Here is a 57,965-nt window from a genome sequence, read left to right as displayed (position 1 = left end):
CCTCACAACTTTGAGAGTGTTTCTCAAACATTTGAATTTGATACATTTCCTGCAAAAAAAAAAATACTATTAATAATATAATTTAGATTTATGAAAGATATAAAAGCTGGAAATGTAAAAAAATAACAGACATTAGGAGTAAATTAGACCACTAACAAGGATGGTGTGGGTGAACCACTATAAAGAGATAGTGGCGTCGATCTTGTTTTTAACTTAACTATTTACAATTTAGTGTATTTGATTCAATTTAAGATTAGTGATAATTTTCTTTGTCAAAAGATTTGTAATAATTGTTTAAGAAAATTTGCTTTCTTTGAAGAAGTTTAAGAGTCCAATATTTAAACCGATAATCGTATATCACTGATTCAATCTTTTCAAAAAGGTGTTCAGAAATTCTCTCATAAGAAAGCAAATATCTTATTTTCTTAGTTTGTGATTTCAGCAAATTTCTAAATGTTAATCTTGGGAAAGAACTGTGTTAATCCTTTGTGTTAATAGATTTATATTCATACAAAGTTCATGTAACTTTAGTGCAGAATTGACAAACAAGTTTTTCTCAACAAATCGATTTTGAATCAAGTTTGTATTTGGTCAATTTCATATCTTTATCTAAATTGATTTCTATATCTGAAGCTAAGATACTAGTCTGAATGATATCGGTATTTGATACGTATCATGCACCGGTATCTGATACACTCTGATACGTATCGAAAAAGTATCCAATACTTTTCAGATACTTTTCAAACAATTATCCAATACTTTTCAGATGCATCGGCGATACGTGAGGAATAGACGGTAGAAAATCAATACGCGCGGGATACGTGTGATGTTTCTACTATTTTTGGGATATATGTAATTGAGTAAGTAATAGTGTTTTCTTTATGGGATATATCATATATGTTATTTGACTAATTGTCATTTTCTTTATTATCAATGTTATTTATATTTATATTTTTGTTGTTGTCCATCGTCTGTTTTGTATTTTTTGTTTGTTTGAGACGTTGCAGCTATTGTTGATTGTTGTGTGAAAGCAATTTCATTTTTGTGCGTTATCGTTGTTTTATGTCTGTTTGGTCTAGGTTTTTTGCATATTTTGTTTGCTTTTGAGTTTTAGTTCATAGTTTGTATTGAGTTTTAATATGTACTTTAAATTTAATTTTTTTTATTAAAGTATCCGACCATATCGTATCTTGAATTTTAAAATTTCCCGTATCGACGTATCGGTGTTGTATCATATCTGTATCGTATAAGTATCTAGGCTTCATAGGTTTCTATCTAGTTTAGATGTCGGTTTATCAGTTACTTGTTATAAAAGTGACTCTTTGTCCATGTTAAAAATTGTTGAATACACTTTCAAGTAAATATGACAAGTTTTTTAACACTCTTTCTACCTTTTGTAATTTTCAGTCTAGTTCTGGAGCAAGTATTTCTTTTGCAATCATTCATAGAAAGTGGATATAATTAATAGACCATGTGATGTTTTAGCTAGACACTATTAATAAAAAAATCTAGCATAAAAAAAAGTATTTATATCTTATTTAGATCAATTAAGATCAATTAAGTATTGATGGCATTTAGAAGGAATTTCTTTTTGATTGGTTTGCAACACTAAGTGCTATAAGCTGCGAATTCCATTTGCATTCATTCATACTATTAAAACATATAGATGAACTTAAAATATGTACGATTCCACCAATTGCTTGCCACTTTCATTTCCACCATTTGCAACATAGATATACATTCATCACTATACTAGTTTAATTTAAGGATGACTATGGCAGTCTATGGAAAGAGATAAGTGCGGATATAATTAATAAGTGTGTGGATAATGGGCTGTTTTCTAGAGGAAATTAATCATTGATAAAATAAATTTGGTGGAAGTTTTTAGAGAAAAAACTTAACTCATTTCATTAATCAATACAATTTCAATATATCTGAGATATAATCAAATTCTTAACGATTATCTAGCAAAAGACAATGACGCTCTGATTAATAGATGAAAACATTGTTGGTTAGTCTCCTAATCAGTGGCGGATCTTGAGTAAATTCGTTGGGGGTGCCGAACTTCTATGGAATATATATAAAACAGTTTTAAGAACTAACAGTAAATAAAAATAACTAGCCTAGTGGCATACTTTCTTTGAAAGTATCAAGAGATTGTGGGTTCAAATCCCATCAAAAATGTTTTTTTTAATAGAATTTGTAAAAATAAAATATGTAAACCCATCAAAAATGTTTTTTTTAATAGAATTTGTAAAAATAAAATATGTAAAATATGTAAAAAATAAAATATGTAAAATATGTAAAAAGAACACTATAAGAACACTAGGTAGAAGATGAACCGTAGTGTTGAACCCATGACCCTTTACCCATGACCCTTACCACTGCAACAACCGAATTATTGTTGATTTAAGACACCTAATATGGTATATAAGGGAATTCTGGGGGATGTCATGGCACCTGCCTGCCCCTTAGAAGATCCGCCACTGCTCCTAATAAAATTTATCCTACAGTGTTGTTGCAATATTAAAGAAGCTTTACATGTTTTTTTTAATAGAATTTGTAAAAATAAAATATGTAAACCCATCAAAAATGTTTTTTTTAATAGAGTTGTTGCAATATTAAAGAAGCTTTACATGTTTTTTTTAATAGAATTTGTAAAAATAAAATATGTAAACCCATCAAAAATGTTTTTTTTAATAGAATTTGTAAAAATAAAATATGTAAAATATGTAAAAAGAACACTAGGTAGTGTTGAACCCATGACCCTTTACCCATGACCCTTACCACTGCAACAACCGAATTATTGTTGATTTAAGACATCTAATATGGTATATAAGGGAATTCTGGGGGATGTCATGGCACCTGTCTGCCCCTTAGAAGATCCGCCACTGCTCCTAATAAAATTTATCCTACAGTGTTGTTGCAATATTAAAGAAGCTTTACATGCACACAAGATAACATCAAATTCATATATGGAATTTGATTTACAGGCGACTCCATAACTACTCCCTCCGTTTCAAAATATAAGCAAAATTGACTTTTTAGGTTCATTCATTTAATGATGTATGTAGTTCATATTATGAATCACATGCATCATTAAATGAATGAACCTAAAAAGTAAATTTTGCTTATATTTAAAAACGGAGGGAGTACTAGTTTACAATCTAGTTCAATGGACACGCTGGAATAACCCAAATTTTGTAGCCAAATTAATGTTTGAATGACGTGGGTAATTTTATTCAAGCACAGACAACATGGAGATATGGCAGTCATCTTCCTCATGATACTTCACCCTTATATCACGTTATATCAAACAAAAATATGCCTTCTCCTTCTTCCTCTCTCCATTGATTGGAGTGAAGGAAACAAGAAAAAAAAATTATGCCTTCTCCTTCTTACAATTTATGTCTTAAAGCATAATTTTTTTTCCCTAGCTTTCTTTCCATTTACTTCTTACAATTTATCAAATTCTGATGAAAGAAAAAAAATTACTGTTGTTATTTGCTTTGCTCTTTCTTCTCCTTTTGCTAAACTTGTATTAAGTTAATTTTGAACAAACCCTAAAAGTAGCCAAACAATGATTTCTATTCAATTAAACTCTGAAAAATGAAGCATGTGATATCTTCCGATCTTAACATGCGTTCAATTTTTGCCTTGTGAAGTAGTTCCTTTTTTGTTGTGCTGCCTCATGCTTTTGCAGAGTTAAATAATTTCTCAACATACAAATTACAAGAACGGACGAAGAAGCAGCCAGTGATGAGATGTTTGTTTTGACAGGGGTGATTCATTTATTGTTATATAAGGAAAGAAAAGATAAAGAAAAGGATAAATGACATATTTGGTCCGCTAAATAGTTTTGAAGTTTCATTATGGTAGTTTTTCAAAAGGGGTACTATTTGAGTTTTTAGTCTAAAACATAAAGGTGTACTCTGCTAAAGCACATCTCCTAATTTTTTATTGGGTGTGCATTACCATTTCCATAAATATTAGCGAAAATAAGGGTACTCATGTATTCGTCTTTTTTTTTTTATTGCGCTAATTAACACATGTAACACTACTAAAAAAAATTAACACATGTAAAATATGAACGGTATTTTATTTTATATAAAAATTAAATTTTGATTAAAATTTAAAGTATACTCCTTCCGGTCACTATTATAAGCAAAAATTGACTTTTTAGGTTCATTTAATAAATGATGTATGTGGTCTATATGTAGACTAGATACATCATTTATTGAATGAATTTAAAAAGTGAACTTTTGTTTATAATAGTGACCGGAGGGAGTAGATATTTGTGAGTCTCAAATTGAAATAAATTCCAATGATTCATGTCCTCATGAGCTTAGGTTGGTAAGGACAATGCATAATATATGCAAGGTTCAGGTTCAAACCTCGACCACCACCAAAAAAAAAAAATGATTCATATTTATCATTTTTCAATGACACCAATAATATAGCAAGTATAATATAAATTATTATAGCTATAGCACACCTATAAAATTATTATAGAAAAATTTGTTCAAGGATATAATTTTAATAATAAAAAATACAACCTAAAATGATATATTCTCTTTATATATACTAGCGAAAAAGACAGAAATTCACCGCATATAAATTATGCATATTAGTGTTCTCAGACCATCATCATGCCTTTAAATCTGACCATTACCAAAAAATTATTTATATGTAAACATCTTCACAATATTCCTACAAAAGCCTAGTTTGACATATTCTCACCCCAAACCAAGAGCAAAGCCTATAATGATAAATACTACCTTAATTTGGTTCCAATCATAAGAATACCAAATACAAAAAATTGAACATATTTGCTATTGTAACTTCTTAATGTTTTTTTCAAATTTATTATCTTCATGAAAAAGTGTAAACGTTAACTATGTTTGCTAATATTGAAAAGAAAAATGTTTTAAATAAGAGTAAAAATGTCTTTAAACAATAAATATATTTAGAAAGTTTTAATAATTCATTTGTTTTAAACTGGACGGGGAGTTTATTTTCACCTAGCTAATTACTAGCTAAAAATATTAATTCATTCATTCCAATTAACAGATCACCAATACCACTAATGCGTTTTACTCAAAAAACAATAGTGCTCTTTCATTTTATTCAAAAAAAAAAGTACGGGCTCCTTCATTTGGATGTTTGAGCTCTTGTTTGTACATATCATTTATTTTATAAGTTTCTAATACTTTTAATCTATTTCTCATTACAATTCAGCCAAAACAAATTCGGTACATAATTTTTGGTTAGTATTAAAGTAAAATAATAATTGAAGAGAGAATATGCATTTTGATGCATGTGGAACCTGCAAATGATATTAGAGAGATAATGCTTATAAAATCATTCATTCATATAAATGAACACACACATTCTTCGGATGCCACAAAGGGAGGTTGCTTATTAGGAGAAGTACCTTTTATGGTGGATGTTGTGGTATATCCTAACTTTAACAGTTGGATAGCTTACCCTTGCTTTAATTTGAAGGCACCTGAGTACCTAACCCTATATCATCCCCCACAATAACAATGGAGAAGTTGCTCCAAATTCATAAGATTAGTGTTGGTAGTGGATGATCACATGCAAAATGGTGGCATGGGGTCTATCCATCTCTTTCTGCTGGTATATAGTGGATTTCCCTTTTATCATTCACGCCTGTCTCATGATATCAAAGCGCCGCATTCTTTGATTCTAATGGCCAAAATATACAATGTACTCCTCCGTCCCAAATTAGGAAAGAAAAAAAAATTAATATTACATTTATTAAAAAACTAAAACATAATTGTTTTTAACATAGTTTCTTGTGTTATTCTTGAGATAAGTTTTATAAGAAGATGTAAAAACAATTTTTATTGATTATGGTTATAGAGAAAATGAAAAGGAGAGCAAATTTCCCTTTAAATTGATGGTATTTTGATCACTAATGAACTGGTGGAAGACGCTAAAAAACTGAAGAAAGACATGCTTCTTTTTAAGGTTGATTTTGAGAAGGCTTTGGATTCAGTCGACTGGAGTTATCTTGAAGCAGTTATGGAAAACATGAATTTTCCTACTCTATGGAGGAAATGGATCATGGAATGTATTAGTACGGCTTCAGCTTCAATCCTAGTTAATGGTTGCCCTACTGATGAATTCAAATTTGAGCGGAGGTTGAGACAAGGCGACCCCCTTTTTCCTTTTTTATTCTTAATTGTTGCTGAAGTCCTAAATGTTATGATGAATGCTTTAGTAGCAGTTGGTCTTTTTACTGGTTATAAGGTGGGAACCTTTGATTCTGTTTCCGTTACACACATTCAATTTGTTGATGATACTATGTTAACGAGAGTTAGAAGTTGGGTCAATATCATAGCTCTAAAAGCATTGCTTCTCCTTTTTGAAGCATCGTATGGCCTCAAGGTGAACTTTAATAAGAGCATGTTGTTTGGTATCAATATTCATGATTCTTGGTTGATGGTATGATATTGAAGAGGAATTTTAGTCGTCTATTTGATCTTATCGATAATAAGATGGCAACGGTGGCTGAAATGTACTCGCTTGGGTGGGGGGAGGGTGGTGAAGCCTGGAAGTGGCAGTGTCGGTTATTTGCTTGAGAGGAATAACAAGTTAGGGAATGTTGTAAGATTTTATCTAATATTATTTTGCAGCCTAACATCCATGTTAGGTGGTTTTGGCATATACATGCTTTGAGCAACTGCAATGTTACTAGTGCTTATAATTATATGTTATCATTGGTCAACAATATGGCAGTTGATCATTCCAATGCAATTTAGAATAAGGAGGTCCCTCTGAAGGTTAATCTCTTTGTCTGGCGTATGTTTCGCAATCGTCTACCAACAACAGATAATTTAATCAGGAGGCACATTCTTCATCCAAATGCCCAATTATGTATGGGAGGTTGTGGTTTAATAGAGGATATTAATCATCTTTTTCTCTCGTGAATTTTCCTAGAAAATCTGGCTCGGTATCTCTAATTGGCTTGGGTTCAGTACAGTACAACTTGCGCATGTTGTAGATCACTTTTATCAATTTGAATATCTAGGCGGGTTTTCAAAAAACATTCGTGCTACTTTTCAACTCATTTGGTTAATAACGGTGTGGGTGATTTGGTGTGAAAGAAATGTTTGGGTCTTTCATGAAAAAGAAGAATCGATACAACATCTTCTAGACAAAATTAAGCTACAATCTATTGGTGGTTGAAAGCAAAGAGAATTAATTTTGTTTTTAACTATCACTTGTGGTGGCTTAACCCGTTAGCTTGTTTGGGAATCAATTTGTATTGAGGTTGTTATACCCTCTTTCTTTTTCTTTTCTGTTATGACTGATGTAATGTGAATCTTTTCTTTCAGGTTTTCGGCACTTCTTGTAACGCCCCATTTTTAATTCTATTATTTTTAGTAGATGTGTGAATATTTTTATATGACTTTATTTGTTATATATATGATTTTATGTGAAATATATATTTTATATGATTTTTATGTGATATATGTTGTGATGCTATTTTATTATATGATTTATGGAGTTGTGTTTTATTTGAATGAATATTGTTTTATTATTTGATAAGATAGTAAGAGAAATAGAAATAGAAATAATATAGAAATAGTGTTTATTTTGGTTTAAGGGGAATAATGAGGAATTAATAGAAATTAAGGGAGTTAAGAGAAAAGAGAGGTTTTAGTTTACAGTAAAAAACAGAAAGTCAGAAACAAAAACATTTTCACGTGAAAACTCTAGAAAAACTGGTTTTGGAGAGAAGGAAGAGAAAGCTAGGAGAAGAGCTAGGAAGAGAGGATCCAACCAATTTTTGCTGTAGAATTTGCTGAGATAAGGTAAGGGTGGGATTCCTTTCACTAATAATATGTATAATTCTGAAATTTGATGAATTGTTGTGTTCTTGGTTTTAGGTTTAGAAGTTTTAGGTTAATTGAGGAAAATATGATGAATTGTGTTGTTTGATGCATGTTTCTATGTGGTTTTGGTTGTTATGTTGTATATAGAACCTGTAAACATTGTTCTAATTCATTTTGGGTGATTGGGGGATCAGAAATTGGGTTTTTGGAGTGAAAACTGGTCCTTCCCGTAAGCTGTGAATGTCCAAAATCGGGCCCCGAACTGCCGAAATCGGGCCCCGAATTCTGAGCTGATTTTTCAGCTTTGGTTCGACAAAAATCGGGCCCCGAACTGCCGAAATCGGGCCCCGATTTCCTGTCAGTCAAAACTGGAAAACACTCACGTTTTCGCCCGTTTCTGTTTTGAATTAGCTTTCGATGTAAACATGAAAGTTGTAAATAATTAAGTTAGCTTTAAAATGGCCCTGGTTTGGAGTGGAAAAGATTTGTAGATTTTGAGTTATGATAAAAATAGTCCAGGTGGGTCTTTAGAAAATTTTAAGAAAGCTTAGAATAACTAATCCCAAGTTAGTCCAAAAACTTATGGTTGGTTTCCCAACTTCAAACTTAAGTGTTAGGGATTTAGTTGAGGTGTTTTACGGATATTTGACTTATGTTCTATTGATCAAAACTTAATTGCTTTTGGGGGATGTTTTAGACTTTGAGATGAATGTAATTGATTTATATATATGCTATGTCGTTGATTTCCGTTGTTGATGTCGTTGTATCATCCGATGTCGAAGTTGGGGAGTGTCTCATAATTGTTTTAGGCACATATGTTGTTGTTGTAGTCGCTGTTGAAGTTGTATGTTGATATACACAAGTTGAGTCCATTTGCATACTCACATCTGTTGGGGGCTTATGCCCTGGAATGTTCATCATTCAACCCGTTGTTTACGTTGGATTTTCGTAAACAACCGCTGGTTTACAAATGGTAACTTGCAAGATCAACCAGTAAATCTTAGGACATATTGTGTTTGTTCTTGTTGTTAGAAATTCTGTGTTTTTGGTGTCGAAAATGTAAGAAATACAATAAAAACAATCGAATTCAATCCACTTGAACTCAATCGAACTTAACAAAGTAAAGTGCAAGAACACTTAAAGAAAAAAGGGTAAATTGTATTGATTAAATAAAAGTTGGTACACAGATTCATACATTGCAACTTGTGACTCGTTTCTCACTTCCATACGGATACTTTGAGTGTAAGTTTGTATGATGGAATTGTGACCCGTTTTTCCTATGAAAAACTACTATTTATACTAAGTCTAGAAATAACTACACTTCTTTGAAATTCAAACTACAACTGCCACAAGTCGACAGTTTTACTTATTTGAAAACAAACTTAAAATACAAACTGACTTAAAGAATAACTGTTGATAACCACCTTCGAAAACTGCTCTATCGAAGTCTTCTACCATCTTCGAACCCATATTTGCTTTCAATACAACACTCTGTTCGAATCTTCTTTAAATCTAGGTCAACTATACTTTGACCATATTTATTACAGCTAGTAAAATATATTGGCTAACAAATTGCCCCCCAGAAACGCCATTTTCGATTTCACCAAAGAAGAAAAAGACGTTTTTGAAAAAATAACTAACATTCTCCATCGAAATGAATGATGTCAGTATTTAATTCAAAAATTAATTCAAATTTCCTTTAAATACTGACCCCACAATCTTAGTTAGTGGGCCACGTTCTCTAACATTGGAAAAGACAACACTTTAATGGTAAAACTGTCAAAATAAGATCTTGACATGTGTCATGATCAAAGGTCTATATAGAAACAAACTCACCTTTACTCTTCTCACTTTTCACCATTTCATTTTCACTTTCACTGTTCCTCTTCTCCGCCAAAAATTCTCTCGAAGAAAAAACTTTGAATTTTCTGCAACTCCTATCTTTAAACACGAAATCTTCACTATTCATCAACCTCTCACAAAAACACTTAAACAATGACGAACGCAGCAGGAACTTCTCATGTGAATCGCGAAGAACCCATTGATTTTACTAAAGAAATCGCCAGTGCTGCTCCTGCTTTTATGAACGAACCAGAGATCAATGAAGCTGAAAAAGCTATCTGGAAAACCCAGGTAATCATCCCTTGTACTGATACTCCACATGCATTCTTAGGCCCCATTTCTCTAGAACCTGAAACTCCAGAGATTAACTCTCTTTTCCCATGTATTGAAACTCAACCTCCTTTAATTTTCACAAAAGGTCCTTTTGACCTAAGTTTTGTAAAATCCAAAATTAGGACTGAACCAAAAACTTATCCAGAATACATTGCTTGGTTAGACAAAGTTCAAAAACAAAAGGGACAATTCTGGAAGGAGAAAGGGATTTTTGATCTCATCCAAATATCTCGATATGGTCCAAAATACCATAATGAATTGATATTTGCTGCTTTACATTTTTGGAACCCATCGAACAACAGCCTTCACTTGAAATGTGGAATGCTCACTCCTACCCTTTTAGATGTGGCTGGCCTTACTAGCTTAAAACCAACTGGATACACCTTTAATCCAGATGTTACCACCTCTCAATACTCAGTAAATTTCGATAGCCCTGCCTATGGTTTGTTTATAGCTAACAACCATGATACCAAATGTGCTGAAGTATCTGCAGATGAACATGTAGCTTTCTTGACCTACTGGTTATCTATGCATGTTTTTTGCTCAAGGTCAGTACAAGTCCCTAAGAAATTCATGTGTCTAGCTAGTCAGTTACATGAAGGAACAGATATCTGTTTAAGCAAACTGATTCTAGGTTCTTTATATGAAACCCTTAACCATACAACTAATAATCTTAGAGATTATCCCCAAACTGGTGGGAATTTAGTTGTATCAGGACCCATATGGTTGTTCCAACTATGGCTTTTAGCCATTTTTGGATCAAAACTTGCTTCGATCCTACCTTCCTCTTACACATCAGCATACTCAGAAAAGACCACTGAAGGTATAGGCTTAGCTATGTTTCACCCCGATGGGAACAAGTCATCACAACAACTTTTTGAGAATGCTTATGAAACCCTGCTTGATTGTCCCATTTTCACCCCTATGATGGCACCATTTACCACTAGGAAATATGGACCTAACTGGTTCAAAGAGGACTTTCCCACTACTTCGAAAACAGCCAACAAAACAGAAATCAATGCTATATGGAAAGCTTATTTGACCCCTACCTATCTATCTAGCAGACTTACACCTGGTAGCCCTTATGGAGTATATGGTTATCAACCTAACCATGTAGCTAGACAGTTTGGTATGGTTCAATCGAAACCCAGCTCTTTGTTCAAAAGTATAAGTGAATGGAAAATTCCTCTGATCGAACCTGTGTGGAAATCCATAATTCAAGCCAGGAGAACAACTGTGTTCGAGCCTACATATTTCTCAACATCATTTGCATGCTCTGAAGCATTCTTTCGATGGTGGCGAAATTATTACACACGCCAATCCAATCGAGGGAATCCTGATGAATTGCTGCCTCAACTGACCAGTACTTTTCACACTTTGCAGAACAAAGACAAGAAGACTAGAGGTACGCACATTAAAGAAATTCAGCAATTTCAAAGATATTATCAAACAGCATATGACCCTTTACATCCAAAGAGGACAGTATATTATGCTGCTCAAACTTTGAGAGATAAAGTTCGAGAAAAAATTCCAGAAACAATTTTTCCCCCTGGAACACCCAATAAATATCTTTATGTTTTAGAAAAGAAAATGAGACTAGCAAGACTTCCATCTTGTAATCTTGCTTTGGCCTTTAGGCCACCATACCCAAAATGGTTACTTTATAATTTCAAATTCCCACAGAATAATTTAGTAACCTATGCTAAATGCAATTTATACCAATATAATGGTGAACTTGGCTATGAATTATCCCAAGTTCGAATCGAAACTCCCAGTATCATGGGTATGATTTTTTCTTTTACTAAAATATATTAATACTATTTTTAGAAGAAATAGTACTTATCTGTATAATCACATATTTCAGCTTTGCCTTTAACTCCAGGAGAAGCAAAGCTCGATGATGCCAGCACCCAGAACACTTCGAAAAGCAAGTCTGACAAGAAGAAAAAGAAAGCTTCCCAAACTAAAGAAGTTGAATCGAAGAAATCTGAGGCTGCATCGAAGGAACCTCCTAAATCAAAGGAACCCAAAGTGAAAACAACTTCATCAAAAGGACCTTCTAGATCGAAGAACAAGAAAGAACAAGCAACTGTCGATCTCTCTGATGATGATAGCGAGGTGGAGATAACTAAAGAACAGATCGAAGCTTCCAAAGTAACACTTCCCAAAGTCAATACTGAAGGAAGAAGGAAAAGAAAACAGGAACAAATATCACTTGTCCAACAAAAGGAAGTCGAAGTGGAAGCTTCTGAAGGTTCTCCCCCCATCTCACCATCTAAACCATTCAAACGTCTTCGAAAGACTTCTCAGTCTAGTGCTCATTCACATGTTGGTGATAATGGTTCGAAGGTATTTTATCGAAACCATATTTTATACGAAATATTTCTAAATGTCTTGTTTTAAGCATTTATCTTATTCTTTTTAGGGTATCGAACAAGAACAAACTAATCCATCACAACATGGGCAAGTTCTTCCTTCTTCGAAGACCACTTCACCAATTGCTGAAGACAAAGAAGATGAGCATGATGATGCTAGCAGTCCAGAAGGTCTTAAAGTGGATCTTCCTCAACAACAACAAACAGAAACACCCACTGATGACTTGGTAAATGATGAATCACTCAACAATGACCAATCTCATTCTGCACCCACCCTTGGAGATAATGTATCAAACTTTGCTACTGAAGATACAAAAATAACTACTCGACAAAATGCTCCTGGTGATGCAGAGATGATTGCTCAACAAGATACTCCTATGATCGATCTGGAAGAAATCGATCGATTGGCCAAAGATGATCCTTTCAATGCTTTTGCTTTGATAGCTAAGAGTAATACTCTTTTCTCAACTAGTACTGGCCAAACTTATGATTCATCCAAGGGAAATCCCTCTGAGACTTCAAAGAACAACCTGCTAGCAGAATTTCAAAAGAGGATCATCGAAGCCGACTTGCTAGAGTTGATTGAAAAGGATGCTGGAGCTCTTGCTGAAATCAGGAGTTTATTCGAAAAGCTTGGTGCTCTCCCAACTGGTTGGAAATTTCGAAACCTGTTTAATTATCTTGAACCAATGTTGGAGAGTGCTAATCAAAACTTCCAGAAGAGAAAAATTGATCAAGCTCAAATGGAAGAGAAGAAAGCGCATCATGATCAAATTGTGATCGAACTGTCATCTTTCCAAGAGAAATTTGAAACTCTTCAGCAAGAGAGAAACAATGCAAAGCAGCAAGTGGTTGACATCGATGCCAAGATTAAAGAGTTGGAAGCTCAGAAAGCTGAAATTTTGGCTAAGGATGAAGCCAGAAATCAAGAAGCCAATGAAGCTGTTAACAAATTCAAGCTCTCCAAGGAACTAGAGTCTACCATTGCTCAACTTGCAAGTGACAACCATGCTCTCGATACTCAACTGGCTGAATACAAAAGCCAAATCGGGAAACTCATCTCATCATTTGAGATTTAGTTCTGTTTCTATTTTATTCTCTAAGACTTTTATTTTATTTCGGCCTTATCGAATATCTTGGTCTGTAATGTCTTTATAACAATCTGTGGACCATTTTCTATTTTGAACGACAATTTCTTTTCAATCATCGAAATTCCTTTCTTATTCTCTTATATCGAATTCAAATTTTATTTAAATCCAAACAAGATTGGCACAATTTCCAAGACATTTTAATGATGAGGAAACAAAAAAGTAACTTTTTTGTTTAACCCAACAAGTTAAACTTGTCTAGGAAGTTGAAAAGAAATAAAACCAATAAATGACCTTTTAACACAGATAAATCCTTTTTAAAAGAAAACCTTTAAAACTTCCCTCAGGTTACAAAGTTAAGTAACCATTGGCCATTGGAATAACTGTTCCCACGTGTCATCATCTTCAAAGTAAGAAGAACCGTCTGATTGAGCCACTTCTTTCAACTTCCTTCCACTATAAATATGATTTTCCTTTTTTATAAAAATCACTCTTTTCTTTGTTTCGTCTTCGTCTGAAAAATCCTTCTTACTCAAAGCTTTTTCTTTCTTAAATCATCATGACCACCATTGATAATCTGAGTGATGATCTTTTAGTCAAGATTGCTGCAAAGATTGCTGCTCAAAGCAGGAAAGATCTTTTCGCCTTTCGCCATACCAATAGCAGGCATTGGCGTGTCAGTGAGGATTCTGAAGTTTCTAAGGCTTTTGGAAATGATGTCCTCTACTTTCTCTACGACCCCAATGAATGGTACAACAATGCTATGGTGGCTCATTCTAAGTTTGCTTTTAAACTTAGACTATGGAATCATGGCAACGCCATGTTCTGTATTCTTCGAAGCACTCAACACATGTTGGATGCTAATCCAAACATTGAAGAAATGAAACGTCTCCTTACTACTGCTATCAACGCCACTGGCTCTCTGAGTGCAAAGTACTACCGTCTTCTCATCAATGCGCTCTCCATGCCTATGCCAGAAAACATCCTCGAAGACTTCGAAGATCTTGCATGGACACATCGATTGGCAGAATTTCGAAGCGACATTTTGGGAGGAACTTCAACTTATCGATTTCGCTGTCCTTGGTGGAATAGGCCCATGCCTATTTGGCTTACTAGGCGTCGTTTTTGCAACAACTACCACAACTGTGCAGGAGATGGGAGAATTGGAGGCTGGTATGCACTTCTACCTGGGCCAGATCATGAATACTACTTGGTCAATGCTTGCTTCAGGTGTCGTCTCGATATAGAAATTCGCTGGTTTCTCGATCGTTTTGGGATTGTAACTGAATGGTGAAAACCATCTTTAAATGCTTTTTAATCTTTAAGTACTTTGTGTTTTCTTTTGTAATGGTTTTTCCATTTTAAGCATTTCGATGTAACCTGCCCATCAGTTGGCATTTTTAAATTAATGCCAAGTTTTTATTTCGAATCAAATTACTCTTGTGTAATTTTAATTTCTTGTAACATCGGTTTATATTTTTTCAAATATTTACCGTTTATGCGTATAATTCTCTGATCTTCTTGTAGTTCTTCGATCTCATACGCATTATTCGAAAAAACTCTTAGAATTTTCCATGGTCCTTCCCAACTAGGAGACCATTTTCCTAAACATCGATCCTTTTTATCCATCGGCAAGATAACTTTCCAAACTAAGTCCCCTTGCAGGAATAATTTCGATTTAACTCTTTTGTTATAGGCTTTTGCTATTCTTTCTTTTTGCTTTGTAAGCACTTCTAAAGCCATTAATCTTTCTTCATCAATATCTACTAATTCATCCAACATCATATCCAAATATTGATTTGTTGGAATTTCGATTTGTCTTTGAATTCGAGTAGATTGAAGTAAGATTTCTGTTGGCAATACAGCATCATGGCCAAATGTTAATCGAAAAGGAGTAGTATTTATAGATTCTTTAGGAGAAGTTCGAACTGCCCATAAAGCTTCATAAAGAAACTCATGCCATTCTTTGGGTTTTTTCTTTTGGCTAGCTTTTCTTTTGATTATAGTAATCAAATTCTTATTTGCTGCTTCTACCTGACCATTTGCCTGAGCATAATATGGTGTTGAAGTCAACAATTTATAACCTATTTCTTCAGCAAATTTTACCATCTTTCGACCAGTAAATACAGATCCTTGATCTGTAGTAATAGTTTCTGGTATGCCAAATCTATAAATAATAAATTTTTGAATGAAGTTTATAACTTCATCTTGAGTAACATCTTTTAGTGGAACAGCTTCTATCCATTTAGTGAAATAATCTATTCCAACCAGAATATATTTGTAGCCTTTGGATGACTTAGGTTTGATTTCCCCAATTACATCTAAAGCCCATCCTCTGAATGGCCAAGGCTTCACTATTGAATGTAATTCACTAGCTGGTACTTTTTGAATTCCAGCATGTTCTTGACATTCTTTACAACCTTTAGCAAAATTTATGCAATCTTTTAACATGGTTGGCCAATAAACACCTTGTCGAAACAAAGGCCATTTTATTTTATGGCCTGCTTGATGTGTACCACAAGCACCACTATGAGTATTCGATACAGCCAAATATGCTTCTGCTTCACTAAGGCATTTAAGTAAAACTCCTTCTGGAGTCTTTTTAAATAATTCATTGCCTATTATCACATAACTCAAGGCTCTATATTTGACTTTTCTACAAGTTGTGCCATCTGGATCTTCCAAAAAATTGACTATGGGTTTTCGCCAATCATCATCATCCAAATTGTTAATGACCAAAATTTCAGAAAATTTTGCACTCTGAAGGTATCCTTGAGATGCTTCCATGCCCCCAAGTTTTGGTCTTAACAATTTGTTAGACACAATGTCTATCGAATTACGCTTTGTTTTAATTTCAATAACCTCTTGCTCTTGTTCCTTCGAAAGTTTGTACCCAGAAGCTAATTGAGCTAAATCATTAGCTTCTTGATTTTCTGCTCTAGGAACATGTTGAACTTCAATTTGAACAAAATGTTTAAGTAATGCATTAACTATAGTGTAATACATTATCAAAGTTTCTTTGAGGCATTTATATTCTTTTGTTATTTGCTTTATTACTAATTCAGAATCACCTCTAATAATTAAACATTTTGCCCCCAGTTCGAGCAAAATCTCTAAACCATTTATTAAGGCTTCATATTCTGCCTCATTATTCGAACAATATTGGCTAATTCGAAATTTATATTTGGTTACCTCATTTGTTGGTGAAACAATAACTATACCTATTCCAGAACCATTTTTATGACTAGACCCGTCGAAATATAATGTCCATGGAAATGTTTCGATGCCCCCAGTCACAGGTTCTTCAATGGAATGATCAGCAATAAAATCAGCCACTATTTGGCCTTTCACAGTTTTCAAAGATTGATAAGTTAAAGAATATTCTGTGAGTGCCAAAGCCCATTTACCAACTCTACTATGCAGAATAGGTTTAGATAACATGTGCTTAATAATGTCGAAATGGGAATAAACATAAACATCAAAAGGCTTTATATAATGCTTAAGTTTCATACATGAGAAATATAAACAAAGACATAATTTTTCACTAGGATGATATCTTGTTTCAACATCACTTAAAACTCTACTAAGATAATAAATGGCTCTTTCTACACCATTTTCATCCTCTTGTGCTAACATACTCCCTATAGTTCTTTCAGATGATGCTATATATAACTTCATCTTTTTGTCTTTCAACAAAGGTGAAAGAATGGGAGGATTAGATAAATATGACTTTATGTCTTCAAATGCCTTTTGGTGTTCAGGCTCCCATCTGAAAATTTCCTCTTTCTTTAATCGAAGTAATGACGAGAATGCTTGTGCTCTGCCACTTAGATTAGAGATAAATCTTCTGAGGAAATTTATTTTGCCTAATAAAGACTGCAACTCTTTTTTGGTAGAGGGTGCTTTAGCCTCCATTATAGCTTTAGTCTTATTTTGATTGATTTCGATGCCCTTTTTATGGACAACAAACCCTAAAAAATCACCTGCACAAACACCAAATGCACATTTTAATGGATTCATTTTTAATCCATATTGTCTCATCCTTTCGAATGATAAACGTAAATGTTCTAAGTGTTTGTTTTCAGAAGATGATTTCACAACAATATCATCAATGTAAATTTGCATAAAATCTTCAATAAAATCATGAAACATTGAATTCATTGCTCTTTGATATATAGCACCAGCATTTTTAAGACCAAATGGCATTACTATCCACTCATAACATCCTAATGCCCCTGGGCATCGAAATGCTGTTTTAGAAACATCTTCTTCAGCAATAAATATTTGATTATAACCTGAATAACCATCAAGCATACTCAAATATTCGAAACCTGCTGCAGAATCTACCAACATTTCTGCTACTGGCATAGGATATTCATCTTTAGGAGTGGCGAGATTTAAATCTCTAAAATCAATACAAACTCTTATACTTCCATTTTTCTTTTTAACAGGAACTACATTAGCTAACCAATCAACATACCTTGCAGGTCTGATGAAGCCACATTTGAGGAGTCTTTCTATCTCTTCTTTTATTTTTGGTAGAATCTCTGGTGCAAACCTTCTTGGAATTTGCTTCACTGGTTTCTTGTCTGTCCTGATTGGCAATTGCAACTCTACTACCTTTCTACTCAAACCAGGCATTTCATGATAATCCCAAGCAAAGCAATCCTTGTAATTTTTCAAAAGCGCCACAATTCGATCTTTGAAGCTCTTAGGAATCTTTGAACTTATGTATGTTGGTCTTTTTACAGAACCATCTCCTATATCCACTTCTTCAAGAGGATCTTGGGCCTTCATTTTTATTGTAGATCCCATTGGATCTTCTTCAAAACCCAAAGGTTCATCATCGTAAATACAGTCTAATTTTTTATCATCAATGAGGTCATCAGAATTATTTTCTACTGAAGTATCGAAGACCTCTTCTTTTTTGGCTGTTTCAGCCAAATCGAAGTTTTTCTCGGCTACATAAGCCGTAATCTTTTCCCATATGCTGGGCTCAACCATTGATCAATTATTGATATCCCACCCAGTTGGTGAGATTCTATTTGCTGAATATCCTTGGTCATCAGTAACCCTCTTGTACGAAGTACTTCTTGTCTTCAGCAAATCTGTTTCCTTTACAGGCATCTTCTCATGGCAATCTTCATTGTTCACCACTACGAAGTCATCGTCAAATGCAGTTTTCCAACGAAAACCCCATTCTGGTGCAAGTTTTACAAAGAATTTCTCTTCTTTAGTCATAGAACTTGATGCATCATTTTCCATGAATGGTGCAATAAATTGAAGCTGTTTGTCAAAGTTCTTTTTGTTGATATCTTGATTATCAACTTCAGCTTTGAAATAATAACTCTGATCAGCCTCAATATTCTCTACCAAACCATCTTTCCTCCAAATCACAATCCTTTGATGCATTGTAGAAGGAACTGCACCTACAGCATGGATCCATTCCCTTCCTAATAATGCATTGAAATTGGCTTTAGAAGGAACTACCAAAAACACAGTTGCTCTAGTTATGCTTCCTACTACCAATTCTAGTTCGATAGCACCAAGAGATTGTCCAGTAGATCCCTCATAATTAGTGAGCACTACATTATGTGGTTTCAAATCACATTCAGAAATACCAAGTTTTCTTAGAAAAGATTGTGGTAGGAGATTAACAGTAGCACCACCATCTACTAATACTTTGTTAATTCCAACACCATTTAATTTAGCTTGAATAAACAAAGGCTTTAAATGAAGCTTCATGTTATCATCAGGTTTCTCGAACACTGCATGTTGATCTTCGATGCAGCCATTGTTCATAACATAATAACACAGAGGCCTATGACGAGCCATTTCCTCAGTGAAATCACATTCATCATCATGATTGGCCTTCGAAGATACATCATATGCATATTCAATTGGTAGTACAGAAACCACACATATAATGTCAAGACTTGGTTCAGAATCTGAAAAAGTAGAAGTTAGAATATCATCATCCCCTTTGGAGATGTTTAAAGCAGAAGATAATGGAGGGAAAATTCTTTCAGTAGCTGGTTTTTTAACCATTTCGAAAACTATTGGTTGTTTTCCCTTACTTTTGTCATCATTAGTGACATCTTTCAAAACTCCTTCCTTTTTCTGGCGTTGAAAACGGCGCCATTGAGTTCTAGTCATAGGATTCTTACCTTTATAGTTATTTTTGTAAGCATACTTGTTAGGATTAGAACTCTCTGGTTGGTCTGGAACTTTGACAGCTCTTTTTACCCATTTTGTTGGTGGTGCTGGAGGCGCAGAATGACCAGTTTTCTTGCCCCCAGAGAAAACCCAAGTATCAATAGGAGACTTCGATGAAGGAATGAAAGTCTTCTTATGATTCTTCACTTGATACTTCTCTGAAGTTTTCATCTTGTAAGGAACACCTCTTTTGTTAAAGCCAAATTTAGAACGGTTCTCGAACCACCCTCCTTTACGTTTTGTTTGAGGTTGATATCCTTCAACAGATTTCGCAGCTTCTTTATCGAACACTGCACTGCATCGAGGACAAAGCATAGCATTGGTGTTAGATATTTTACATCGGTTTAAGAAATCAACCAAATCTTCTTCAGCCTTTGGATATGCTTTCTCCATTTCCTTGGCCAATTGATCTTCAGTAACCACTGGCTCTTCAATTTGATGGTCCTCAGTAACCATTTCTGCATCAATATTATCTGAAATTTCCACCATATTGATAGAAATACCAGCAAACATGGATTCTGCCACATTGGCAGACACATCAGCAAACATGGACTCTGCCTTTTTCATAGGATCTCCATCCACTTGCTGTTTTGGTTTCTCTCCAAATTTCAGCCTCCCTTCATCAAGAGCTTTTTGTACAGAATCCCTGAAACGAGTACATCGAGATAAGTTATGACCTAAAAAACCATGGAATTTACAAAATCCTCTTTTCTTCCTTTGTTCCAAAGGAGGTAACTTCATATTAGGTGGCACTAATATTATGCCATCATTAACTAAAAGATCAAAAATTTCTTCACTTTTAGTAATATCAAAAGTATAAGTTTTAGAAGGATATTTGTCACTCTTGGGATCTTCAGGATTTTTTCCATTGGATGGCCTCAACATTTTACAAGCATATGGAGGTCCATCTTTTAATTCTGCTAGGTTTATATCATTGTCTTCAACGATATCTAAACCCCAATCGAATTCAGGTTCACTATCTCCTGTTTCTATATAGGCAATTTTTTCCTTTTTAGGAAATTTGTTATGAGTTCTAACTTTTTCAGCTTTAAGTCTTTCAACTTGTCGAACTCTGTCTGCCAATTGGGCCATGTCTCTTAAGTACTGGGTATCTAATTTCTTTCGAACAGAATAATCGAGGCCACCAGCAGCCATTTCGACCAATTCATATTCTGGAACAGAAGTAAAACATCTAGCCTTAAGGAGACGAAACCTATTGAGATAATCATCGATTGACTCATGACTTTTACGTCGAACACTGGCCAATTCTTTCAAACTAATCTTAGATTGACCCATGTAAAATTGTTCATGAAAGGCTTTTTCTAATTGGTTCCAACTATAAATTGAATGAGGAGGTAAAGTTGTAAACTAAGTAAAAGCATTTTTTGTCAAAGAACTTGGGAAATATTTCATTCTCAAATTTTCATTTTCTGCAATATTTCCTGCTTCCATGAGAAACCTAGCAATGTGTTCGACAGTAGATTCATTAGTTTCTCCAGCAAATTTGGTAAACTTTGGAATTTTCCAATTTCTAGGCAATTCAGCGTCTAAAACATACTCAGACAAAGGAGACACAAAATTTGGTCCATGTAAACCCATATTAAAACCATTTTGGGCTAACAAAGCCTCGACAATACCCGCTATATTATTCTGACCATCGAAATTGTTCCGACGGGCTTGTAAAACCACTTGATCGGCATCTTGGTTTCTGTTAACCAAAATGGGTTGCCTTTCAGGTTCTGCCTGAACTTGTGGTTGTACTACTTGTGGTTGGACAATATTTTCATGATTTCGAACCACTGGTTCATCAGCAATTATTTCAATTGCCCTCAAATTTCGATTTTGAGGCAATGGGTTATTTTGGATTGGTGGAGCGCCAAAGAAATTGGCAATTCTTTCCATTTGATCAGACAACCGTTGATAACTAGTGTTGGTGTCTCGAATTAAAGGATTTATGACAGTACCAATTTGTTGGGTCATCATATTAACCATATCATGATTAGTTTCTTCCATAGTTTGCCTAATGGCAGCCATAGAAGCGTTGGTTAAATTTTGTTGGGGACTTCTATATGTTGTAGATACCCCAGGACCAAAAAGTTGTGGTAATGAAACATTTAAATTCTCTGAAAACATATTACCACTAGTTTGTAAGCCTTGCATCAATGATGATGGCATACCATATGGCATTGATCTATGATCCCAAACTCCTTGAATAGAAGTATTATTTGGATAATCATGGGAAGTTTGGGTAGCCATCGAAGGCATGGCTTGAGAAATTACTGTGGCCATCGAAGGCATGGCCTGAGACGATGTTTGAGTGACTGTATTACTAGTTGGAACAGCCTGTGATGTTCTAACATTCCCTGGGGATGGAACATCATCTTCAACCGTCACTTGATCCACATCTTCATTTGAAGATGTTGGATTTGTTTTCTTTTGGTTGTTAGCGCGTGTCATATTAAGAAGCAATTTCTTATTTCTTAATTGCATACACAACAAAACAAACCAGAATTAAAAGAAATTCTAACAAAAACTATAAACAAAAAGCACAAACGGTCCCACTGGGCGTGCCAATTTGTTTACGTTGGATTTTCGTAAACAACCGCTGGTTTACAAATGGTAACTTGCAAGATCAACCAGTAAATCTTAGGACATATTGTGTTTGTTCTTGTTGTTAGAAATTCTGTGTTTTTGGTGTCGAAAATGTAAGAAATACAATAAAAACAATCGAATTCAATCCACTTGAACTCAATCGAACTTAACAAAGTAAAGTGCAAGAACACTTAAAGAAAAAAGGGTAAATTGTATTGATTAAATAAAAGTTGGTACACAGATTCATACATTGCAACTTGTGACTCGTTTCTCGCTTCCATACGGATACTTTGAGTGTAAGTTTGTATGATGGAATTGTGACCCGTTTTTCCTATGAAAAACTACTATTTATACTAAGTCTAGAAATAACTACACTTCTTTGAAATTCAAACTACAACTGCCACAAGTCGACAGTTTTACTTATTTGAAAACAAACTTAAAATACAAACTGACTTAAAGAATAACTGTTGATAACCACCTTCGAAAACTGCTCTATCGAAGTCTTCTACCATCTTCGAACCCATATTTGCTTTCAATACAACACTCTGTTCGAATCTTCTTTAAATCTAGGTCAACTATACTTTGACCATATTTATTACAGCTAGTAAAATATATTGGCTAACACCCGTTGGGGGCTTATGCCCTGGAATGTTTATCATTCACCTGTTGGGGGCTTATGCCCTGGGATGCTTTAACCATCCAAATTGTTGGGGGCTTATGCCCTGGAATGCTTAGCATTCAACGCGCGTAGATTGGTACCACCTGCATGATGCATAGTTGTTGTTGTCGTAGCATTGTTGAGTCGTTGTTATCGTTGTAGCATTGTCGAGTTGTTGTCGTTGTCGAATTGTCGAGTTGTCGGTGTCGTTGTGGATAATGTTGTTGTTGTTGTTGTTGTTGTACCTTGTTGCTGAAAATAGTTATGTTGTTGCTTATGTATTTATTTATATACCTTATTAATGATGCATGTTGTGATATGTTGTTGTTTTCATTAATTCGATGAATTATATATTATTATTATTGGATAAGTTTCTCACCCCTTCTGCGTATATGTTGCCTCGACCGTGGGTAATGTGCAGGTAATGATGGCTTGTAGGTTGATTGGCTCAAGTGTCTAGGGCTCTGATACATATTAGGATGGGGATCGTCGCGAATGTCTTCTTCATTTCTTTTATGTATCACATATTTTGGAAAAGACTTGTTATTGGAGCTTACTGTTGTTGAAAATAAAGTTGAATTATGTTGAGGCCTTTGTGCCAAGATTTTCATTGAGGTTGAATTTGGTTGAAACTATATTTTTAAAGAATTATTCCGCTGCAGTTTATTAAGATATTCTAAACGTTGATTTTGAATAAATAGATATTTCCTATTTATGAATTTTTGATTAGTAGTGTGACACTCCGTTGTGTGGTTACTCTGATTAAGTTAACTAATATTAAATTGTTGGGAGAACGGGGTGTTACACTTCTTGTGCGGAAAATACAAGGATATCAGTTTATATATAATCCATTTTAGTTTCTTCAAAAAAAAAACCTCTTTAAAAATATGATTTTTTTTCATTTTAGTTTCTTCAAAAAAAAACCTCTTTAAAAATATGATTCTTTTTAAAATAACAATTTTTTTTTGGTAGTGGCCGGGGTTTGAACCCCGGACCTTGCATATTTTATGCACTGTCCCAACCAACCGAGCTAAGCTCGCGAGGACAATTTTTAAAATAACAATTAAATATGATAAAAGTTGGTCTTTTTTACTTATAATTTCGGACAAAGAAAATGAGTTTTTTTAATTATAATTTGAGACGAAGGGAGTTTATATTTTTCCATTAATTTCTAACATATTAAATTGGATTAACTTGAAACAAAAACAAAGCCAAGCATGACAAGTAAAAAAAAAATGCATTGTATTTCATTCTATTGTTTGCTAACTTTCAATCAGGCTTATGAATTCAAACTTTTTAACAGAAACTTAGTTACTTCACTAAAATATAATGGAAGACTTCGGAACATTTGAGTAAGATGCCATTAATCAGGGGCGGATCTACATGCTCTTGAGGGTGTGCACTTGCACACCCTGAACTTTGAAAATTTACACTTACAATCCTATATCTTTTGCACCTTGCACACCCTGAAAAATTCATTTTGCACCTCTGATCCACTTCTCCTCTCACAAAGAAATAAAAAAAGATGAAGAAAAGGAAGTGAAGAAGAATGTGGTACGAAGGAGGAAGAAGAGCACATAGCTGGTTTTCTTTTGAATCCAGTAGAAAGAGTAGAATATGAGAATGACGGCTACTCTCATGTTAAAGATAAGCAACAAAATAATCAGGGTTAAGTATATGTATCTTCTTATGGGCCTGGGCCATGTAAATGTTACTTTTGTCTAAGAGGCTGGCATAAAAAGATGTTCTATTTTGCAAGTATCTAAGAGGTGTGGATAAAGAAAAATGTGTTTTATTTTGCCTATATAAGTATGTTTTTGGAGCATTTAAAGCAAAGAGAAAACTAAAAATAACTCTAAAGGTTTGATTTAGTGGTAAAAAGACAGGAATTGCACTTGAATATTTCAGATTCGAGTTCCCTTAGAGCTTTGTGATGGAAATAAATTTAAATATGTTTATACTCTTTGATTGTTGTGAGTTCATAATATCTTCTACATCATTTTGAAATCCGATGGAAAACCTCTAATGTGTCCAACCTCATCGTGTTTGGCATCGCATTTGGAAGATATGCGTGTGATTAATTTGATTGATTATATTAAAATTTATGATTTTAATATTTATATATTTAAATATATGAATATTAATCGAAGTTAAATTTTCTGCACCCCCTGACCCTGGGTCCTGGATACGCCACTGCCATTAATATCTGTTAACTTAATCAAAAGTTTTCAATTTGAACTCTTAAGATGTTGGGAATGTCCAAATCCAATCGATCGTGTAATCATTTTTAGATTTAATAAAGTATTAATTTTCGTTTGTACCAAAAAAAAAAAAGTATTAATTTTCGTTATCTTTTTTACTTGTGTTTTTTTGTTGTCAAGATTATCTTGTTTACTTTAGTGAAATAGTTAATTTGATAACATCTTTGATTAAAATTATACACTTGTTATCATGATAGAGATTATGATAATGAGAAACAAGTATTTTATTATTTTGAATATAAATTGTTCTTGATGATATGATTATTGTGAGTAGGACATCAATAACTCGGATAGATCATTACATATGTAATGATCTTTGTCAGATATATTAATAATATATCTTATTTATTAAACAGTGATATGATAATTGCGCTAACACAACATAGAATTTCAAATGGTCAACATTACCTTAAATTGTCAATAGAAAAAAAAATTAAGAAGGGATGTAATGATTTTCTTTGAATTGAGATTGTCATAGACTCATAGTAATTAACATGTTATTTATTGTATTCCAGTGTGCTCATTGAAAGTATATCGAGTACAATTAAATACTTGTATAATTAAGAAAAATGATAACAAGTGCTCTTGAGCTTGGTAACTCTTGGTAATAAATTTGAGCTTTATGATAAAATTAAAACTCTAACTAGAGAAATTGAATGAAAGGAGAAATGAGTTTCTTAAGTCATAGATGTTATAGAGTTAAATAGAGTTGCAAAGACCAACGAAAAATGTTATATTCTTCTAGTGGTTTTTGAAAGTAAAATAGTAGTACTTCATATTATTCGGGCATTAAATAGTGTTACTAAATCTCTGTCTTGATTTATATATTAATTTGATTAGTCTATCAGAGACTTAATATTGAACATACAGAGTCACACACAAATGAATGTTCTAATTTTGATTAAGAATTATTTTATTACTTGATAATTAGATTAAAGAATTTAATAATTAAAATATAAATCTTTTAAGTGGAATCTCGTAATCTCAATTAACAAAGATGTGACTAATATTCTCCAAAGATGAATATTCAATTCTTGTTGTTAGCATGAAAACCTCGTTGTTGAGTACGTTTAAGTGCCTCTACTAGTTGTTTTAGTCTTAATGTCCATCTTCATGAGCCACGAGACTCAACTTACCTAAACATACAATATTAAAAAATAAAGACTCGCCAATCCAATCAAAAAAAATCTCAAAAAGTATTTCCCTAAAAATCCACAAGAAAATTTTCATGCCATAATGTCTTTTTTAAGATTCCTTTAAATTCTTTAATGGTTAGGAGATGATAGACATTGATAGGATAACATAGTTAGATAAAGATTATATATGATATAGACATGATAAGGTTTTATCATATTCTGTGTTTCATTTTTTTTTTTTTTGAGTAAAATATTCTGTGTTTCATGTGCACCAAATAAATTATGAGAGAATATATTACTTTATTGTATGTTTAAATAATGATATGATATACATTATATGTAAATGACAAAACCACCATTTTGACAAAAATAATTTAATTTGTTAAAAAAGTAAATTAGTTTTAATCATTTTCTAAATTTTAATAAAGAAAAAATCATTTTGAATTTCAAATATGTTTATTCTAGTAATTTAAATTATTTTTATATATAAAAACAATAATAATATTAATTAGTTTCGATTTGAGATTTTCTTAAACAAAACTGGCTCAATTGTCGGTGTTGAAATATATCTTGAATTATGTCACACATCAGAGAATATTAAAAAAAATATGCAATGACTATGTCATATAAATAAAAGCCTTGTGTGTTAGTATTTCTTGCACCAATAGTTAGCGGGTTTTGCTATAGCTGGCATTACCTCTACTATTCAGTATTTGTAATCGATTATAGTGGAATTCTTTTCAGTGGCTCTCCCCGTGGATTAGTCAGCACATTGCTGGATACCACGTTAAATTATATGTTGTTTTTCATTCTGTCTTTTACTATTATTGTTATTATTCTCGCATCCCGTTATAACAAACAGGTATCAGAGCCTAATTAGGCTTGTTGCGGGGAGTGGGAGCGGGATCCTAGTGTGGATCATCCTAGTGGTGTGGGTGAGTCACACTTGAGGGGGAGATTGTTGGAAATCAAGTGTGAGTGATAATGTCTCACATTGACTAAAAATAGAGCAAACGTTGGATATATAAGAGAGAGGAGAACCATAAATTCATGCTTTAGGGTTTTGGGTAAGAGTGGGGTATCTCTCTCTCTCTCTCTCTCTCTCTCTCTCTCTCTCTCTCTCTCTCTCTTAGTGGATCCTAGACGTTTAGCCTATTGGCTCTCCATACCCCCAAACAGTCGGGTTCATTTTTTCCACCAATTTCTTTGCATGTTAGTTTTTAGTAACTAATTGGATATATGTCCGGTTTCTCGTTAAACCGATCAAATCGATTGATATGGTCTGGTTTTAATTACCTTGATCTTATTATTTCTAATCCAACCTCCACATCTAGATTAAAATTAAACTAAAGAGTTATAACCTGATACTTTATCATATTTTGTCTCTCATATAATGTTAACTTGCCAAACAATAGTTCGAAATATGATATGGTAGTTTATCATATCTCTCTTATCCTAGTCACCAACATGCGCTTATTTTTACACATTGTCTTTTTTATTCCAAAAACCTCATATCAGACATTTTCTTTGATCCTCCAACACCACTAACCATCCATAAACTAATTTTATATTACTCATTCTCAGTCACAGAAAAAAAAATAGAAAATTTGGTCCTCAAAACTATCCTTTGATAACAAAAAAGCATATATGGTTTTTAGTCAATTTTAAGAGTCGTTTTAGAGATTAAGTAGGTATTTTATGTATGTTTTAGTTGAGTTTTGTAAAGAAATCATTCAAAAAGTAATGAAAGAACAAAATAAGGGAAAAAGCCTTAAAGCCATGAAAATTCTCCCAAACTAAACAACTTTGTAATCGTGTTATGTTTTTTACAAGTTTATCACTGATGATGATTTGGGCATAGTCATTACAGATGTTCTAGTGAAAAGTAATGCAGCAAGGGGTGAAGAAACCAAGGAGACGGCTACTGTCAATCGCGCATCACAGCTATGAGCCTCGCATCGCGAGACACTATGGAAAAGCAAGGTATTTGTTATTGTCTATCGCATCGTGGGTTATCAGCCCAGCATCGCGAGAATATAACGTCATACCAAAGAGAAGTCAATGCCCATCTCGCATCACGAGCTAACTTCCCCTAAAAATTAAGGAAACGCTTGCCTACATGCACCTAGGTCATTGGAAAAGACCTTTTGATAAGCCTATAAAGGCAAAAATGCAATTTTGGCAGGATCGGAGCAACCAGATCCATTCGGGAGCAAAGGAATCATCAACCGGTGATCATTTCCTCATGTTTTCTTATTCATATCTGTTTGTATACATTTCGGAATTGTGAGTAGCTAATCCTCGCTAGGTTAGGTTGTGAACAAGGAACCTCCATGTAATTGTTCGATTATGTAACTTTAAATTATTATATGAATTTCAGTTGATTACTTTGCTATTTTATTCTGTTAATATTATTCTTAATGTCTTTTATGCGTCTGCATATGTCCATAAATTGAGCTAGGTCATAATGAGTACTAACCCTAACTTTGTTGGCTGAACTTATGTTAATCATATTATTGTTGATTAGATTTAGACATAAACTAATGATAGCTGTTACTTACTTTGGTGTACACAAACCTTCATGGGTTATGGGCTTCACCGAGACATTTGGGGGAAGTAATCGTTTAAGAGTGTTAGAGGCCCAGACATTAACCTATCCTTCATGTTCAAAGGTATTCAACTCAAGTAATCAATAGTATAGTATTCATAGTTTGCACTTACCAAAACAATTCAGGGTAAAAAAACTTACATGACCTAGTCACTTTCTCTCTCTCTCTCTCTCCAACGGAAATTAAAGCAACCAATTTGGCAATTGCAACCCCCCACCTCCACCCACATTTTTACTACAAATACCCTAATCATAATCGCAATAGTCAAGTTGAAACGAGACGATCCTTTGGAGACGAATATTTTATAAATATTACTATTTGTTGACACATTAGTACACTTGCCAGTATTTTGTCATCATCTATCTCGGGCAAAATAGTCACTAAATTGTACAAATTAGTAACTATATTCATGAAACCGTAGTGCGTCTTTCAAAATGATATCTCTATTAATTTCTTTTGTTTGATGTTATGATATGACACACTGTTTACCGGTGTTTTTGGTAAACAATAAGACTAGTTTTAAAATGTTACTTGCAGGATCAAACTAGAAATCCTAGGGCATGTTGTGCAATCTGTTTCGAAAAAATGGTTGAATGTTCATCATATTCATAGTTTGCTTTATTAACAAAATGAATAAAACTGTTTTTGTATGAAGATAACTGTCTTTCGAGAAAAATAGCGAAAAGAAATGCAAGAAAAAAGCTTAAGAATGCAAAAGTAAAAACACAAAAGTAAATTGCATTAAAGGTGGTTCAACAAATCATTACATACATTATGACTCTTTTCTCTACGTTGGTACTTTGAGTGTATGAATTATGTAAATGAGATTTGTGACCCGTTTTCCAATGAAAAACTACTATATATACATAGAGAAAATAATTGCAAAGCCAACGGCTAGAAACCATTTCATGTTGACACTCTCAGCATGCTTGCTACGTGTCTGAGCTTCTACTAGAATTACTAAACTCGTCGAAAGCCAATTCTCGTTCGTAACAACCTTTCTTGTTGAAAGCTTCTTCATCTTTGCTAAAAATAAGACTAGTAATTGTAGACTTAGATGGACTTAGAGGATTTTGTAGTTCTAAACATCATTTTACCTGTGGAACTATACAAAGAGAAAATTAAGGCTAACACACTAAATAAACGCACAAGTTAATGGATGGACTTTTTTTATTGATGAGTTACAATTTGTATGTGCGCGTGCACGATTTCTATTGCGAACTCTAGAACTTTAGTGTGTCCGTGCATATGGGCTTTTAATAAATAGTTAAATGTGTTGTTTTTTGAAAGAAAAAAAATTATCGTTTATAATTATAATAAGTAAATCTTATTTACTAAAAGTGTCGACGAAATAAAATTTAGTTTTTTTAATTGGAATTACTCATAATATGGAATATTGATTACTTTTCATGATAAAATGTAAAAAAAAAATAAAAAACAAAAAACAAAAAATAAAACTGCATGATTCTTGCAAACAATAAAATAATGTTTTTTCTTATGAAATGATATTTCCTAGAAGTCCACAAGTAACTCTTTATTACTTAAAATATATATATATATATATATATATATATATATATATATATCAATTCATAAAATTTAGAGAGTATTTTAATTGATACTCAATATTTCAAAGATCAAATTATGTAATCACTCTCCATCCTCTTCATTATCATATCATTATATAAAAATCCAAGGTACAGTGTGTCAAAAAAAAAATCAAGGTACAGTAAACAAAGTCACCTAACGCCTCATCCATTCTAGTGTTTGATATTTTATCATGGAACAAAGTAAGGTTTGTATTTGTAGTGAACAGCAGTCCTTACCAACCACAATAAGGTGAGGGGGTGTGGAAAACAGCAACAAAACATTGTAGGCTTATTATAACTCTGTTACTTTGGGCCTAATTATCATACAACTCTAATATTGGGCTGGTACCGTTGGTCAGTAATAGGCTTGGAACATTACTCTTCCCACTTTCATTTTTGCTCCCAAGCATCATGAAAATACCAAAATACTCCGGCAGTAGTTAACAGTCATCGAGGGGTATGTTGGCATTTTTGCGGTGCTTGTGAGCAAAAATGTTAGTGAGAAGAGAAATTTTCATAGGCTTGGGTCTCCTTCCTTTTGAGGGGAATAGGCTTGGGGCTTTGTTATTTATATATAACAATGAAGACTGTTTTTAAGACATCAAGTTATGGCACACAAACACCTAAAAAACCCACCGATAGTTAATAATTGTTGTTTGGGTGCTTTTTAAATTGGTTAAACCAAATTTAAAAAGTGATTTGACTGATATAAAAGTGTCGAAGGACAGTTAACTACCATTTTTTAGCAAATTGTGGTTAACTACCGTTCTATAGGTGTTTGTGAACAATTGTTACGTCTCTAAAGAGTAATCCCCTATAATGATATCCATGCATATTAAACTTCAACCAAAAATCACAATAACGGAAATAAATATAGTGAAGAAAAGATTTATCTGAACATAACTTAAATCAGTTGGCAGAGACATTAAGATATGCTAGGGTAGGAGTTAGAATCATAGATTCCCCACTAATTTATCTTAAAGGATGAACAAGAGATATAGTTTGAACAGAAAAAATATAGAGAACAAAAGTTTTATAAATACAACTCAGTTGATAGTTGCAAGAACAATATTTTACAGAGGTTATAGTTTGAACCCTGAATTTTCTACTTCTCCATATTTAAAGGGTGTGAGTAGCCTACTTAAAAAAATATATAGAGAATAAAACACATAAATATTACTACTGTATTTAGACTTTTGAGAATCACAAATAAAAACCCAACTCATTAGACATCCCCACTAGAGGATGAAAAAAGGAATAGCTAATAGAGACCAAGGATCTCTCTACTCTCTCATGTGCTAAGTCCCGATCTCTGATGTGCAACTCATTAGACAATCCCCACTAAATGGAATAAAATGTCTCTTAAAAAACATGAATATGAGCTTCCTTTTTTTACAAGAACAAGAACATGAGCTGATTTGCAATAACTTCCATTTCTCTTTGATTGAATATTTGATAAATAAGATAATTACGATTTAAACAATACAAATGCGATCATTATGATTTAATAAATAAATTACTTTGAAATAAAATGATGTAAAGTTGTTAGTAGTACCCATTTGATGATTTTTTTAGAAGTGTTTGATTGGAGTGATCGAAATCTTATTAAATATTTACATGTAAACAAGTTATGTATATAGGTGATACTCTCTTAGACATTCTTTTGAATTAGCCACCATTGTGATATGAATTTTGCTCTCCACCCAGCACATTTTGCTCGCACCCTACAGCCCTTCCATATTTACCCTTGCGCATGTTAACTAACGCAAGTGTAAATGTATGTGTTAGTTAACATGCGTTGCGCAACTTAAGTAACGCAAGTGTTAAACACTGCGTCTGTTAACTTGCGCAGCCATTAACACTGCGTGAGTTAACTCACGCAGCCAGTAGCACATGCATGAACACTGCGTGAGTTAACTCACGCACACTCTGTGCATACAACCAGAAGAGGCAGAAACCTCTATTTTCCCTATTTTTTCAATCATTCTTTCATACATTCATTCAAGCATACATTTTTCATCATTCATTCAAGCATACAACCAATCAAGCATTAACTCATAATTATATTACGAAAAAATAACATAATAAAACAACAGAATAAAATAACGCATAATGTCATAGAAACGCTAAAAAGCGCAAGTGTGATAGGATTACACCCAAATTCAACAAAATGTCAAACAAAAAAAAAACTGCACAAGTCATAAAAGCTACACAAGTCATGTTGGTCCATCTCGTGGACTCCTACTCCTCCTCCGCGGAGTCGGCACATGCTCCAGCATGCTCCACTTAGACTGTATGCCCTGCATGATGCGAAGAACCTCTGGATTACCAAACACATCTGGATGCCCAATTGCACTGTCCACTCTAGCTCTGATGTTGCTGATGATCTGGTATGGGTCGGGAGGATGTCTGGCCCACTGATGCTCAACAAGAACCTCCTTATAAGGAGGGACAGGACGAGGAGGGGCATCAGCTGCGTAGTCAGGAATGGCCGCAGGGGGGTTCACAACAAACAACACTGTTAAATAAATAACAAGTAAAACAAACATTAAATATATGCTAACATAAATGTTAAGTCTAACATTAAATAAGTAAAATAATAATTAGAATAGGTTGTATAAATAGTAAAAGAAGTAAAATAAACACTAAGTAAGAATAGCATAGACATTTAACAACAACATTAATTATTTTAACTGAATTTCAAAACAAAAAAGAAGTAAAATAAACATTAAATTATACTTACAACGGTATCAACTCATATCCTGCATGCCACATGTCCACCAAATTTAGGTAAAAGCGTGAGATCAGAAGGCCCCCCTTCATAGCCATCCGGGCCGGCCTCGTACACCACCCTCGGCACCCCCTGAAAATGAGGCTCAGGCTGCTCAGGCTGCTCAGGCTCATCATTCTGCTGAGGCTCCTCAATAACAGGCGGCTCCTCAAAAGCAGGCTCCTGAATAACAAACTGATACAACTGAGGCTGAGGCTCTTGAAAATGATAGGCCAGATCATGCGCCTGCTCATACACCTGATAATCCTGGTGATACTGTGTCGGGTTCACCGTCTGGGATGGACCCATCTGCGACGTTGAGCCCCCTGCAGCATCAACTCTAGCAAGTCTCGTTCCCCCACCTCTCCCTCGACCAGCCATAGGAAGGCGTAATGCTTCTTTCTCCCTCCGTGCACTACCAGTAAGGGCCATCCTCCTTGCCCTAAGTCTGTCACTCCTATCCTGAGGCGGCTCAGGCGATCTCTGAGACGTATTCCTCCGAGGCATATCTGCACAACATTTAACAAAACACAAATTCAATATACATTTTTACACGCACATTGTGTCATTTCCAACAATTCAACAACAACACTAAAATTCCAACAATGTCATTTCAATTCGTAAACTACCACATTGCACTCAAACATGTTATAATCAAAATTAACAAACCATATGCTAACTAATTTGATAAGTCACAATCCAAAAAAACAAAATAATTACCATTGAGACATTTTACCAAACACATGGTGTGCAATTTTCAAACAACTACCTTAATCTAACAATTTGTAGACCCTAAACTACCACATTCTACTATAAACAACTTCTAAACAACAATTCCTAAGTTAATTCGTCACTAACAATCATCAAAACTAACATGCAAGCCAAATTTATAAAAACCTAAAAATGTCATATTTCTTCAAAAAAAATTAAAATTTCTACAAGTTAAATGCAATTAAGTAGGGTAATCATCACTTACTTGATAATGTGGGAGAAATTGGCTTTGAATGGCGCAAGAATGATGAAAATCGGATATGGGGGGAAAAATTTCGAAGTTGGGAAGTTGGAGAAATGAGGGAAATGTGTTTCTGTGTTGCTGATATATGACTTAACTAACGCTGTGCAAGTTAACTCACGCAGCGCATGTTAAGCCACACATAATATATAACTTGCGCAAGTTAAGGTGTGCAACGTGACTTAACTTGCGCAGGGGTAAAAATGGCAACGCTGCAGGGTGCGAGTGATTTGTGCTGGGTGGAGAGCAAAATTCTTGTGATATTCAGGGCAGTTCTTTGGGAGTGTAAAGAGCTCAACCGAGCTGGGCCTCCCAAAGTGATGGGCCTCAAGGAAAAAATTATTGCTCAATATACCCACCCCACTCATAAAAGAAAAATAAACATGTTTCATGTTTCAATTTCTAAGTAAAAAATCATGTTCCATGTTTCTCTTTCTAAGTTAAAAAACACGTCTTTAGTAAAAAATAATTGCTAATTTTGATTTTGGTGGCTAATAATCATTATACAAGTGTTATTTTTAATTTAAATAGAAGATTAATCTTTTAAAAAAATTGTGGTTTTTTTATTAGGGGCCTATTTTTACTATGAGAGCCGAGTCTCCAGTTTCACAGGGACGGCCCTGGTGATATTGTTCACAGAGCCAAGAAAAGAATTAAGTTTAAAGGGGTTGAGTTTTAAAATAATTTACTAAACAAAAAATAAAATTTTAAAAGCATAACATATATACAAGAATTATAAGATATATCTAAAGTTTGTGTCGTCAATCGTCATCAAATATAAAAGGAGTAACAAAAACTAACATTTCAAGGATAGAAGAAAGATCATTACCTCAAAGCTTGCCAATAAATGATAAGATTAAAGCGCTTTTTAAGTAGAAGAGAAAGAAAGTAAGAAACAACTAAAATGAAAACCTATAAGGATGAACTCAAGATGAAATTGTGAACAGTAAGATGGTCCAAACAAATTTACAGTCAATGATCCAAAATCTCTAAGTGAAATTGTAAGGAAGAATCAGAAACCAGAATTCTTCTTCTGAAAATTCCAACAAAAAAAATTGGCTTTGTATGAAGGTAAACGTTGTAAAAAAAATTGTAATATAAATCCCTTGCAATAAAAAAAATGCTATGCAAACCCTCTGCTATTAAATTTTCTTGGAACCCCTACAAACATGATCATAGGTGGTCGCACCCCAGACCAATGCGTAGGCCGGGCGGCCCTGAGGCCACATCACCTAAGCATGAATTTTGTGTATATTTCTTAATATATATGTAAGAAGAGTAGCAATACTAACACACTCTCTAATATATATTTTCAACACATTTTCTTTTGGTGTGGTGGCTTAGGTCTTTGGAGTATGATGCTTCTTAAGGTCTTATATTCAATTCTATCCGGTGGCGATTTATGTGGACTAATTTAACTTTTTAAAAAACTATTAAAATTCATATAGACTTTGCCAAATCATGTGAGTAAATCATTAATGTAGTGTTATTCATATAAATTTTGAATTAATCAAAGAGTGTGTTGTCATCATTGATGTTAAAAGAAATTACGAATTATTGTGTGATTGTTTCTGACCAAGGGAGTGTTCAAAACCTGAAATGGTAGCACCGTAGAAGTCACCACACCTATGGTTCAATAGATAACAGGAATAAAAAACTACAACTTTTAATGAAAAATCTCGCAAATTATTTGTTTGAAACAAAGATATAAGAAACAACTTCCAAATAACACAAGTAACTGCTAGGGTCTTATCTTACATTGATTACAAAAAGAAAAAAATAGGATATTATTGAAACTTGCTGGCATCATATTGGCAGGAGCACTAAAGTTTTAGTCTTCTATCAAGGTCATTCCGCCACTTGTTTTTATTTATTTATTTATTGTTGGAATTTACTTTGATTTTTTGGAAAATTCTTTGAAACCTTAGAACTCCAGTGGGGGTATTGTTAAGGATTCTAAAAGTTGATGAATTGGTATCTTTATTTTCAATGCATTGGAAAATTTGATGTGGTAGGAGGAAAATTGTTGAAGATTCTTAAATAAGATACAATGTCATAGACTCCGTTGATTTAAGGTACCTGGATTCTGTAATGGCTAATATGAATTTTCCCAAGTTGTGGAGGAAGTGGATTTTTGAATGTGTCGGTACGGCAAAGGCATCTGTTTTAGTGAATGGCAGTCTGACGGATGAGTTTCCCTTAGAGCGGGGCCTTCGTCAAGGTGACCCATTGTCGCCTTTTTTATTTTTGATAGCGGCTGAGGGCCTTAATGTGCTTATGAATTCTGTTGTAAGGGCACAGATGTTTACTGGGTACGGCATTGGTGCAAACAATGAGGTTCGGATGACGCATTTACAGTTTGCGGATGATACGTTAATAATTGGAGAGAAGAGTTGGTTAAATGTCCGCACAATGAGATCGGTGTTGCTTTTATTTGAGGAGCTTTCAGGCCTTAAGGTGAATTTTCACAAAAGTATGCTAACTGGTGTTAACATTCATGTTTCCTGGTTGTCGGAGGCTGCTATGATGTTGCGGTGTCGTAGAGGTACCATTCTTTTTGTTTATTTGGGGTTGCCTATCGGCGGTGATTCTAGAAAAATCTCTTTTTGGAAACCTGTGGTTGATCGTATTGTCTCGCGCCTGTCGTCGTGGAATCATAAGTTTCTTTCTTTCGGTGGTCGTTTGGTCCTTCTGAAAGCTGTCCTGTCCTCATTGCCAGTTTACTTTCTTTCCTTTTTCAAAGCCCCTGCAGGTATAATTTCTTCTATTGATTCTATTTTTAAAATTTTTTTTTGGGGGGGTGGTGAGGATTTTAGGAAAATTGCTTGGATAAACTGGGAGTCCATCTGTACTCCAAAGGAGGAAGGGGGGTTGGGGGTTAAGAGATTGGGTGCTTTTAATTTGTCGTTGATGGGTAAATGGTGTTGGAGGATGACGGTAGACAAGGTGGGATTGTGGTATCGTGTTTTAAAAGCAAGGTATGGGGAGGAGGGAGGTCGATTGAAAGAGGGAGGTAGACATAGTTCGGCTTGGTGGCGGTCTGTGTGTAAGATCCGTGAGGGGGTTGGTGAGGGAGTTGGAGGATGGTTTGATAGTAATGTCCGGAGGGTGGTTGGGGATGGGAGGAGTACTTATTTCTGGCATGATATTTGGGTGGGGGAAATTCCTTTGAAATTTAGATTCCCCCGCCTTTTTGATTTGTCTGTAGACAAAGAGTGTTCGGTGGAGAAGATGGGGAGGGTGTTGGGGGCGGCTGAAGGAAGGGACGGTTTGTGGCGTCGGCGCTTGTTGGCTTGGGAGGAGGAGAGCGTGAGGGAATGTATCATGTTATTCCATAACCTTATTTTTCAGGAAAATGTAGCGGACACTTGGAGGTGGCTGTTAGATCCTATGCATGGATATTCGGTTAGGGGGGCTTACCGCTTCCTTACTACCACAACCGTGCAGGGGGATAGACACCAGGGCACCGACATTTGGCATCAGCAGATTCCTTCTAAGGTTTCGGTGTTTGTGTGGCGACTTCTTCGCAATCGACTTCCAACAAAAGACAATTTAGTTCGGCGGAAGGTCATCTCTCATGAGGCAGCGGCTTGTGTGGCTGGTTGTGGAAGTCCAGAGACAGCAAATCATTTATTTTTGGGATGTGACATTCTCGGATCTCTATGGCCTCAGGTTTGGCTCTGGATGGGTATTTCTTCTGTTTTTCATGGTGACATTGTTCATCATTTTACACAATTTATTAAAATGCCTGGTATGCATAGATCTTCTCATATGTTTTTCAGAATTATTTGGTTTACCACGGTATGGGTTCTTTGGAAAGAGAGGAATGATCGTGTGTTTAATAACACGGCTTCGACATCTTTTCAACTCATCGAAAAAGTCAAATTGACATCTTTTTTATGGTTAAAATCCAAACAGGCATCTTTTATGTATAGCTATCATGACCGGTGGAAGACACCGCTTCTCTGTATGGGCATCCACTAGTCATTCTTGTTTGGTTGTATATTCTGTTGGTGTTTCACTTTCTGGCTAGCACTGATTTCTTGTAAATACTCTTAACTGGTTATCCTTTTTAGCACACCTTGTGCGGGGATAATTGCAGTTGTTATTATATATATTCCATTTTTGTTTGTTCAAAAAAAAAAAAAAAAAAAGATACAATGTCATAGAAATTAATCGATTAATATTGAGTGAAATTAAAAATATTAAAACGTTGGTTGCTTAAGATTTGTTCCATGATATTTTTACCATTTAAGCATGTTGGAACAATAGTCAAAATTTGTTAAAAAATATTTTTGTCACCGAAGAGATTACTAGGCTGAGTCGCGGACTAGGTCGCTCTCTTTAAGACGTTTCGTGGCACTGTCCAAAATTGTGCAAGCAGACTATCAACCATGACGCCCCCAGGATAAAACAGCCCAGCTACAACTGTATCAGAGTCCTATTGCACCATAGGATCTATTCTAGAAATACACCTTCAAATATGGTGCTAAGACCACTCTAATATGGTATTGATACCACTCTATTATGGTACTAAGACCACTCTAATATGGTGTTTCCACCACTCTAACCTCTAACTTCACCAAGGGCATAAAACATAAAACATAGATTATATTCTTAAGATTATTCTTATTTTCCGAAGGGACGCTTTATCTCGAAAGGGACTTTGATCTTAAGAATACTCTTATTTTCGAAGGGACAAAATTTACCGAAGGGACTATGTTCTTAAGACCATTTTTAATTTCGAAAGGACATTATAAACCGAAGGGACTATGGCCTTAAGAACACTCTTTAAATCCGAAGGGACAGAAAAAGAGGGAGGAGAAAAGAATAGCTCGTCAACGCAAGCTATGGGAGGGAGAAGAGAGAAAAGTTCTTTTACAACTAAAGAGAACTTTTGGTGTGAGTAGAAGTGAGGGAGAGGAGCTCAATTTATAGGTGAAGAGCCAAAGATAAGTTACAAATCCAATGGCTAGGATTAGTTGACCATTAGAAAACCAATGACTTGATCTCGCATCATAAATGAGCACTAATGGAGAAAGTTAACATGAGAATTTTTTTAATTCACACCATAACACTCTGTGTGTTCCAACAATCCCCCACTTGAATTTAAAAAAAAGAATTAGAGGTTTCTATTAAGATAGCATAAGCCAAGGTGTCTTACGACTTGAACCTTTGCTTTTCTAAGATTGTGCATAAGCAAAGGTGTCTACAACTTGAACCTTTGTGTAGTGTATAAGATTCAGATTTTACTAGAGTGACTCGTAGTCTTGAACTCTATCACTAAAATCAAACCACACATAACCTTTTCTTAGGTGTATTATAAAAAAGCTTGTGCAGGCCTTGCACGTCAATCCCGGTTTAGTGAACGCTCTAGGAATTTTGCCTATAGAATTCCATAGGAAGCGGCCCCCACTTCCACATTCACAAAGGTGAGTCTATCAAGAGTACTCTTGTATCTAGGTACTCCACTCCACATAGAGTATAGATCTCATTAAGAGTTTCTATTATCTCAACCTCTTATCGCTTCAGGAATCATGCCTTTCGTGATTTATTATAGCATGTTCACCTCATATCACTTCCCGACTTGTTATTACCCATTGAACCTATTTCTTGGGATCTCCAATCATTTAGGTCGGGTTACCATCATGAGTGATTCCATAGGTACTAGTCCAATCTTCATGATGTGTTATGAACTTTCTCTCTAGCCAGTCCTTTCGTCAAAGGATCGGCTAAATTTTCATCAGTGTGTTCATGATCCACTCTTACAGCACATGTGTAGAGTATCTCTCTAACAGTTTTGTTCTTATGACGTATTTGTCATCTCTTACTGTTATAATAACAGTTCTCGATATTTGCAATAGTCGCGGTACTATCGCTATGGATCGACACAACTAGCAATTGTTTTCCCATAAGGGAATCTCTGCTGGCAAGCATGTTAACCAACTTGCTTCCTCCCTAGCTGTTGCTAGTGCTATTTCTAAGAAACAACTCTTTTAGAGATATTAAATATATATTCACTGGCCACTTTGGAATCATCGTATAAGATGTTCCAATCTGCATCTGTGTATCCTTCTAGGGCAGCAGAAATCTTTGATAATGTAATCCAAGGTTCATGGTTCTATTTAGGAGTCTTAAGACCCTATCAATAGCTTTCCAATGATTATTACTAGGTCTACTGACAAACGTGCACAACATTCCCACGACATAGACAATATCGGGTTTAGTGCAATCAATGGCATACTTAAGGTTACCAATGATGCTCTCACATTTTCACCAGTGTTCTTAAATAGTTTTTCCACCTGGATCATATGGTGTGCAAGCATGTTTGCAGTCAAAGTATTTATATTTCCTTAAGATCTTCTTAACGTAGTGAGATTGATCCAAGAAAAATCTCTTTTCTGACCTGGTAATTAATATTCATAATTACATTATCTTCTCTGAGGTTTTTCATCTCAAAATTGTTAGACAACAATGATTACAGAGCATTCACAACATGAAAGTTTGAACCAAATATGAGTAAGTTGTCTACATAGAGACATATGATTGTGCAAATGTTATTATCAAATAACTTTATCACTTTCATTCACTTTAAACTCATTTCTTATTATTAAGTTGTCAAACTTTTCGTGACATTGCTCATGGACTTTTTAAGACCATACACAGACTTATCTAACTTGCAGACCTTTGTTTCTTGCCCATGGACTACAAAACATTCAGGTTGTTCCATATAGAATTCTTCTTCAAGTTCACCGTTTTAAAAAAACGGTTTTAACATCCATTTGCTGTATTTTTAAATTATGAATGGCAGCAAGATCAATTAGTACCCTTATGGATGTTATCCTGGTGACTGAAGAAAAAGGCGTCGAAGAAATCTATATTTGTTTGTTTGTCTAAAACCCTTGGCTACAAGGCGAGCCTTGTATTTATCAATAGTTCCATTGGGTTCTATTTTTCAAAATCCATTTACGACATATTGGTTAGCAACCAAAAGGCAAGTCTACCAAATACTAGGTCTTGTTAGACTCTAGAGAATCCATCTCATCTTTTATGGCTTCTTGCCATAAGCAACTAGTGCTTTCTTGCCTCGTCGAAGTTCTGTTACATCTGATTCGATGTTGTCTTCAGTGCTTCTGATCATTGGATTATGATCAACTGCAATGCCCCCACTAGTGCCCCCAATATTTTCTAAATTTAAAAGGGGAATTTAATTTCATAGAAATCATCATCGTTTGATTTTATGATCACATTAGCATTTAGGTCATAAAACCCATATGCTTTCCTATTTATATCATACCCAATGAATTCACATTCATAGGCTCTACTAGTGAGTTTTACTCTCTTGGGATCTGGAATCCGAATATAGGCCAGACAATCCCAAGTCCAAAAAATAAGACAAGATATATTGTCTTTTCTTCAAAATTTCATAGCTAGAAATTTTATTCTTAGATTAAAGCACTCTATTTAGCACAAATCAAATAGTTGATAAAATTTTCCCAACAATGAGATGGACCTCCATAATTAAGCATGATGACAACAATTGACTCGGTAAATGGTATATTCTTTATAACCACTTTACCGTTCATATCAAGATAGTAAGACGCGGTTGTTTCATGAATAATTCTGTGTCATTTATAAAACTCATTGAAGTGTGGAAATTATGCTTTGTGCTTCTATCCCCACAAAATCGCTTGATTTTCTTATTGAATTGATTTTTCAATTTCAGCTACAAAAACTTTGAACTTGTCAAGCGTATCACTTTCATTTCTCATGAGAAATACCAAAGTATAGTCTAAATAGTCATCAATAAAAATGATGAATTATATTTCCATATCTAGTCAAGTCACCATCAAGGACGCATACATCATAACGAATTAAATCTAAATATTTAGATTATCTAAATATTGATTTATGCGATCGCTTGGTTATTTTTAACTTGACTACAAAAAATCACATTTTTTTCTTTAAAAAATACAACATATTTCATTTTATGATATAATCTTGAATATGATAAATATGAATTGCAATGTGCAAAACCAAATATCATGTTATTATTTTAGTTTTTTTTTTTTTTTGGTACAATTATTTTAGTTTTATTAGACAGCTTAATGCATGATATTTGTCTCATATCTTAGATGTCAACCAAAATTATATCAATCAATGAAATCAAATCATGTTTATTCAAGGCATTGAATTCCAAAATAATTCAAATGTGTCAATGCTTTGAAGTCAATTCATGTCACTTATATAAGACATTAAATTATATAAATCAAATACTTTAATGTTGTGTTGTATTGTCAAAATTTTGAAGGCTTAATTGTAGTTTTGGCCCCCCCATGTTTCAAGAAGTTGCGATTTTGACCCCCTAACTAAATAAACTATAAAACCGCCCCCTAAGTATTGACTTTTTTTGCAGTTTTGGCCCCCCAGGCCAATTTTGACAAAGTCAATGCACACATGGACGCCACGTGAGTATTTATTTATTTATTTATTTTATTTATTTTTTAATTAAAAAAATAAAAAAAATATTTTTTTATATATTTTTTAATTAAAAAATAAAAAAATTATATATATTTTTATTTTTTAATAATTAAAAAATAAATAAATACATATGTGGCTTCTACGTCAGCTTTGACTTGGTCAAAATTGGCATGGGGGGCCAAAAATGCAAAAAAGTCAATACTTAGGGGGCAGTTTTGTAGTTTATTTAGTTAGAGGACCAAAATTGCAACTTCTTGAAACATAGGAGGCCAAAACTGCAATTAAGCCAATTTTGAAAACATTTTACATACAACATTGAACGTAAATAATTTGCATTAAAACATGTAGCAAAACAACTTTTTTTTTCAACCATTTCTTAGTAGAAATTAATTACTACCAAAATCTTTTTGCACAAATTAATTTCCTTCGTAGAAATTTCTTAGAAAAAGTCTATCACCCACCTGATCTACCAAAAGGTTGATCTTAGTATTCATAATAATGAATTACTATTCAGTCAGGTAAGCCTGCAAAGCAGCGCTAGACCTGTTCTTACACTTCATCGTGTACTTTTAATTGAGGTATTTCTATAGCCGTTTTATCCTTGTTGTACTTACAAACAACAAACAAAAATTAGTAATTTCTTCAGTAGACTTGGCAGAAGTAAACGTCTTAAAATTGTTGGAACAATAGTCAAAATTAGTTAAAAATTATTTTTGTCACCGAAGAGATTACTAGGCTGAGTCGCGGACTAGGTCGCTCTCTTTAAGACGTTTCGTAGCACTGCCCAAAATTGTGCAAGCAGACTATCAACCACGACGCCCCCAGGATAAAACAGCCCAGCTACAACTGTATCAGAGTCCTATTGCACTATAGGATCTGTTTTAGAAATACACCTTCAAATATGGTGCTAAGATCACTCTAATATGGTATTGATACCACTCTATTTTGGTACTACGACCATTCTTATATGGTACTAAGGTCACTCTAATAGGGTGTTTCCACCACTCTAACCTCTAACTTCTCCAAGGGCATAAAACATAAAACAAAGATTATATTCTTAAGATCATTCTTATTTTCCGAAGGGACGCTTTATCTTGAAAGGGACTTTGATCTTAAGAATACTCTTATTTCCGAAGGGACAAAATTTACTGAAGGGACTATATTCTTAAGACCATTCTTAATTTTGAAGGGACATTATAAACCGAAGGGACTATGACCTTAAGAACACTCTTTAAATCCGAAGGGATAGAAAAAGAGGGAGGAGAAAAGAATAGCTCGTCAACACAAGCTAAGGGAGGGAGAAGAGAGAAAAGTTCTTTGACAACTCAAGAGAACTTTTGGTGTGAGTAAAAGTGAGGGAGAGGAGCTCAATTTATAGGTGAAGAGCCAAAGATAAGTTACAAATCCAATGGCTAGGATTAGTTGACTGTAACACCCTACTTCTAGTAAGCGGTAAAACCCGCGAATATACAAATACATTCTAGAAATAGATGTTACGTCATCAAACAAAAACAAGACATGCATGTATAAATTGTCAAGTTTCATAAACATAGCAGCGGAACATATATAAAACCATATAAGTAACATCTCCACATCACATGACAATAAATACATCTCTCAGATACATCAATGTCTCAACTCCAAACTACATAATCAAAACAAAATCCAATATGCAAGTACTACCCTATATCAGAGCCCTAATCTAGACACTTGCACATAAAAAGGAGGAACTCCGCTCCTCGGCAACATCAAGCACACAATCTAAGCACCCTGCACTCCATCTACCCGTCCATACGGAAAGGTAGGTGGTAAACCACTGAGGGTTATCATTACATCATCATAATCCATATAAAATTTAATCAAGAACATTGGAAACGAAAGATATATTCAAGAACGACGAATAACAAATCATACATATACTCATAGGTATTCATAACATCTATATCATTCAAGATCATTCAATATCCTCATTCCAAGTTTATATCAACAAGTGTATCCAACACGTATCACAATTTCAACCATGTCAATTAACAATTAACAATTTCAACCATCATGCACAACTCAAATGCGTTTCAATTCACCAACAATGTATGCAATGGCACTAGACTCATCTAGATGCATGTGGTACCATATCACCTCAAGGTCGTCACCTTCGATGCAACAAAAACATCTTAATCACCTCAATTGGATATAAAATCCACCACCATCAGTCATGAATGCATGAACATATGACTCGACTACAATGCATATGTTCACACAACTAATCACCTCAACATCACCAATACTTGTATATATGCAATCAACAACAATTCACCACCACTTAACATATATACAATCAACAACAACATCCACAAGTCAATCAACATATAGTTGCCACCTATATATACATCATTAATCATCTCCACCTAAATCAACATATAGTTGCCACATTTCCACATAATTCCTTACAATCCAAATAAAGGAACAAATACAACATATGATCACAAACATCATATTCATCACTCAAAAACCATTCATACATCATCTCATAATCATATTAATCTATTCATAAAGGGTTCATAACCAATTGACTCTCAAAACAACTTTCTACCAAGTTCGTCTCCAAAAATCACAACATTGAAAATAATTGAGCATTTAAGTCAAAACCAAGTAAACAAGCGCAATTGCCTATGCCATGTATTCTCACGAGTCACATATGCATGCAGTAGAGGTTACATAAGCATTTCATCGGCCACATATGAAGAATTCCCAAAAATCACGAAGTTCGTCTCACTTTTGCCACTTTTCCAAAATTCTAAATTTTCAAGGTAAAACAAGTCAAGACTTGATGAAACCAATCACAACCATTTTTAGAAATCATATAAACAATATACAACTTAAATCCCACTTCAATTTTCGGAGAAAATGAGTTTTCGGAAAAATCGACGTTTGGACCGTTTTTCCAAAGTTAAGAGAAAAATTCACAAAATCAAGTCCAATTCGATTCAAACCATGTTCCAGTAGGATTAAGTGCATAAACAGAGGTTAAACAAGTTAAAAGAAACATTTTAGAAGTCTTGGATTGGTCTCCAAGTGCACGAAACAAAGATTCAAAATGGCTGAACTGGGAGCTGTAGGGGTGTTCGCGGTGCGGTTTGGTTCGGTTTTGAGCAAAAAAGTCATCCAAACCGCGAGATAAAAAAGCATGCGGTTTGGTTTGGTTCGGTTGATTTTTAAAAAGTCATCCAAACCAAACCAAACCAATGCGGTTTGGATTGGTTCGGTTTGTGCGGTTTATCGCGAGATAAAAAAATATTACATTAACTCTAATATTGCCAACTTGTTACAAAATAAACATAGGACATTTTATTTTGATGTTTATATGATAAAATATTAGGTAAAACTTATATCAAAATAGGTAAAATTAAGAAAAAACATAAGCATGAAACAAATTATTGGAAAGTAAAGAAAACAAATTCATCACTGGAAATGAATGGAAAGAGATGGAAAAGAATTATAATCGAATCTGATGGTGCAACGATGGAAAAATCGAATCAAAAGAGATTATTCTTGAGCTATGTAATTGGGCTAGTTCATATTTAAGTAATATTCATTATTTTTGCGGTTTGGTTTGGTTTGGTTCGGTTGCTGAGATGCAAACCGCAAACCAAACCGAACCGCGCGGTTCAGTGCAAAAGTCATCCGAATTCATCCGAACCAAGTGCGGTTTTTTGCGGTTTCGGTTTGGATTGGTTTGGTTTGCGGTTTTTCTATTGGGTTGGTTCGGTTTTGAACACCCCTAGGGAGCTGCACGCTTAAGCGTCCTCTGCACGCTTAAGCGTCCAACTTCCAGTAGCTTCTGGGTTTGCACGCTTAGAGCACGCTTGGAGCACGCTTAAGCGTCCTACACCAGAACTGCAAAAACCAGTTACGGGTTCCAACCCCTTTTCACCCCAAAATCCCCATTTTGATTCTCCCAAACCCCAAATATTAACCCAAAACGTGATTACAGGTCATATACACTATAAAACGCTTAAACATCAACAAGTTTTGAGATTACAACATCAATTCATCAATAGTTCACCAATTCACCAAACATTCTCAACTTTCAACAACAACAACAATTCTCATCATCAATTCATTAATCTTGATACCCAAAGTATTCATTCAACAACCACATGTTCCAGATCAATAACAACAACTAATGAACATGAATTCATGCATAATTTAACACCACAACTTCATTTCTCAACAAATTTGCTCAAGAACACAATATACCAATATTTATGCATTTCAACATGTTAATCCACATACTAACATACAATTATCATACTAATCATGTTCTCAAACATAGCAACAATAATTATGCACGAATTTACAACAATTAGATTCAATTCATCAATTTCACAAAATGGATAAAAAGAAAAAGTTATGAATTATGGTTGAATTCTAACCCTCTTACCTCTAGCACCAAGAATCTTTAACCCAAGCCTCAATTTAGCTCCCAGATGATGAATTCCTCTTCTAGCTCTAGCCTCCAATCCCTTTCTCTTGTTCTTCCTCTTCAACCCTTATCTTCTCTCTATCTCTATCTCTTCTCAAATGAAAATGTTGGTGAAAACCTATTTTCTCTACTAACAATAGTTTATATAGGCTCACCTAATTGGGCTTAACTCACAAAGTCTTAATGGGCCTAACCCATTTCTATTCTAACCCACAAAATGTTACTACTCACTTAATGGTAAAATGTAACATTAACGGTCAACTACCGGTAATTAAATAATTACTACAACTCCCTAGCACTTAGTAAAATAACAACTCTCACTAAGCACTAAAAATAATTCTCAACGCAATTACGAAATTACCCCTACTCTCAAAATGACCAAAATACCCCTACTCTCAAAATGACCAAAATACCCCTACGTCCAAAATGACTAAAATACCCTTCTAACACGGAATTCTACAATTCCCAACCAAAAATACACACAGAGGCAAATAATCACATAAGAGCACATATAACATACATAAATAAATAATAAAATAAATCTAGCGAAAAATCGGGCTGTTACATTGACCATTAGAAAATCAATGGCTTGATCTCGCATCATAAATGAGCACTAATTGAGAAAGTTAACATGAGAATTTTTTTTAATTCACACCATAACACTCTATGTGTTCCAACAAAGCAAAATGTGTATGAATTGCATAGATATGATGTGGCATTATGAAACCATCTATTAGTAGTCTATCAAAATGAGTTTTTTGAAATATCTATTAGTAGTCTATTAAACTCAAAATGAGTTTTTTGAAAAATAATCATTAGAAATGCTCTTAGAGTTTTATTGGATTCTGTTGTTTTTTAGATTTCTAAATTGTTGTATTTGGATTCCCAAATTCTATTTTGATAGAAAATATCTACTGAAGTTATTATTAGGTTGAGTCACGACCAGGTCGCTCTCTTTAAGACATTTTGTGGCACTGCCCAAAATTGTCTAATGTTGACTATCAACCACGCCGCTTCCAAGATAAAACAAGTCCAGCTACAACTGTGAGGTTAACTACTACACAGAAAATCATTCGAGATTTACACCCCTCAAATATGGTACTAAGACCACTCTTTAATATTGCAACCAATATGGTATTGTGACCACTATATTATGGTGCTGAGACCACTCAAATATGGTGTTACCACCATTCTAATTTCTAACTTCTCCAACTATGGTACTATGACCACTCAAATATGATGTTACTACCATTCTAACTTCTCCAAGAATTGAAGAAGAATATATTTTTAAGATCATTCTTATTATTATACCGAAAAAGGGACTATAATCTTAAATATTATTTATTTTGAAAAGACATAAATAATTGAAGGGATTATGCTCTTAAGACCATTCTTAATTTTAAAGGGACTGTGATCTTAAGAACACTCTTAATTTTGAAGGGACTGAAAAAAGGAGATGATGAGAAGAATAGCTCGTTAACACAAGCTGGTGGGAGAAGAGAGAAAGATTTCTCGACAACTCAATAAAGAATCCATTTCATCATTTATTGCTTCTTTTCAAAAGTTAGCATCCAATGAAGACAAAGCTTCTTGAAGGTCAAATGGATCATCTTCCAATATACAAACCATATAATTAGATTTATATTCTTTAGGAATTATAGCTTTCTTACCTCTTTTGAGGTTCTATAACATCTCATACGATGTTTTCATAACTATTTCTAATTACTGAAATGTGATCAGATATATAGCCCCCACTAATGTCGTGTTCTCATTAGCGCCTCACTAGTGCCCCCATTGTTCTTTATTTAAAGGAGTGTTTACTTACATAGAAATCAACATCGTTTTATTCTATGATCACTTTAGCATTTAGGTAATAAAACTTATATGTTTCGCTATTTATAGCATACCCAATGAATACATATTCATAGGCTCTACTAGTGAGTTTAACTCTCTTAGGGTCCAGATTCCAAATATAGTCCAGACAATCCCAAGTTCAAAAATAAGACAAGTTGGGTTGTCTTTTCTTCAAAAATTTCTTAATTAGATTTTTTGTATTTTGACTTGAGTACTCTATTTAGTACATATCAAACAAGTAATAAAAGTTCCCTCACCAATGAGATACAAAGCCAAAATTACGTATGATTTAAACAACTAGCTCGGTAAATCAACTTTATCGTTCATTTCAGAATAATAAGATGTAGTTGTTTCATGAATAAGTTTGTAATAAAACTCGTTGAAAATGTATATTATGTGCTTCTATCACCACGAGATTATTGATTTTCTTATTGAAATAATTTTTCAATTCCTTCAGTATTGATTTTAGCTAACATATTGTGAATTTGGTATTTTGAAATGTTACGGTGTGACAACATTAAAGTCACACATTAGATTGTAGCTAACATTTGAAGCTTAAAAAACTGCTATGAAAGGGGCTATAAATGTACAATGGTGGTGATTCATCGAAAAATCAAATAAACACTAAGTTAAGACTTCATCATTTTGTTACACTTCTTCATATATTACTTAAAAAAACACTTCATCATACATGAAAATATTTCAATATCAATATAACCAATACAACTTGGATTAGGACAAGGATACTAGAGAAGTCTAAAGTATACAAATTAAGCAAAAAAATCAAATAAATTAAGAGAAAAAAACAAATACATAAGCCAACTTATCTAGAGTATATTTAACTAAACAAGAGGTCTAACCAGGTGTGCCCCCAAACCCACAGCCAAATTAACAATCATCCAGTAAAATAATTGTGTTAAACACTAATTATGAGGTGCAACATAACCATTAAATAATCGAATATAGTAAAGTAGTATAGTCTAAATTGAAAATAATCGAATATAGTATAGTATAGTCTAAATTGAACAAAAATTGATGAGACCAATGACTGAGAATATGACAATGAAAGAAAATACATAAAATACGGGAGTGGATTATCTCCTGTGGAATTTATCTCCAGTTTTCTCCTGTGACAGATCTAAACCGTTCATTTATTTTAATGATAGATCAATGGATAAGAATTAAAAAACCTCTATATTCTTTCTTCCTCTTTCATCGCCGTGTATCAAAACCAATTTTTCTCTTATTCTCTAGTCTCTTATTCCTCTGTTTTTTTTCTCTCTCTTTCTTCATTCAAAACCCATTTTTCTCATCAACAAAAAGCAAAGATTTTTTCAATAATTCTAACAAACCCAAAATGGGTTTTGGAGTTTCCATCATTCTCCACCTTGTTTTGTTGTTTTCTATGATGTTTGTTTCTGCATGGTCACAAGATGATGATGTTATGCAAAAGCTGAAAACTTCAATCAAATCATCAAGCAGTAATCTTGATTGGTCAGACAAAGATTGTTGCAAATGGGAGAAAGTTTTTTGTAATGGAAATAGGGTCACTGCAATTTAAATTGCAGATAAAAACATTGAAGGTTCTTTACCAATTTTAAATAACACAAAACTGCTGCTACAGGTTTTGTTCACTAATATGAAAACCAAATACACCAACACAAAAGGATTTAAAGGAATAGACTCTGATGATTTGTGTTGACAGATGTCTGTGTGTTTATGGAACTCATTGGATTTCTGAAGAATATGAAGCGGTTGCTGGTGTTTTACATGAAAAGGGTGGAAATCGAAAAAGACAAAACAGGGGAAAAGGCAAAACAAGAAGCCATTCATGTGTTTTAATTCTTATCCATGGATCTATCATTAAAATAAATGAACGGTTTAGATCTATCACAGGAGAAAACTGGAGATAAATCACACAGGAGACAATCCACTCCCTAAAATACAAAGTAGTAGTGGATTCATTGCACACGTATCTTTTGGTTTGGTTTTAGGTTTGGGCTTTAGGTTTTGGTTTGGAGCTAGGTTTGGGTTTGAAGACTTTTATGAGGATAAGAATGACCCCTCTCTCACTCTCTCTCTCTCATTGTTTTCTCTCTCTAGAAAAAAACACATTACTACTACCGCCTTCAAAGTTCTACAAAATCCCATTCCCTCTTTCACCGCCTCAAATAGTTATAAACTTCACTCTCTCTCTCTCTCTCTCTCTCTACACACATTTTTCTCTCTTTTTATTCTCTCCCAATAAACAACACACACATACACATAAACCCACTTTCTCACATTCATCACAAAAATACACAGAGTTCTCACTCTCTCCAATCAAAGTCTTCAAGATGGCGTTTGAAAATCAAGACACTGTCCGTGAAATTAAGCCCAAAAACAGGAGAATCATGGTAAATCAAAACACTTTCTTCAATTTTTTAATAAATGTTTTGTTTTCATTTAGCTCACACACTCTCATTGTTGGTTCATTATTTGTGAATTGATTTTGATAAACTAGTGTTAAATTTTTTGGAAATGCAATGATTTTGTGTATTGTTTGTGTTTTTGAATTCTGGGTCTGATTCAAAATTTGATTTTTTTTCAGTTTTATTTTTATTTAGTTCAGTTCCTCATTGTTTTCATTATTTGTGACTTGACTTGATGAACTAGTGTTATTTTTTTGGGAATGCAATGATTTTGGCTATTAGTACTGTTTTTGAATTTTGGGCCTGATTCAAAATTTATTTTTTTTTACAGAAAATTTTCATTTTTTAATCCAAGAATCTCATTGTGTGTTCAATAGTTGAGTTGACTTGAAGAATTAGTGTTAATTTTTAATTTTGTTTCGAATGTAATGTTTTGGGGTTTTATTTGTGTTTTTAAATTCTGGGTCTGATTCAAAATTTGTTTTTTTTACACAAGTTTTATTTTTATTTAGCTCAGACTCGACTCTCATTGTGTGTTCATTATTTTCTGAGTTAACTTGGAAAATTATTGATAATTTTAGAGAAAAAAAATTGGGAATGCAATGATTTTGTGTATTATTTGTGATTTTGAATTGTGGGGCTGATTCAAAATTTGATAATTTTTTTGAAGGGTGCTGGAGGTCCTGATGATGAGGAAAACAGGTGGCCACCATGGTTGAAACCTCTGCTCAAAGAGCGTTTCTTTGTTCAATGCAAGTTGCATGCTGATTCACACAAGAGTGAGTGCAATATGTATTGTTTGGATTGTATGAATGGTGCTCTTTGCTCACTCTGTCTCAATTACCACAAAGATCATCGTGCTATTCAGGTTTGTTAGTTGTTACAACCATTGAATTCATCAAAGTTGTGTGATTTCAACTGTTGTTTGTAGTTGTTGTTCTTTTACCCTTTGACACATTTATTGTGTTCCTGTTTTTGTTGTCAGAAAAACCATCACTTTTCCTTTGGATTTGGTCCTTTTGCTGTTTTCAATTTCTACACAACCAATTATCCATAAATTCCCATTTATTGTTCGTAACCACCACGCATCGATGGTTTAGATTGAATGTGTGTTCACTGTCCGACACATGTTGGTGTCAGACACCGACATTTGATGTTGGTGTCAAATGCCAGTGTATGCCACTACAATCAATTCAATTATTTTTTTAAAATTATTATTGATGACAATGAATTAGTGTCATTGTTGTGTCTGGTGTCTGTGTCTAGTTCAGTGTCGCAGAAGTGAAAAATGTTTTAGCTTTTCAATGCAATAACATGGTTATTCCTTTCTAATGAACTCTGTTTTTTGTGTGTTTGATACAGATAAGAAGGTCTTCATACCATGATGTGATTAGGGTGAATGAGATTCAGAAAGTGTTGGACATAACAGGTGTTCAAACCTATATTATCAACAGTGCAAGGGTTGTGTTCTTGAATGAAAGGCCTCAGCCAAGGCCCGGAAAAGGTGTCACCAACACTTGTGAAGTCTGCGAGCGTAGCCTTCTCGATTCCTTTCGATTCTGTTCTCTTGGCTGCAAGGTATTTTTACATTCCTTCACATAATGTCTTCCCCTTCTAACCATTTGAACAAGATTAACTCCCAAAATAGTAGTAATAATAATCCACCACCAAACTTTTGGTCGTTAAATCAAGGATTTTGATGTTTCAATTTGTTAATGATAATATGATTGAAGTTGCATTGATCACATTTGTTTTGATTGCAATTTTGGATATTATCAAGACCTCAATGTTAATGCATTGAGGTCACATCAGCTACATTATTAGTCCTCATAAGAATAGTCTATAATAGTTGCATTTGACCGTAATTCTCTAAAATACAAGACTCAACATCATTATTATTATTTTTATTTTTTTATCAATCCACTATTTAAAATATTGATCAATGGTATCTCTTTTTTAAGAAAAAACTATTTGCTTTATTTTCAAGCTAGCACTTAAAAGTGGGTTGACTTTGCTTATAATCATGAATGCTAATATAGGTTTATTTTTAACTTTTTCCATTTGTTCCTATACCCAACCTTTGAAATTTTGTCATTTCAATATGGACCCTTTTACATTCAATTCAATTTAATTTTATTGACTTGTCAAGATAATTTATTCTTGTTTTAACTTTTGAGTTTATGCATTGGATACTAATCTATGCAACTATGAATTCTAGATTGTTGGAACTTCAATAAATTTCCAGAAGAAGAACAAGTCAGCTCGTGCTTCAATGATATCAGACTCAGAGGATTCACACAGCAGCAGTTGCAGCCATGGAAGACTGAAGAACATTAAGGTGCAAAGTTTCACTCCTTCAACACCACCACCAACAGTCAATTACAGATCAGCCAAAAGAAGAAAGGGAATTCCGCATCGTGCCCCGATGGGAGGACTAGTGCTGCAATACTAAAAAACAGTTAATAATCATAGGTTATTGCTATAATGCCCTTAATGAGTCGAGCTCCCCTACAGTTAGAGATTCGCATTCACGCAGTTGGAACATCAATGATCATCCGATCAAGTTTGATAGTTCAAATTCAACGACCACTGATGTCCCGACTAAGTGAATGTGGAATCCCTTGACTGAAGGGAATCCGAGTTCGCCTTTAATATAGATACGAAAAAATCTAAGGTATCTGTCTCTATGCTGCTTCGTCAGTTCCAGTGCTAGAGCTTTTTGGTGAAAAGGGCCAGTGCTGGAAGTGCTGTCGTTAATAGTGTTTGTTTGTGTATATAGGAAAAATCCAATAGGAGTGGAAAAAGTTAGGAAAAATAAAACATCTGTGAGATACTATAGTTTGGTAAAAAGAAATGGTGTAGGAAAATAAGCAAAAAGTTCCTTTGGACTAAGTTAAAGATGGTAATGCTTGATCAAAAAAAGTTAAAGATGGTAATGACAATAGTATATTAGGTTTGTTTTCTAGAGCAAGTTATATGTAAGTTTTGGGGATGTAAATAGTGGATATAGTAAAGTGACAATGACTGTTACTCTTTACAAATATAGATGGACCATCTATGTATGAAATTGTGAAATAATAATAATGATAAGTTTTATAAAATCTTGTGTCTACAATTATTATCAATTCTCTTGTCTGATTTCTTTGTAATGTTGATATTTTCTTCGAAATTAAAAGAAAAAATAGTAAGAAAAAATGGATCAAAATTAGAGAATGAAAATAATGAAGATAGAATATATGATCTTTTTTTATATTTGATTATTATTTTTTTTAAATGAGGAACATCAAGTGAATGAAATAATTATTGTTTCATTTAGCTATAAAGAAATTAAATTTCATAAGGGGAGACATTGATTTAAAAAAATGGCATTCTTATGATATAACTATTTTTTTGTAAAATATTCCTATGACTACTACCTCAATTGTTTTTTTCTTTTTTTTTTAATTTTTAATAAAATTATGACCTAATTTTTTTCCTTTAAAAATCAATCATGATACAGTGAATTTTATTTTCAGTTATAACTTTTTTTAGTGGTGATGACAATTGACAATGACATGACCCATTTCTAACGGCGTCTTAAGTGGGGTTAGTCAAAGTTGGGTTCTCATTATTTTCCACGTGTCGTGTTTTAATTGGATATCTGTAAAGCAACACTTATTGGTTCTTGAAAACTGTGTTTAGGTTAGCCGCCTTTTGTTCAGAAAAACAAAACACAATTGTTTTGTGGGCGGCGCTTCGTGGCATTACACGTTTGGACTGACTGGGTCCCACATCTAATTTTGATCAAACGGCTAGCATTTCATCAAATTTTTTTGAACTTTATCCGAATCGATACAAGAAGAGTAATGCTAGCAACACTCTATTTTGATGGCTTTCTCTAATCCTCACTTTCTTTTTTGTTTAGATCATTACGAGTCTACACTTTGAAAATTGAACGCACACAAAGTGGTGGGACATACATTGATTTCATCCGATAAAAGAGTGGGTGCGAGAGAAAATGTTGAAAAATGAGTGTTACCAGCATTCCTCGATATAAGAATAGATTAATCCGAATAAATGAACCCTACCATCCACTTGCAAACTCCATTTAAAGCCAGATATTTGACAAATGAAATTGACACAAAATGAAATCGAACTTAATACTTTAAAAGAAACAAACTCTTCAAGATCACAAACAATCACTAACTCACTCCAAATGGTTAGCATTTCATCATTATTCAACGGTTGTGATCAAAATTGATCTTTCCCTCATTTGTAGGCCACAGTGTCTTGTCCTGTTGCTAAAATAGGAAGGTTTTTGGAATCTAACTTCAGTGGTCATAAATTCATAGATGTGAGATGCAAAAAGCATACGTGGGTTTGTGGGTAAGTGCACAAGTGGTTTAGGGTCATTGTTTGAGAATTTTCCAAGCTTAGCAACGTGTCTATGGGAATAGTCCAGGATAGTGGGAATGGAATCAACCTAAAAATGTTGGCTAAATATTTTTGCTGAATATTAATTACGGAATATGGTAATGAAAATTACTAGCCGGAAATGCATTTGTCATCTCTTAAAAGAGAAAGAGCTCTTCAATCAAAGGTCAGAGTCTAGGGTTGAATGGTGTAATTTAAGTATTACCTGATATAGAATGTTCAAGATTATATGCAAATTATATTGTGATTTGTTTAATTAGTTATTGTTTCTTAGTGTGTAAGAAATAGTATGAAATTAATAAATTTATAATAATTTTAGCCGTTTTGACCAACTTAGGTATGTGAACATGAATTTTCTTTCATTGAAATTACTAGAGTAGTATGCATCATTTTCATTCATATAGGAATAGAATAAAGAATTATCTACAAATGAGAGAAAACAAATTTTGATCAAATTTTTTTAAAAAAAAATATAGAATATATCATAATAACTTTTCATCGAGTGTGAGTTTTAGTGTGTGTTTGATATGGCGGTGGGGAGAATTGATTTTGATAGAATTGAGTTTGAGAGAATTGATTTTGGTTAAAAGTGAGTTGAATGTGAATTGGTTATGTTTGGATACATTTTTATAGAAGTGATTTTTATGAGTTGATGTTGTTTGGATAGTTTGAATCAAAATTGATTTTGAATGTGTAATGACTAAATTATCATTTTAATTAAAACTAAATATCTCATTCTTACTTAAAATAATTATTTGAACTTATCTAAAACCATAAATGAATTTTTATTGGTTCACAAATTTATTTAAAAATAATTTCATATTATAAGATTTTTTTTAAAAAAAAAATTATGTGTTTTTTTATTAAAAAAATTGATCAATTGAGTTATTATTTTTAATACTCCTTCACGTCTCCCACTCTGCCTTCTTCATTTGTCCAGAAGCTTCCACCTCTACCCATTTCCATCTTTTTCTCCACCTCTCACTATTCTAAATTTTCCTTTTCCATCTTCTTCTAACCTTTCTTCTTCCCAATTTCACTATTTTTCTCTCATACCATTTCTCCATCACTCACCAATTAAGAACATATCTCCATCACTATTTTCCTTTTCCATCCTCTTTTCTTTGTTTCATCTGCAAATCCAACAAAATTATGATAGATCTGCAAAAATAAAGAAGAAGAAAGATGTTCCTTTTTAAGGAAGAAGAAGAATAAAGATGTTTAATTGTAGGAAATTGGGGAAGAAAACATGGGTATATTGGTAACTATACATTGCATTGAAATAAAAAATGAGTTTCATAAAAGCAGAAGCTAGGAATACCAGCTTCTATTGTACTGGCGTTTTGGGATAAAAACTAAGTTTTTTAAAAGCAATTTTCATTCACCCAAACAAGGAAAAAAATTTGGAAACTGGGTTTCAAAAAGTAAACTCACTTTTGGCTGTTGAAAACGTGATGCCAAACACATACTTAGATGATGGTTACTATTTTGTTTGTGGGTAAAAAAGTTTTTCATCAACATTGTAACTTGTGCTATACGGAGAATGGAGGTGTCTTGTGTGCAGTTAATTTAATTTAATTTTTAAAAAAATGATCATGATATAATTGTTGTAATTTAAAGAGTTTTGGTATGCAATTTTGATCACAATTAGATATTCTCAACATATATCTTTGCGAGTTCGGTCGTTTGGACCTATTATTACACTAATTTTTAAGTTGACATTGGAACATTTAGTTATTATTTTTACATTGGATTGAATCATAAACTGCTGTAAGTTATTTTATTATTTGTTTTAAAAGTTAAATTTAAAAATAAAACATGTTCGAATAAGATTGGGTTGGAATTGTTATTACTTTATATGAAAATAATCGTCACTTATATCCCAAAATCACACATAAAAAATTTATGATTCTCATTTTTGTTTTAACCCTAACATGTTACTATGAGTGGTATGCCCATCACTCTGATCGCCATTCT

At 33.8% G+C, this 57,965-nt stretch overlaps 2 protein-coding genes and 1 long non-coding RNA gene across 3 annotated transcripts; all 3 read left to right on the top strand.

Moving 5' to 3' along the window:
* Positions 1-5,979: 5,979 nt before the first annotated feature.
* Positions 5,980-6,477, top strand: LOC146900107 (secreted RxLR effector protein 78-like). The gene has a single exon (XM_085736905.1). The coding sequence runs from the start codon at positions 5,980-5,982 to the stop codon at positions 6,475-6,477; it is 498 nt and encodes a 165-aa protein (XP_085593031.1).
* A 1,230-nt stretch (positions 6,478-7,707) lies between these two features.
* On the top strand, positions 7,708-23,601 carry LOC146900106 (uncharacterized). The gene is made up of 2 exons (XR_015023027.1): positions 7,708-7,844; positions 23,391-23,601. It is a non-coding gene; the product is annotated as an uncharacterized LOC146900106 (long non-coding RNA).
* Positions 23,602-51,325: 27,724 nt separating this feature from the next.
* LOC146900105 (protein RGF1 INDUCIBLE TRANSCRIPTION FACTOR 1-like) lies at positions 51,326-54,676 on the top strand. The gene is made up of 4 exons (XM_085738729.1): positions 51,326-51,560; positions 52,246-52,443; positions 52,938-53,153; positions 53,794-54,676. The coding sequence occupies exons 1-4, from the start codon at positions 51,501-51,503 to the stop codon at positions 54,025-54,027; spliced, it is 708 nt and encodes a 235-aa protein (XP_085594855.1). The 5' UTR covers positions 51,326-51,500; the 3' UTR covers positions 54,028-54,676.
* The last annotated feature ends 3,289 nt before the right edge of the window (positions 54,677-57,965 follow it).

This window comes from Medicago sativa, chromosome 8 (genome assembly GCF_051527215.1).
Source record: "Medicago sativa cultivar Bolivia chromosome 8, Bolivia_mono, whole genome shotgun sequence".
NCBI classification, from domain to species: Eukaryota; Viridiplantae; Streptophyta; class Magnoliopsida; order Fabales; family Fabaceae; genus Medicago; species Medicago sativa.
The sequence above is the reverse complement of the archived record's forward strand: the minus strand, read 5'-3'. Positions and strand labels throughout refer to the sequence as shown.

Excerpts from the sequence above, each read along its gene's own strand:
- LOC146900105 (XM_085738729.1), top strand. The coding sequence starts at position 51,501 with ATGGCGTTTGAAAATCAAGACACTGTCCGTGAAATTAAGCCCAAAAAC. Across the intron at positions 52,444-52,937 it reads AAGATCATCGTGCTATTCAG|ATAAGAAGGTCTTCATACCA; the intron begins GTTTGTTAGTTG and ends TGTTTGATACAG. Across the intron at positions 53,154-53,793 it reads TCTGTTCTCTTGGCTGCAAG|ATTGTTGGAACTTCAATAAA; the intron begins GTATTTTTACAT and ends TATGAATTCTAG.
- LOC146900107 (XM_085736905.1), top strand. The coding sequence starts at position 5,980 with ATGCTTCTTTTTAAGGTTGATTTTGAGAAGGCTTTGGATTCAGTCGAC.